Source organism: Anopheles nili, chromosome 3, assembly GCF_943737925.1.
Source record: "Anopheles nili chromosome 3, idAnoNiliSN_F5_01, whole genome shotgun sequence".
NCBI lineage: Eukaryota > Metazoa > Arthropoda > Insecta > Diptera > Culicidae > Anopheles > Anopheles nili.
The window spans coordinates 30,587,997-30,656,817 of NC_071292.1; the positions used below are offsets into that span (position 1 = coordinate 30,587,997).

The 68,821-nt window shown below is 47.5% G+C and overlaps 7 protein-coding genes across 8 annotated transcripts; 3 read left to right on the forward strand and 4 right to left on the reverse strand.

Annotated features, from left to right (window-relative positions):
* The first annotated feature begins 1,744 nt into the window (after positions 1 to 1,744).
* Positions 1,745 to 7,341, forward strand: LOC128727434 (cullin-associated NEDD8-dissociated protein 1). Its single transcript, XM_053821349.1, has 9 exons — positions 1,745 to 1,809; positions 2,227 to 2,310; positions 2,814 to 2,983; positions 3,178 to 3,844; positions 3,911 to 4,169; positions 4,250 to 5,651; positions 5,726 to 6,615; positions 6,693 to 6,839; positions 6,927 to 7,341. The coding sequence occupies exons 2-9, from the start codon at positions 2,275 to 2,277 to the stop codon at positions 7,070 to 7,072; spliced, it is 3,717 nt and encodes a 1,238-aa protein (XP_053677324.1). The 5' UTR covers positions 1,745 to 1,809; positions 2,227 to 2,274; the 3' UTR covers positions 7,073 to 7,341.
* A 1,347-nt stretch (positions 7,342 to 8,688) lies between these two features.
* LOC128724052 (translation factor GUF1 homolog, mitochondrial) lies at positions 8,689 to 10,787 on the forward strand. The gene is made up of 3 exons (XM_053817817.1): positions 8,689 to 8,741; positions 8,813 to 10,586; positions 10,662 to 10,787. The coding sequence occupies exons 1-3, from the start codon at positions 8,689 to 8,691 to the stop codon at positions 10,785 to 10,787; spliced, it is 1,953 nt and encodes a 650-aa protein (XP_053673792.1).
* A 336-nt stretch (positions 10,788 to 11,123) lies between these two features.
* On the reverse strand, positions 11,124 to 28,273 carry LOC128727432 (protein MON2 homolog). Its single transcript, XM_053821346.1, has 8 exons — positions 28,154 to 28,273; positions 15,901 to 18,804; positions 15,342 to 15,767; positions 14,523 to 15,268; positions 14,052 to 14,459; positions 13,431 to 13,922; positions 13,284 to 13,366; positions 11,124 to 13,220 (listed from the first exon to the last, which is right to left on the reverse strand). Exons 1-8 carry the CDS (start codon positions 28,271 to 28,273, stop codon positions 12,970 to 12,972), a joined length of 5,430 nt encoding a protein of 1,809 aa, XP_053677321.1. The 3' UTR covers positions 11,124 to 12,969.
* A 1,235-nt stretch (positions 28,274 to 29,508) lies between these two features.
* LOC128727436 (ATP-dependent zinc metalloprotease YME1L) lies at positions 29,509 to 33,179 on the forward strand. Of its 2 annotated transcripts, none has more exons than XM_053821351.1 (8): positions 29,509 to 29,710; positions 29,847 to 30,402; positions 30,472 to 30,781; positions 30,879 to 31,195; positions 31,269 to 31,659; positions 31,732 to 31,897; positions 31,968 to 32,151; positions 32,217 to 33,179. In XM_053821351.1, the coding sequence occupies exons 1-8, from the start codon at positions 29,684 to 29,686 to the stop codon at positions 32,543 to 32,545; spliced, it is 2,280 nt and encodes a 759-aa protein (XP_053677326.1). In that variant the 5' UTR covers positions 29,509 to 29,683; the 3' UTR covers positions 32,546 to 33,179. The 2 variants fall into 2 exon arrangements, with proteins under 2 accessions (XP_053677326.1, XP_053677327.1); XM_053821352.1 differs by having other exon boundaries at positions 30,882 to 31,195.
* A 387-nt stretch (positions 33,180 to 33,566) lies between these two features.
* Positions 33,567 to 34,644, reverse strand: LOC128727447 (30 kDa salivary gland allergen Aed a 3-like). The gene is made up of 4 exons (XM_053821363.1): positions 34,500 to 34,644; positions 34,151 to 34,420; positions 33,909 to 34,081; positions 33,567 to 33,840 (listed from the first exon to the last, which is right to left on the reverse strand). Exons 1-4 carry the CDS (start codon positions 34,621 to 34,623, stop codon positions 33,643 to 33,645), a joined length of 765 nt encoding a protein of 254 aa, XP_053677338.1. The 5' UTR covers positions 34,624 to 34,644; the 3' UTR covers positions 33,567 to 33,642.
* Positions 34,645 to 35,094: 450 nt separating this feature from the next.
* On the reverse strand, positions 35,095 to 48,396 carry LOC128727433 (tyrosine-protein phosphatase non-receptor type 21). Its single transcript, XM_053821347.1, has 7 exons — positions 48,312 to 48,396; positions 37,161 to 40,483; positions 36,848 to 37,066; positions 36,593 to 36,769; positions 36,355 to 36,514; positions 36,115 to 36,278; positions 35,095 to 36,033 (listed from the first exon to the last, which is right to left on the reverse strand). The coding sequence occupies exons 1-7, from the start codon at positions 48,394 to 48,396 to the stop codon at positions 35,905 to 35,907; spliced, it is 4,257 nt and encodes a 1,418-aa protein (XP_053677322.1). The 3' UTR covers positions 35,095 to 35,904.
* A 3,059-nt stretch (positions 48,397 to 51,455) lies between these two features.
* On the reverse strand, positions 51,456 to 56,713 carry LOC128727439 (dual oxidase maturation factor 1). Its single transcript, XM_053821355.1, has 8 exons — positions 56,549 to 56,713; positions 54,503 to 54,560; positions 53,119 to 53,473; positions 52,827 to 53,038; positions 52,675 to 52,754; positions 52,477 to 52,598; positions 52,177 to 52,407; positions 51,456 to 52,089 (listed from the first exon to the last, which is right to left on the reverse strand). Exons 1-8 carry the CDS (start codon positions 56,711 to 56,713, stop codon positions 52,047 to 52,049), a joined length of 1,266 nt encoding a protein of 421 aa, XP_053677330.1. The 3' UTR covers positions 51,456 to 52,046.
* Positions 56,714 to 68,821: the final 12,108 nt, after the last annotated feature.

Genomic DNA, 68,821 nt, shown 5'->3' on the forward strand with positions numbered 1-68,821 from the left:
CTAACGTGGACACTGGAAACGATACGAAATACTAAAAGGGAGCAGAGAAAACAGATAATTGTCGTCGTTTGCAAAACACACTTTGCTATTGCAGGAAATATTATTATGAAACAATAGCACACTGACGCAGTGACGGTGGACGCTTCCGGTACACTACGGGGTCATGAAGCGATTACCTTTGCCACACTTATACATACGAGTGCTTGGGAGCGCTGTTCAGGCGGAAGTGCTATTTCAAACAATACAATTTGTTTTGCGTTTGATTAACATATGATCATGCTGCACTTTGAACACCGTTCAAAGAAAAAACAAGTACACAGAATCCGTTCAATCGAGATTTATTGTAAGTAGAAAAGACAAACTGGTGTGAAAATTCAGCGCTATGAAATGTAATTTCGTCCTCGATCATCTTTAAGATTGAATTGCAATTATGTGCTCGTGAAGCAGGATCTACTTTACTCGCTAGCAATTACATCTACTTAGCTGGTTTGCAATTCAATGTAGCCCATATATCGGCCGTTTTTATTTTACCTAAACTTTCCTAGGGAATCGGAATGCAAACACCCTTTATTGCGATTTCAATTTGTTGATGATAACGCCACGTTTCTTTTCCTCATTTTTTTTAAATATATACGGCCATCATTGACAGTATTGTGGTGTATGGATTCCAGTTTTATAGCGCAAACGAGCGTTCGTTTCGAACAGCGAAAATTACCGTCATAACAGTACTACTAAACAAAAAGGGTAACGCATATACTGTGCTAGTTAAACAATTTTCAAAATATCGATAGAAATAGCGAAAGCATAGCTAACCGTTACAAAAACGCAAAGCGTCCCGCGAACTGGACGGACCGAGGAAGACTTTAGTGAAGAAGGAAGAGAGATGGGTGGAATAGTTACAAAATCAAACTGAATCAAATTAACTGCATTCATGCAATGTTACGACGTATAACTGCTACCAAAATGGAAGGAAACGGTTAACGAGACTAGCGACACTACGATGTTTTTTCAATATCACCGATCCCGGCCACCACTTCCTAGGTCTTCTCGTATTTTATATCCTCGGACGGAATTGCGACATAATAGGTGAAAGTGCAAGGCAAATTATTACAAGTTATACAATACGAAACATTCTTCACTATCGCGATTAAGGATAATGCTATTCTTTCTCTAGTTGTTTTGTGTTATTTTAGAAAATTTTAGTTTAGATTTCTCCCCCCTTTGCAACTTATGCTTAGCATTACGGACACCATATGAAAAATCGTTATTTCCGAAAAATAGCTTTCATTTTATTTTCGGAAGCAGACAGTAGCAAAACATGCAGTTAGCTGAAAATCGGAGCACGAGGCACGCTTCAGTGAACTATGAACGAGTAGGGGGTTTTTCCTAATATTACAACGGATTTAAATTAAAAAAAAAACAGCATGTATATATAGTGGAGCAGACAGTGTAAGCAGTGGACCTATTGTTAAAGTGAATCAGTAAATCAAGATATGTAAAGAAATAAAACTACAAATTGGTTAAAATCTTTAAAAGAAATGGAGCCGAAAGTTTCTGTTGTGTCGTAAATTGGAACAAACGTCCTTTTCGTCACGTTCGTTGCCGCAGTAGGAGAATTTTGATTGCGAAAGGAATGTTTTGAATGGTAGCGTTGACAGTTCGAAGCGCTTTGGGTAAGTGGTGTATCATTTTCACTGGGCTGTCGGAGAAAGACAGTTGTGAGCAAAACGCCGACCCAGAACGCGAAGAAAGGCTCCGCGGGAAGGAGAAAAGGACGTGTGTCGGCAGGAATATCAGCAAGAGTGGCAAGTGCGGAAGAAAACCCAAGAAAACGCGATTCGGTTTCGTCGTCTCGACAGCAAACTTGTGCGGAAAAGTAAACGCAACTCGCACTGGCTGTATTTTTTCTTCTTTCGGGCGTACAGACAGGTAGCCGCTATTGGCCGAAATAGCGAGTCATTGGTCGCGCACTGATCGGTCCTGTTGTGTGTGTAATTTTATCACTTCGATTCCGGGATAAGAGGAGCCCTCTCAGGCGGAAGAAATCAAGCTCGGGTCTGTGAGAATTACGTGTGTTCACCGTTGGTCGAAATCTCGAACGGCTTGGTGTCCCCTCCAAAGACTATCGTTTTTTTTGCGAGGCATAAATATTTGCTCAAGCCTACAGTCTCGAGAAATCTTCGACCAAGTGTCATCGTGTTTTTCATTGCGTGTGTTTTTTGGCAGCTACAACAACAAGTCCCAGTCGGCTAGCATAAGCAAACGCTCATCAGAATGGCGTCGTATCAGATAGCGAATCTACTGGAGAAGGTGAATGAACATACATTTAATTCCTTTCAGGCCGTTTCGCGTTCCATCCCGCACAGGTAGATGGGAGTTGTTTTGCGAAACGAAGATACCAAAAAATGTCTCATCATTTGCCATTCGGCATGACACTTCAGCCGCGCAGCCGACATCGTGCTGTCTAGCAGACGTTGGCTAGCTTTTTCGGTTTCGGCAGAGCAAGAATGTGCGCGGTACCGAAAAGAATTCGATTTTCTTTAATGAATGCGGAAAGTCCTTTTCGAGAGCGCTATCTTTCTTCGTTGCGTTGGTGATGGGCACCATACTGACAGCGGCTTTGCATGCTGCAGATAATCATCGTGGCATGCTGAGACGAGAGCAGGGGAATCATGCATCAACGGTGGCGAGAAATGTTCGGAACAAAGTTTCATCTGCAGAATGAAATTTTTTTTCGAAAATATGCACTGAAACAACTTTTTTTTCCATTTACAAATTGTTACCCATATGCGCCGCCGGTGTTCCGTACGTAGATGACGTCCAATGATAAGGACTTTCGCTTCATGGCCACCAACGATCTGATGACGGAGTTACAAAAGGACAGCATCAAGCTGGATGATGAGTCCGAGAAAAAAGTCGTCCGCATGGTACTACGTCTACTAGAGGACAAAAACGGTGAAGTGCAGAACCTGGCCGTTAAATGGTACGTATGCAGTTGCATCTTGTTCGTCGGGTTGAGGTTATGTTACGCTGATACACAGTGTGTACCAGCTGTATTTGCAAATCATCAAAACAAATCTCTTGCCGTCTAAAGCAATTCGATATTTTGTTTGTGCAAGTATATTGAAGCCACCCAGAGACTAATGAGAGAGTTTTAATGATTTGATTTCTTTTTAGTCTCGGTCCACTGGTGAATAAAGTGAAAGAAAATCAGGTGGAAACGATTGTCGACTTGCTGTGCGCCAACATGGTGTCGAACAACGAACAGTTGCGAGACATTTCCAGCATAGGGCTTAAAACGGTCATATCGGAGCTGCCGCAGTCATCCAATTCACTTGTGCCGAACGTATGCCAACGAATCACCGGCAAGCTGAGTGTGGCGATTGAGAAAGAGGACGTTTCGGTGCAGCTCGAAGCACTCGACATTCTGTCGGATTTGTTATCCCGTTTCGGTGATCTGCTCGTGCCGTTCCACGAACTCATCCTGAAGGCGCTCGTACCGCAGCTCGGATCCGCCCGGCAAGCCGTTCGTAAGCGTACGATCGTTGCGTTGTCCCACCTGCTGACCACCTGCAACAATAACGCGTATAACAAGGTGATCGAGCATCTGCTCGATGGGCTCGAGAAACCGCAAAACCCAGGCACAATTCGGACATATATCCAGTGTCTGGCAGCGATTTGCCGTCAGGCGGGACACCGGTTGTGCAACCATATCGAACGGGTTATGTTTCTTTTGAACCAGTATAGCCTGCGGGATGACGACGAGCTGCGTGAGTTCTGTCTGCAAGCGTGTGAAGCATTCGTACAACGTTGCCCGGAAGCAATTATGCCACATATTCCCACGGTGAGTTCCTTAAGTACTATAATGTGCGTAGGAAAATAGATTTTGATTTAAATTTATATCCCACAGATCGTGGATCTTTGCCTGAAGTACATCACGTATGATCCAAATTACAACTACGAAGCCGATGACGGAGATGGTGGAAACTCGATGGAGATGGAAGACGACGAGGAGATTGACAGTGAGGAGTACAGTGATGATGATGATATGAGCTGGAAGGTGCGTCGTTCGGCAGCCAAATGTCTCGAGTCGGTCATCTCAACCCGGCACGAGCTGTTGGAGGAATTCTACAAAACGCTTTCTCCAGCGCTGATCGCCCGTTTCAAAGGTACCCGATTTTGTCTGCGTTGTGTGTATGGATTTACCACTAAGTCATACTACTTTTGAATGTTTTCTCCATTCTTCCAGAGCGCGAAGAAAATGTCAAGTCGGATATATTTCACGCGTATATCGCGCTACTAAAATCGACCCGCTCTAAGGGCGATGACATTGGACATGACCCAGACTCGATGGAACAAATCCCTGGCCCGATTAGCATGCTCACGGATCAGGTGCCAACGATCGTGAAAGCGGTGCAACCGCTGATGCGTGAAAAATCCGTTAAAACGCGTCAAGATTGTTTCTTGCTGTTGCGCGAACTGCTAAACGCCCTTCCGGGGGCGCTTTCGAATCATATCGATCAGCTGATGAACGGCATTCATTATTCGCTGAATGACAAGAACTCCACGTCCAACATGAAGATTGATGCCCTCGGGTTTGTGTACTGCATGCTCGTCGGACACAGCCCGCAAGTTTTTCACTCGCACATTCAGCTGCTCGTGCCGCTAGTCGTGAACGCGGTGTTTGATCCTTTCTACAAAATCGCCACAGAAGCGTTGCTTGTCCTGCAACAGCTGGTCAAGGTGATTCGGCCGCTCGACGTGCAAACGTCGTTCGATTTCACACCGTACGTAAGCCAGCTCTACACCAGCACCCTGCAGAAGCTACGCTCTCCCGAGGTAGATCAGGAGGTTAAGGAGCGGGCCATCGCCTGTATGGGTCAGATCATCGCGAATATGGGTGACGTGCTGCAGGCGGAACTGGTCACGTGTCTGCCCCTGTTTATGGAGCGCTTGCGCAACGAAGTAACCCGGCTTAGCTCGGTTAAGGCGCTCACGATGATAGCCGCGTCGCCATTGCGCGTGAACCTTAGTCCCATCATCGCCGAGGTAGTTCTGGTTTTGGGATCCTTCCTGCGCAAAAACCAGCGTGCGCTTAAACTCAATTCGCTCACGCTGCTCGACACGCTTGTGACGCACTACAGCCAGTTTCTGGAACCGATGCTGTTACGCAGCACCGTTGCAGAGGTTCCACCGTTGCTAAGCGAATCGGACTTGCACGTCGCACAGCTCTCGCTTGTCCTGCTCACCTCTGTGGCTCGTCAACAACCGGAAGCGCTAGTGGGCATTCATGAGCAGATCCTGCAGGAAGTGATGACGCTCGTCCGTTCGCCGCTTCTGCAAGGAACGGCTTTGAACTGCACACTAAAGCTGTTCCAAGCGCTCGTGCAGGCACAGCTGCCTGGGTTGGGCTACAGACACCTGCTGGCAATGCTCATGAATCCTGTCTACAACCAGCAGCAGCATGGTGGCAGCCCATTGCACAAGCAAGCGTACCATTCGTTGGCGAAGTGCATTGCCGCACTAACGCTGCAGGTCCCGAACGAGGCGCTTACTGTGGCGGGAGAGTTTCTGCGTGAAATTCAAAACCGCCGCAATGACTCGCATCTTATGTTCTACCTACTGACGATTGGGGAAATCGGCAGACATTTGTAAGTATGAAGAAAAACTTATAACGGACTCATCAGTCTCTTGACTGATTTTAATTCATTTTACCTTTCTCTAGCAACCTGCACACAATCGACACATTAGCGCAGACGATCCTGAATTGTTTCTCGGCCTCATCCGAGGACGTCAAGGGAGCAGCAAGCCACGCTCTTGGCGCAATCGCCGTCGGTAATCTCAACCACTATCTACCCTTTATACTAAACGAGATTGAGGCGCAACCGAAGCGGCAGTACCTATTGCTACACTCACTGAAAGAGGTCATCTCATCACTTTCAACAAGCAAAGCCGGTTTGGAGCAACTTCTACCGTCGGTACCATCGATCTGGACGCAACTGTTCAAACACTGTGAATGCTCGGAAGAAGGCTCCCGCAACGTGGTAGCCGAATGTTTGGGCAAACTCGTTCTGGTCAATCCGGAAGAGTTGCTTCCACGACTGCAGGTGGCGTTGCGCAGCGAAAGCGCCCTCATGCGCACAGCCGTAGTGTCATCGATCAAGTTTACCATCTCTGATCAACCGCAACCGATCGATCCGCTACTGCGGCAGTGCATCGGCCAGTTTTTGTTCGCACTGCAGGATCCGGAACCATCGGTACGGCGAGTTGCTCTGGTCGCCTTCAACTCGGCCGTGCACAACAAGCCGAGCCTGGTGCGTGATCTGCTGCCAGAGCTGCTGCCACAGCTATACTCCGAAACGAAGGTGAAGAAGGAGCTGATTCGAGAGGTGGAAATGGGTCCGTTCAAGCACACCGTTGACGACGGGTTGGACATCCGGAAAGCGGCATTCGAGTGCATGTACACACTGCTCGAACAAGGGCTGGATCGTGTGGATATAATGCAATTTTTGGAGCACGTACAGGCGGGACTACGCGATCACTACGATATTAAAATGCTGACGTATCTCATGACGGCCCGTTTGGCTGCGCTTTGTCCGAATGCCGTTCTACAGAGTACGTATCATCGGAGGTTTCCTTTTGGGTCAGTTAACTCATCGCTTTCGTTACTTTATTTTCTTTTTCGTGCCCAGAACTCGATCAATTCGTAGAACCGCTGCGAGCCACCTGCACGCTGAAGGTAAAAGCCAACTCAGTAAAGCAAGAGTATGAGAAGCAGGATGAACTGAAACGATCTGCTCTGCGTGCAGTAGCTGCTCTGCTGCAAATTCCCAAGGCTGGTAAGTGACCAAATGGGTAGAATTTACTCGAAACCGAGCTCTTTTCCATCATTAAAACGTTGATTTCTGAATTATGCCTCTTTACAGATAAAAATATATATCTGGCGGAATTCTTGATCCTGATTCGCAGCTCATCTGAGTTGCAGCCACTGCTGGAATCCGTCCAAAAGGACTCTACCGGGCAGACCAACAATAACATCGACGGGCGGGATTCGTCGATGGATCAGAGCTAGGTGGCAAGGACGAAGAAGGCGCGTGTCAGATGATGCGATTCGAATGAAACGCAAGGCGGTGTAGCATAGCGCACGGGCAAGCAAAACATGCTGCATAGACAAGAGTCGTTCGAGGGCACGCGTTTGTTGCTGATCGTCTCATCTCCCGTTGGACCCGCTTTCCATCATTCAGTCGCAGTAGTTTTAGGAGATCCCTAAGCGGAACGCTCCTATGTTCAAGATAACATGCTATCATCAATACAAAAACGATGTAAATGATAAGAATATGCTAAGAAAAATTACAGAAATGATTTTTACTATTTTTTATGCATTCCGAAATCAATCCGATACCCGTTTTTGGTAAATATTACGTTACGCGTACGTTTCTACGATTACGTCCGCTACCTTTTAAAAGGAACAGGTGAATCAGAGCTTAATGAAAGTCGTCATTTTGGAATAATCCGTAATTTCAGCAATCGAAAACTATGATTTTCTTTCTTCAAATTACCAATCTCGAAGAATTTACACAAAAGGCAGTTTTTCTTCACATTCGATATTAAATCGTGAGTTACAGTGGCGACATCTACCGCGATTTCAAAAGCTTAAACTAGTTGTAATATCGACTAAATTATTACATGTTTTTGGTAAATTATAATCCCTTACTCTTACTGCGAGTAAACAAATATTCCAATACAAAATTATCAAGAACGTCGCTTGCGATTTATATGCAAAATATTTTGAATTATTGGAAGAAATATTTCACGTCTTTACGAAATGAGCTTCTTTGAAAATCTCCACTTCCATTTGAATCTTTTACCAAAATATCATTGTACGGACGAGCTCGTGATATTGATCAACACATAACACACACGCACGATCGATATGAAAGTATATTATCATTGTGTTGTCTAACTTTTTTTTACATTTTTCAAAGATTAAGATGCAAACATGTTTCAGCTGCAATCACAGAAGGATTTCGATTTAGCACAGCATGGAATTTTAAAATATAACAAGGATATTTTCTTACATGATCCAAACCATTCCCGAACGGTGTTCCATGAACGATATGTAATCGCAATGAAATTCAATTATTTAACAGATCATCGCTGATTTAAAGATCCTTGTCTACACATGAATTTCTTACGATACAGTGTTTGATACCGTTGAAAATCAATTGAACGGGGCTACTCGTGCATTCAAAAAACGACAAATGTCCTGTGAAGGAATTGTTCTCTTTAGTAGATCGAGAAGAATAGCTGCATACTCAACGGTCGAATGACATATTTTATTCTAGAACCCCTTCCTACCAGATAACATTATTGAAGTCAACATTGATTCTTGTTTGAGTTGAATCATATGTTGTAAGCCTAAAAGTTATTGTTTCATTATTTACCGTTTGAATTATTTAGTTTGTTTGTTTGACTGAAGAATGCTAGAATGTATTACGAATGTTTTGAAGTGCTGCTTTCATTCAAAAATTGTATGGAGCATTATCCTTGCGGCACCGGAAGGTTATGCCACCTACGATTTGTTGTTATTATTGCCATGTGATTTTGACAGCAAAGCGCGCTAGCGGATTGTGTAACTTTGTAACGTAAATAACGATCAGCTGCGTAAAGAAGTAACATGTTCTCGTGATGGGTTTGACGAAATTGTCTTCCTTCCGTACCCTGTACGGAGTGTTGGTGCGGTAAGGAATACCTGCGATACCGCTCTCACCACCCAGTGCATTCACTTACTGGTATAGTTTATTGTTTGCAGGCGAACATTTGCGTGCGTCGAACAGCACGGCCTACACACATCGGCCAGCCGGTTGGCGGCAGATGACATCGAGTACGATGAGATACCGGTTGCTAGGATACGCAACTTCAGCATCATAGCCCACGTGGATCATGGCAAAAGCACGCTGGCCGATCGGTTGCTAGAAATCACCGGCACCATCGCGAAGCATTCCGGCAACAAGCAGGTACTGGACAGCCTGCAGGTTGAGAAGGAACGTGGCATCACGGTGAAGGCACAGACGGCGTCCCTTGTGTACCGGCACGCCGGTGAACCGTACCTGCTTAATCTGATCGACACACCGGGCCACGTGGACTTTTCGAACGAGGTGTCACGATCGTTAGCGGCCTGCAACGGTGTCATCCTGCTCGTGGACGCGAACCAGGGCGTGCAGGCACAAACCGTGGCCAATTACCATTTGGCCCGCTCGAAGCAGCTCGTCATCGTGCCGGTGTTGAACAAAATCGACCTTAAAAACGCTCGCCCGGAAGCGGTGTGTAACGAGCTGCTGACGCTGTTCGATATTGACCCTGACGATGTGCTGAAGGTGTCCGCGAAGTTGGGCACGGGTTGCAGCGAAGTGCTGGCCGGCATTGTCGAACGTTTGCCGGCACCGGAAGCGAACCGGGATGCGAAGTTTCGGGCCCTGATCTTCGACAGCTGGTTCGATAAGTATCGCGGGGCGCTGAATTTGATATACGTGAAGGACGGCGAGATCAGCACCGGGCAGGAGATCGTCGCGTGTCACTCCGGGAAAGCGTACGAAGTGAAAAGCTTGGCCTTGCTGCGACCAGACGAGCGTAAAGTGGACCGGTTGGTGGCGGGTCAGGTCGGGCTGCTTGGGTGTAACATGCGCACGAGCAAAGAATCACAGATTGGCGACACGCTGTACCTCAAGCGGGACAAGGTTTGTGTGCCTCTGCCCGGCTTCAAACCCCAACAACCGATGGTTTTCGCGGGTGTGTATCCACCGGATCAAACGCAACATCCCGTGCTGAAGAGCGCCATCGAGAAGCTAGTACTCAACGATTCCGCCGTGACCGTTACGCCGGATTCGAGCCCCGCATTGGGACAAGGCTGGCGACTCGGGTTTCTCGGTCTGCTGCATCTGGACGTGTTCAGCCAGCGGTTGCAGCAGGAATACGACGCCGAACCGGTCCTTACGGCACCATCCGTGACGTACAAAATCAAACTGAAAGGCGCCAAAGCGATTTCGGCTCACGGTGGCAATGAGACAGTGTACATCAGCAACCCGGCACTGCTTCCCGATCCGCCAATGATCGAGGAATACCACGAACCGTACGTGCTTGGTACGATCATCGCTCCAACGGAGTGTGTCGGTGCCATTATCGGGCTGTGTGTCGAACGGCGTGCGGTTCAGAAATCGTCGATCAACATCGATAACGAGCGGATCATGACCACGTACCTGATGCCGCTGAACGAAATTGTGGTCGATTTTCACGACCAACTGAAGTCGCTTAGTTCCGGGTATGCAAGCTTCGACTACGAGGAACACGGTTACGTCGAGACCAGCATCGTCCGGATGGATGTCCTGTTGAACGGTCAGCTGGTGGAGGAACTTTGTACCATCACGCACACCAGCAAGGCCCAGGCCCACGCCAGGAATTTGGTGCTGAAGCTGAAAGAGCTAATCCCCCGGCAGATGGTGCAGATCGCGATTCAGGCGACGGTTGGCGGGAAGATATTGGCGCGCGAAACCATCAAAGCGTACCGGAAGGACGTGACGGCTAAATTGGTAACGTACCGGTTTGTTTCACCTTTCTTGCGTGCGTGTTTCGGTTAATAGTTTTTGTTTTTCTTGATTCAACAGTACGGAGGTGATGTTACGAGACGAATGAAGCTACTGAAGCAGCAGTCTGAGGGAAAGAAAAAGATGCGATCCATCGCTAATATCAACGTGCCTCGTGATACATTTATAAGCGTACTGAAACGATAATGAAGATGCTCTTCAGTGCATTTGATGAGTTTTGGTTCCGACCCTACGGGTTTGATTCGATTTATATGTCCGAAACATCCGCCGAATATGTTGAGTTATTCGATGCTCCACATATTCTGAAACCTCGGAAGCAGACGTAGATCTGTGAAAGGAATCATAGGTACTGAAGAAAAAGAGGTTGTTATCTGTTTAAGTTTGAAAAAGTTAACAATAGGGTCCTGGATGGCGTATAATCGTTCTTTTTAGAGATGTTTTTTTTCGCAAACGAGCGATATCGAGTAATCCGCTTGTCACTTGTCGTTCTAAATGAGACCAAACCCCTTCGAAATTCATCACTAATAAATATTTATTTGGAATCCTAAGATGTGTTTCAATGTAAATTCGTTAAAACTCGTTAGGTGTTTGCCGATGTTATTTTTTTTTACTCTCGACTCCGCGCAACCTGCATCAAAATTTCGCTAAAACAGTAAAGTGCCGTGCCACCACTAGACACGTTTCGCCAGTTTTTCGCAGTTTTATACGTTTACCGTCTAATCTACCTCTTGCACTTGAATCCTGTATGTTTAAGGTCGCTCCAAAGCTGCTGGCATATGTGTTTGTGGGTACGTGTGCGGATGTTACGTCGATCGCTATGATAAGCCATGCGATGAAGAGGCAGGAGGCCACTGCTACTTCCGGGTCTTGCCACCGTGCGTGGATGTATTACAAAATCTCGAATGTAGTGTGCCCAATCGATTGCAGTATAGCGCATGCACTCAAAAGGTAAGGTAATTACTTTGCTTTCCATTCTTACTGTAATTTATTTGTTACCCTTTTTTATTCCTTCTCTCAACACAACCTTTCAATAAGACGAAGTACACGGGCGTTGCTTTTATCTGTTTCGTTTAACAACTAGTTAAATTCTGACGGAAAGATAGGAATCATTTTTCATAAACCGGTTGTGTCCGTATGTGCCGCCGTTCACAGCTCACATCTGCATTACGGCCGTTTAAAATCTGGCTACTCGCACACAGTATTGGGTGGCGCAGATTTTCTTTCGAAACTAGACAACGAATGTAATCCACGCTGATGCTGCAATTCAAACCATTAAATGCAACGGAAAAAGGAATCGAGACCCGCGGAACAAGCAATGCATGCACACAGAGGTGGTGTCTCCTTGGCGATCAGGATTTGTGTTTCGTAGCGAGAGGTTCAGCAACTTGGCACTCGGTTGCTTATAATTTTGCTAGCTGAAACACGAAACGTTGGAAATAACTGCAGGCGAAAGTGGCTACGGTTGCGTAAGGTTTTTGGATGATATTTTGAAACGTGAGCGGAACATTAGTTCCTACAGGAAAGAATGGGAATATCGCAAAAAGTACGAGTGAATGAATCGAACAGGAACGCTACGAGAACTTTGGCTACGCTACTAAAGGGTGTATCTTTTTGTGAATGCATGCATGCGTGTGTGTGTGTGTACCGTATTGATATGAAAGTCAAGGAAAAATGCTTCGCAGCGCGCATATGCTAATGTTGCGTTCAACGGGGAAAGGATGGTTTCGAACGAGATGCGTCGAATGTAATGTGAATAAATTTTACTAACGAATACCCCTTGGCTTCTCATTTATAGTGTACTTTTCTACTACTCCACTACCAGTAAAATTATTACGATCCGGTTTGGTTAAACATGTTATAAATAAGATGCGCCGATATCATCATCACTGCTGGAACCGTTGATAGTTTTGTCTCGTTGCATCCGATAGATGACAAGAAAATCCGTAGAGGTCGCATAACCAGCCCTATATTACGCCCTTACTAACAAAAATAGTTTTCTGTCCAATAAGTGTGTTGCTATAATATACGTTTTGCTTCACATTAATTTTTGTCCTTCCTCTTTTGCTTCCTTGAAACACGTTTGTTTGTAGCTTTTGCTCTCTTTCTCTCTCTCTCTCTCTCTCTCTCTCTCTCTCTCTCGATAAAACGTAAGTCTACTCTACAATCTGCATTGTTTTCGTGCCGTCGCGCGTATAAACCGCTTTCCTTTCTCCTTTGGTTTGCAAATGGCGGCAACAGTCTCGATAAAGCAGGTGCCATTTGCTCAGCCACGCTGTAGTAAACCCGAAACCTAGACCAGTAGCTTCATCAGTAAACCGGAATCATACCACATGAGGAAGAAGAAACTGGACGAGGTGTAGGACAGCAGCTAACAGTGGCTGATACCGTTCGTGTTTGCGATCTCATTATTGTTGGAACCAACAGCGATGCTGTTGGACGCTACGGATCGCGAGTGACCGTTTGCATCCGTACCAGATGCCGTGGATGGGGGCCGCAGTAGATCACAGTACTGAAGCAGTGCCTCGCGAAGAGATCGGGACACTTCCGCCGAACTAGTCGTCGTGCAGTCTACCAGGTAGGGGTAGAGACTAATCAACTGCTCCCAGGCGGTGGTACCCACTAAACCAGCAGAGGGAATATATTAGCGAAAAGAAAAAACATAAAAAAACAGGACCGTATTACCTTTGGCTGGAGGAGCTTTCTTCATTGATATCACAAGGGTGGCGACGGCTTTTAGAACGAACGAAATCTCCGATAATCGATACCTGAGGAGGACATGTCATGATAAATAACCTTTATCCATTCTTCAGGCTAACGAGCCAGGCTTACCTTGGCAGCGGGAACTTTCCACTCAATCTCTCGTCTTCGTTGAACTTTCTCAGTACTTCCTCGAATCGGTGCAGAAGCGCCGTTATTGCTAGCTGTCCCGCGATGCCTCCTTCGCTCGTCTTGTTACCCTGGCCGTCGGTTAGGGTGGAGTTGTTGTTCGCCAGGTTGATTTCCTTTTCGTCAACCGCACTAGCCGCAGCCGATCCTACGCGATCGTCTAGCAGCGAAAACTGCAGCAACGTCTCGAAGCACGTCTTAGCGAACTCTTCGCGCAATTTCAACTCCGTCTCGCATCCGGCGAATGGTGTGCTTCCGGTGGTGGCCGAATGAATGGAGCCTTTGTTCAAGATCACCACCGCGTCCAGTATGAACTGTTGTGGAATTTCTTGGCTGAACGGGAGAATTTCGTCACGTATCAACTCGATCACCTGACAGTCGATCGTTTCGTCCAGAATCAGTTCATCTAAACCGCGATCTTCCACGATGCAAACACTGTCACAAAAAGGGAACGTGAGAAGCATTAAAATTAAGTTTTAATCCCACAACAAGGGCTTAATTTGTATTTCGTTCAATGCATAAATGCTCTGAAATAATAAATATCTCGAGGCTGCATTGATTTACCTTTTCGTGAACAAAAACTGATCCAACGTGTCGGCCAAATCCTTCCACATCGAAGCGAACTGTTTCGGGTGTTTCCGTGCCACCGGAAGCCCAGTATGAAGCACGCTGATAAGACTGGAGATAGCCAGCTTCCAGGTGCTCGAAGACATACACTTGTACTTCAGCGACAGCGGAAGATGCAGCGCTTTGATAATTTCGTGCAGTATCTGGCCATCAACAACCGCCGCATCGTTGGCCGTCTGCTGGTACAGCTTCACCGCCACGGTTAGGGCTTTCTCGCCGAAGGGAATGTAGTTCATGCTAACCCACTCGACACCGTTCGCGTTGGATGTGGACGATACGGGATGGATCAGACCACCGCCGGCATTCGTGCCCGATCCGCTCCCGCTTCGGGACGACTTAAGTGGTCTGAAAGGGAAGCAAAAGCGCACATTACAACACCCTTTGTGTGGTGGATTTCACCCGTATTACCTTGTTTCAATGCGATCGAAACTCGGCGGAGCGCAGGCGAATTTACTGAAACTTAACAATTGCTTAAAAATTGCCGATATCATGTTTTTGAGCCCGTTGCCCGCCGCACCACCACCATGGATGGCCTCTTTCTGCAACAGTTCCATGCAATCAAGCACACCATCGTGCAACGGCGTCAGCAACGAATCCGAGATCGTGGACATAATGTAAGGCGTCGAGTCGCTGTGCACCGGAACGGCCACCGCGTTCATCAGCACGGCACAAAGCTGCGTCAGGTCCTTGCTGTTGAACCGCGCCCGAATGTGTTGAAACAGGGCCGGGAAAATGTGCACGAGTGCCGTCAAAAAGGCCTGGCTAGGGATGTACAGATCGTCGTTGCTGCCGGAACCACCGGTAGCCTTATCGGAAATCTCCCCCACCGACGGTGGTTTCGTGCTCTCAGCACCAATGTTCAACCAGACGCGCCACGCAACGTTCCAGATGTCGGCTTCAGCGGCCACAGCCGACGGTCGGGCCGTATTTGGCTCGTCGTTTCCGGCAGATCCAGCAGCGGATCCTGCACCAGCCCCAGTACCGGTAGATGCGGTCGGGCGGTTGTAAAGAATTTCCTGGAATGATTTCAGCGCCGCCAGTGACACCTCGTTGCTTTTGCTGAGGGCCGAATTTTCGATAAACTCCAGCAGCAGCGCCCAAGCTCGGGGAAAATCACCCAGCATCTGCAGCAGGGCACGTTTCGTGTTGAACACCTTAAAGAGAAAGCAAAAAGCGTGAAATAGGGGGCATCCATCGTCATCCCGACCCGGTCGTATGTGCGCTTACCCGCGAAACACCGGAGAGTGTGAGGACTTGCGTTTCGGCCCACTGCTTTTGGGCCGTGTTGCGCGAATGGTGAATCAGAATGTTACCGCTTGTGTCCACTTTTTCGCTGCTGGCACAGCTCGATAGGGCTCGAACCTTGTCAAGCAACGGGAACAGCACTTGCCACAGGACGGCCTGCCAGGTGGGTGGATTCAGCAGCGCCCCATGGGCGGAAATCGTCGAAAAAAGTGTCTGACCGGCCGATTTCCTTACGGCCGGTCGCGGATCGACACACAGGTCGCCCAACCGAGCGTACAGACACATCCAAAGCCGGTCGAAATGGGGCATGTTTAGCGTACCGGGAAAATCCGGCAACACCGACATATCGTCGCACACGGTTTGGGACAGCTTCTCCTGGTTTTGGTTGAAATAGTCCGAGATGTTCCACTGCACGGGAATGGAAAGGTGCATTAGAAAATGGAAAAAGGGGTGGCAAACGTTGGAGCGTAAAACAAACACCACCCTCTCCACTCGTGCTGAACGAGAATTAGGGGAAGTTCCCTTTTGCTTTGCTGCTTACCATAAGTCCAACGGCCGTCAGCGAGATGTTGAGTTCTTGCGTTTGCGAGCCAAATTTGGCCGCCGTGTTAACGCACAACGGCAGACAGCGCCAGGGCATGACGGGCAGGAAATCGGTCACGACGAGCTGCAAACACTGGAACGCGATGCGTATCAGCGACTCCCCGTGATGGTCACTGACGGCTCCAATGATTCCGAGCACCAGCGGCCATCCGTGTGACAGCGTCTCGCCTGCACCGTTCAGGACGAGCAGCACACAATCCAGCTGACGCTGCCGGACATCCCCGTGTGGGACGGAGGACAATTCCGACAGTGGCCCTAACAGCAACGTTTGTAGCTTCAAGTTTTCCTTCAACGGGCGCTCGTACTTGTACTGAAGGGCGGCCTTTACGAGGTACGTGATCGCCTCAACACCCCACTCACGCATGCGAATGTGCGGATGTTGGCAAATCTCCAGCAAATGGTTCGTAAGCGGTCGCCACAGGACCTCAATGCGGGCGAGATTAACGAGACCGGTTTCGAGCAGTTTCGCCACAGCAAACAGCGACGGTTCGCGGTTATTGTACGCAAGCTCCATCGCCTCGTGTGATAACTTGCACAGCGCGTCGATGAGATGGTGCAAAGCCACATCGTCGAGGTACTGGCTGGACTCAAACAGCTGACTGAGCATGGTCGACAGCACCGGCAGGTCCGTCATGACCTGCGTGATGGAATTCGCATCTGTCGGGGGTTTCTGAACGGCCTGCAGGCTTCCCCCGGTCGACGGTTTCAGCCCAAGGATCCACGCCAAATGCTGCAACGTGGTGAGCACGATGTGCCACGAACTCCCGAGCAGACTTCCGTGGCAATGCGCCAAATGCAGCACCGAGCGCATGCACTGCAGGTTTTTGGCCGTCAACAGAACCGGCCCCTGGTGGGCGCCGACGGGAAGTGAGGACGTTGGGAGCGGCGTGCCAACGGCCACCACCGGGTGCCGCTGCTGCTGCTGCTGATCGATGTCCGCGTACGCGCCCCCGTGGAAACCCATGCCCGCTGCCACCGCCGCCGTTAGATCCTGGCTGCCCAGGCGCATGTGGGTTTTGAACGCACCACCCCCCTGGTAGTTCACGTTCAACACCGACAGAGCGTAATGCGGAGGCAACGAGGCACGGCAAAGGGCCGTAATGAAGGCGTCCCGAGGCGTGTGCAGTTCCAGCAACCCGCACAAGGCCGCGTACAACCGGATCGCCTTCAGGACGCTCTCCGTCGAGGACTCGTCGGTCGCGGCATCGATCAGTGGACCCAGCGCCGTCAGCAATCCCAGCCAGCTCGAGTGGATCAGCTGAATGTGGAGTGCTCGGTCTGCTTCGCCGACACGCTGCACGTACGGAACCGGTGCTTCCTCACCCAGCTGCGATGGGCCCTCGATCGCGAGGGATATTGAGCGTTCGATCTCCAGCAGGCAGGCGTATGCCACCGATATCCCATACCCATCCGGGATCGGTGGGGGTTCCATCTTGTCCAGCATCTCAAGGAACGTCGACTTCGATTGACCACTCGGGAATGTCACCACGAGCGGAAGAAACACACCGCGAAAGATGAACCCGGGTTGGGGTGATATTCCCGGCCCAACCGCCATACTGCCCATGAGCTGTGACTGCTGTCCGGAGGATCCTCCTACACCGCCACCTCCACCAACACCTCCTCCTCCTGCTCCGCCTCCTCCTCCGGCACCACTTGAACCACCACCATTGGCACCACCACCTCCGGCACCCAGGGAGGCACTGAGCAGCTGCGGATTGACGAACAAACTCTGCACGTACGTGCCGAGCGAGTTGATGATGTCCTGGAAGATGTTGGTCGCGTGATCCTTCAGATCGTAACACCGACAGAACGACGTCAGCAGCTCCGGTTGGATGGTCATCTTGTGTAGCACCTCCAGTGCCAGCGATCGCTGCCAAGCGGGTTTATCCGGATCCAGGAACTTCACGATCAGTGACAGGAAGATCTCACACTCCGTCACCAGCAGACCGTGGTATTTCTGGATCAGTATCGACACAACACGCAGCAGCCGCATGCTGATCGGGAAGTACGGTTTATCGTGCGGTGCTCCACCACCCGGCTGCACTCCTGCCCCGCCTACACCGGCCTGTGGTGCCACCGTCCGGTACTTGATGTTGGGCGAGAACAGCTTAATGACGAGCGCGCAAACGCGCTCCTTCAGCAGGAAGCTAAACTCCGGATTCCGGTAGAACACGGACGTGTACTGCGTGAGCACGGATTCGAGCAGTTCCAGCCCAAACGTGCGCGTCATCTCCGTCATCCCGAGCAGCCAGTACGGTTGATCGGCATTCACCAGCTGCACGAGGTCCTGAAACAGCAGAAACGCATCAGCCGCACACGGGAGCAACCCCTTCGGTGCCACACCCGTCGCTAGCTTCAGCTCCTCCAGATTAACCTCGCGCCGTTCGTCCTGATTCGCGTCCGCTTCCGCTTCCTCAGCGACCACACGCTCAAACACAAGCGACACGAGCTGGCGCACCGTCGCCCCGGCCGTGTTGATCGTCGTCGAGTCCTTCGTGAAGTGCAACCGGAAGCACAGGACGAGCGTCTTCGCAAGCGTTTCCCCGTGCACGACCGTGTTGGTGGTGAGCAGAAGCGTGACGCTCTGCAGCACCTTCACCTCCTCGTTGCCGTTCTCCATCAGCATCCACAGGGCGTCGGTGATGTAGCGGGCACCCTTCTGGTCCACCACCTGCTGCGTGATGAGCCGCTGCATCATCCCGAGACAGAACTTGATTATCTTCACGTCCTTCGACTCGCAGCCCTGCACCAGCGGGTACAGGATCTGGTTGACCACGTAGTACACCGGTGTTTGTGGGTTTGCGCCGGCCGCTTTCAGCTTCAGGATCGCTTCCTCGCAGGACTGGCAGGACGTCAGGTTGCAAAGGGCAGAAAGCGGCGGGGGGAAAAACGAAAATCGAATAAAAAAAAAAGCGGAGACAAATTAACACAACCGGCAAACGAGTAGACGAATGGGTGTCCGTTCAGCGAAGCGGTTTTCCGGTGGAAAACGAGTGATAAAAATGGCCCGGACCACCGGGTGCTAACAATGGTTGGCAGAGATTAACGCTAGAACAACGGGTGCTTAATTAGCATACAACACGAGAATTTCCTACCGTGCTGGCTGTTTGGGACGAATGCAGCAACAGCAGCAGCAGCAACAAAACTCGGTGTTGGTGAACGGATCTAACACCCGTTGCTGTCGACTCTTCGCACACAAAAAAGGTAAACCACCGTCTCTCTCTCTCTCTCTCGGTTTAGTTCACACACGCCGCCCGGAACTAAGCCGTGCAAATCGAAAAGCATAGCCGCCTCATGGGTGGGGCATTTTTTTTTTGCTTTGTTTTCGTCCACAATAGACGAGAACACAATGCTGGTCTGCCTTTTCGGACGGATGCAACCGTGGCATGCAACTCGCTCGTTGTCGGTGAATTTACAGATTTTTGCAGATCAACGAAAACGCGGCTCTTCAACGGGGAGGAAAAATCTTTCACCAATTTCCCTTCGTGCATTCGCAGCCGGTGCGAAGCAAGGTTATACCAAGTGGTTTCAGTAGGGCGTTTTATTTTTTGGTGTCTCCCTGCCTCATATTTCGTACCATCATCGTGCATTCGCCGTATTTCCAAAGCAATGTGTCAAACGGTGGAAATGCTGGACGGTTTAACACCCATTCATGAAAGCCGGCAGCTGCCGTTGGCTGTTGTGTTTTCATTTACTGACGCATTGAATAGTGAATGCGCTTTCATAACGGTAGCGAGGAAAGCCTGTAATAAACACTCTCTATAATGAATTCAGTGTTTAAGCTTCCGTAGGGAGAAATAGAACAGATTCGTTTTTTTTTTGGTTTCATCTGGCGGAATAAATGGCAACTTTCTCATCGCTTCCGGGGAAGTTAATCAGTAATGGGTAATTTATTTATTCCATTTTTGTTTAGTTCTTCAACACAATACTGAGTAACATTTTTTGGCGCGTTTCTTTAACCACTACTAATCTAAATGAACGGTTAGGGCATTCTATGTGTTGATATTTTTTTACAATTTTTTTAACAACACATTTAATTTATCTGATTAAAAATGTAATCAAATACCCAGAATTTATAGGCAAACACACCCACAAACTCTGCTAGTTTATATGACAATCTCTAGACAAAAAGACTATGGAAAAGCGACCAACCCACATTCAGATCAATATATTGAACTTATCTTATCTAGTTATATGTCATATTTTATTTGACTGCAATTGTACATAAAATTTTGCAATTAAATTGGTTCTCAATTTTATTTGCGATCAATTTCAATTAACGCAAATACATATTTTCTGTTTAGTGGTCTTATCCTTTGCTACCAATAAATATTAAAACCATTATTAACACCCGTAAAATCGAAAAACTTATAACTAACGTGCCTTTTATCGACGTGCCAAAGCAATGGCAAGACAAATTGCTATACAAACCGACCCGCTATCCTGAACTTTATACCGATAATCACTTGCAGTAGGAAGCAAATGAAACATCACAACCGGATGTTGCGACAAGATAAGCACATATTTTACTCCACAGGCATTTACATCCTGCCATATCCTTCCAAACCGGTGGCTGAGGCCGAAGCGAACGCGCAGCACCGTGGAATAAATCGAGCAAAACGAACAACAAATTTCGGATTTCAAAACGCGTGTGTGTGCAATCGATTGTACCGATTTTCCGCAGCTTCGCAGCACCCCGGAAGAAGCGGCAATTACTCAAAACAGAATTTCTCCACCACCCCAGGAATCCGTTCGAGCTCCACACAGGTTTGAAAAAGGGAAGGCGAACAACAAAAGCGAACGAGCAATCGAGTTCGTGGAGCAACGGAACGAGTGTGTAAAACACTTCCTTTTCCTCGGGGAGCTCGTCGGGCGGTGGTGCATTTATTTAAATGTGAACTGCATCACCCTCAGGTGGGGGTGGGAAAATTGCAGTGAAGGTTGTGTGTGTGAGAGAGAGAGAGAGAGAGAAATAGAGAGTAAGTAATAAATCATTTATTTACGTCCTTCGAGCCGCTGCGGCTGATATAAGGGCCGTCTCCGTGCAGCATGACGCAAAAGCACCTTTCCAGGTGGCGTACAGCCAAAGCTGTACGAGAATGCGAAAGGAACTGATCAAAACAAACACCCCCACACACACCTAAAATAGAAGCATCCTTTGGCTCCTTGGTGGGCTGCAAATCAACGCGAGCACACACGATGGTGGAAAAAAAAACTTTTCCTGCAATATAAATATGCGCCCATATTGCAAATGATTCCCCAAGCGTACATTTCTGACCCTGGCGCGGGTGGGTTATTCGCGCGATTTATTTGGATTGTGGAGGTGTGAACACACACAAACACACACACACACACACACACACACACACAAGCATCGAAATGATTAATTCACCAACCGCTTAATGCATGATCACGTTTCAGCAGCTCGAGAGACGCCGCGATTTCGAATCGGTAATTTTAAGCACAACTCATTATACTCCGCCCGGATCTCGTTTCGAATGCTAAAAGCAGCAGGACGATGAGGCCTTCACAGGAGGTGTGTGGGTGGGGAAGGAGGAAGGGCAGCATTTAATTGCTTCACCCCGGCGCAGCATCATCACGCTTCAACAAATTGCAGTACACGCCACACGATTTTCCGGGTGGAAATTATCAAAACAAGGCATCACATTTCACATCCCCAGCACCGGAAGGACTCGCCATACACACACACGCGCCCGGGGGGGTTGTGACGCGACATGCATCGATCGGTGAGGTCCTTCGACCGTAACCGGGGAGCAGATGCCGACACTGGGTGCGATATTGCGTGATGATTATGATTTTTCCGAGACCAGCCCTACCGTGGCACCTGTGAATCGAGCGACGGGAACAATGTGTCCTGCCACAGGACTCCATGCTGTTCTGATGGGACACACAAACACACGCGTACAGGAGCGTTGCAGTAGTGCCGTTCCGCCAGGACGACCAGTTCCGCTCGGTGTTAAGGCCGCCTTCCCATGCACCTTAATTTATTGCCTTCAGTTGATGGAAAAGCTCGGCGCGCAATGGGGGTTTAACAATTTCCGTGGCCCCAAAAACCCGGCCATGCGTCAGTCCGGAACCTAATCTACGTCGTTAATGGTACAAATGCTCGTTGTTGTCGGAACCCGACCGGGGGTTGGGGGGCACACACAAAACACATTCGGTTTCGACGTAATTAAGAGTTGCTCATGAGTCGAGACTCCTTCCACGTGGTGTAGCAGCACCGAAAAACACGAACAACACCCTCATTTTGCAGGGCGTGGACCCTGAAGGAGCATTCTTTCGTGGGCTCAGGGTCCTTCTTGCCCCCCCCCCCCCCCCCCGCGCCCGAATAAAGCCCATCGGAAAATGGGAAGCAATTTTACGAGGCGTTCCACACCGGCGAACACACCGGCTGCTCAAGGGTGGCATTAAGTTTGTGCAATTTGAGACAATGCTTTAGCGGGGTTTTGTGGTATGATTTATGTGAGTCAAACATTTCGTTTATTGAAATCCTCGCGCACGAAAGGCGAGATAGTTGACACACTTTAGCACACCGAGCTTCGTGCGAGGAAGGATAATGCCATTTAAACCATCGCCATTTTGTAAGTACATTCGGCGGCAGAGAATAACCACGTTGTGGAAGAATTATTTCCATTTTACACCGGCGATCCACGCAGCTTTGGGAGATGTTTTAGCATTAATTGATTGTGCAAAACTTTTTCAATTCCAGCAACAACAAAAAAAAGACTCATAAACCAACGGTAATGCGAGAAAGCCCGCCCGGCCTTGTTTTGTGTCCTTTCGTGAGCCCATTAGGCGCGATTCGCCCACCCAAAAACACCGGGCAAACCGTGTGTGGTCTGCGGGCGATTATAAGCTTCATGATACGAAGCAGCTTATCAGGATCGTGCCAGGATCGCGGCAGGACACCAAAGCGAGTCTTCCTCCAGCCAACCGGCGGTGGGTGGCATCACAAATTTCGTGCGGTTTTTTGGAAAGAGCTTACGTTCGAATTAGCGCCCGGCCCATGGGCGCTGTCTAATTAAATGCTGACACCCTTCACGTGGTAGGACGCGCCGTGTAGTGTGTGTAAGGACGAACGGATGCTGCCCCAAAACCCAGTGTAGCTGTAGCCGCGACCGCTACGTGCCTTTGCTGTGGCAGAAAACTCCCGGAATCGATTTGCCCACGCGGATGGAAAGTTTCATGAACGCACGCGAGTAAGCGGATTTTACAACGGACCAAACGGTTCGCAGAAAATTTGCATCCCTCCGATGGGATGTTCGCGTTGTTTGGTCCCACCCGGACGGGGTTGGATGGGTTTTCATGATGAACGGACCGCGCTTCGATGAAGGGAAATTTTCAGTGAGCGATGGCGTCAGGACAACGCCACATACGGTGGTATTTCGCGTGCATTAGCGAAATCAACGAAAGATAGATGTAACGGTGGGCCACACGTGTGCGGTTTTTGGGTTGGGAGCAATTAACAAATCAACACGATCTCCCACCACCGTCGGTTTGAAGTAATCGATCGCTTCTACGAGGGCCTTTTTTTATCCATGCCAAACTGTTATTCTGGTTTGTTTCGCTAACCTATTGATGTGTCTATCACGTGGCACATATTTCACAAACGAAGGAAAATAATCAAACTAAAAAAAATACATTAGAAGATTTCCTGAAACGAAAGGATTTCAGTACCACCATTGAATGCTCATTAAAGCACATTGTATGCTCTTCGTATGCGGTCATCAGCAGAAAAATGATTATGGTCATTACATGATTGAATCATGTAGCTAATTATAAGCCACGAATGGAAGCCCCTATCGTGTATCGCATGAATAATTTCAGACCATAATGCAATCCCCAAGGCTCGGTTCATATTTTAATCAGAGCACATGTGAAACGTTTTTCGTTTACTTTCATTTTAGAAGAATAAATGATTAGCACAGACTCCACTATGGTGTGGACTCAAAGCTACAAAGCATTTTATCAGCGATGTGAATAACATAACACTACTCGAGTATCGCGTTTAGCGATCCGTCATATATGATTAATTTTATCGAAATATGTAATCGCTTCCAGGAAAGGGTGTTTTTGTGCACGAATAGATAATATCGGAGGTGTTTTAGACCTAAGCAAATTGCTTTAGAATTCGAGGACACATTTGTTTGGCGTAGTCCTATCCCAGGAATGCGAATAAATCGATGTGAATTTAATAAAAAAAACACATCATTTTTTCCCAGCTAGAAACATCCACCAATCAATACCACACGAATCATGACTTCCATCTATTTATGGGTTTATTGACTGTGTCCTTCGCATGATCTCACAGCAGCCGGCTTCGTTAACAACCCGCGCGAATGTCTCGAAAACCCGAAAAGTTTTTTTTTCTTCCAAGTCCTTCGATTTCACGAGTATCCGGCACTGCAACCGGCGCTACAACTCAACCGTTCTCTCTTCGCGTGTGCTCTCTTTCTCGCCTGGTAAGAGCTTTCCATCGGAAAAACACCAACAGCCACCCTCTCTGAAGCGGGTGTAACGATAACGATATCAACGTGGAACAGATTATGACATTCGCCAAGGCACCGTCGTGGCAGGAAAATAATGGTTTTGCTCGTTGCGAATTATTTCCACCCATTTTCTAAGCCCCATTTCTCAGTCGAATTTGCGTGAATCGTGCCATGGGTGCCATGGAAAATGCGCCACACAAAGTAGCTTCTAATTATAAACGAAAAGGTCAGACAGCAAGCGACCACTCGCCCCAGCAGCAAAAAGCGTGTCCTTCCAGTGGTGAGATAGAGAGGAGAAAAAAAAGGACACCCAGACGACTGGCTAATAAAAAGCTAAACCATGTAAATCAGCTCAGCTGTAAAATCCTTTACGCGCAAAAATAAGGACCACCAACGTTGGGGCAAAGCGGAATCAAGTCAAAGCTCCAAACTGTGGTCCGGTTTGTTTCGCCGAAACTCGAGATAAAACGTTGAAGATTGTCGAGTGGCCGAGGGAGCATTCTCTCCTCAGGTTCACCGTTTTGGAGATCCGTCTCACGAAACACCACAAACAAGGATTTCGTGACACATCTCACCGCCCACAGAGAGCCGTGGAAGCCGTGGAAAGTCGCCATCGGATCGCGCCTTCGTCGAGGGATTTGCAGATCTTATATGTGCGATATCATACGACCATGTCCGTTCTCGACGAATGACTGGGAAACACCTAAAACCCACCGCTCGAATAATAAAACAAGAAAGGACCGGCCAGCCCAACCTCGGTCCAATTTCCCGACGGCTCCAAGGACGTCCGAGGGCTTTTCATCGTTTTCTCTCCAAACAAAAGAGGGCCGCCGGCGGGGGGACTGCGAGCGGATCGAGAAAGATTTGCTCGAAAAGAAATAATAATGCCGGCGGTGGAATCAGGATCTGATTAAATAAAAGCCAAGTCGTCGCTCCCCGCCCAAAAGCTGAGGCGTGTTTTGTGGCTTTCTATCGATGTCCCCTGTCCTGGTGTGGTGTGCCGCGACGAAGCGAATTCTATTTATACTGTGCGGGTTGGGTTTATAAGCATTTTATGTCGCCGGAAGACATAACCACCGGCGGGACTAAGAAAAGGGGCCCGGGCACGTACGTGCGGCAGGACCAAGAAAAAAAAAGGGAAAAGCTTTTAAGAATTAGAAAGATGCTCATACTCTGGTCAAGTTTGCAGACCCGGTTGCAAGTTTGTGCGCCCGTAATGTGCTTTTCGTAGGGTGTCTTGCAACTCTGGGAATAACCCCCAAACCGAACAACGGCCTGCCAGGCAGTTGGTGAGTTTGCATCCAGTGCTAATGGTGGGAAGCGGTGCATTTCGATGGGAAGTTAAACTTTCAATGACTTTACAATAGCCCACTCCACGCCACCGAAGGCTGTTGTTACTAGTTTGCAGCGCAATTGGATGCAGTTTATTGTCTGTTTCGAGCAAAACACAACAGAAGAAGAAAAGCAGCAGCTAGAAAGCGGAAGCGCGCTCATTTCATTGATAACAAGGAAAGCGAACTTTCTCGCCCCGAAAGTCAGGTAGCACCCAGCACCGCTCCTAGCAGTGTTTGAGTAATTAATTATAATCAAATTGTAGGCAAACGCTATCGAGTTGGTAGAGTGGCAGAGGGCGCCCGGGTTGTGGTGGCGTTTGATGCAGTTTCTAGAACTGACGTAGTCTCATCGATCGGCAGAACTAGCTCGCACGAAGTTAACTGAAGAACACAACTTTGCGTCACTTTTCCCGAGCCCGGCTCGTGCGATCAATTAAGACTTTCCGCCCACCTAAGTGTCCTTAGCGTGGAAAATAAAACCAGTCATCTAACGATTGCCATTCCGTTTGTTCCAGTGAATGAAATAACTCGGAGTTTGCTCTCCTTTTCATCCTTAAAATTTCATTTACCCACCAAACAGACGGTGGCAATTTTCCGACATTTTTTTTTTTTTGTGTTTGAACCAACTTCCAAGCCCAGTGTGGGGAGCGTCACCCGTGTTCACGGATAAATATTGAATTAGATTTTAAAAGAGTTTGCCCCAGCCAGGCATCCGCAGGACGACAGCCTATTGCACATTTCCTATTATCTGCAGTGAATGGTCCACCGACAACCGCACATCGGTCGGAGGACTAATTTGCTAAACTGTTTAAAAAGAGGATGCCACACCGGTACCATCCCACACGGGTTCGTTCGGTAACATGGCCACACAAAAGGCAAAGGCCTAGCACCAACTGAACAGCTCGTTTCGGGGCCAAATCTAATTTATAATGCCCAACAATGTTCCTATTATTTTGGAGCGTCCCTGTTGCTTCGACGGCCCAGCCTCCGGCATCCGGCGCACCGGGTTGCGTAGGGAATTCTGCTGACCGGCAGGATACGAAAACCGGACGAACCGGGGTTCCCGAGGCAGCGCCTAAGTTAAATATTTTAACAGAAATAATCATTTTAATTAGCCGCACATGCCATTCACCATGGATGAACTGTAATGGAAAAAGGACAAACGACACGACGGTGGGTTCATTTATAATTCCCTCCTGGCCGTCCTCTGCCCCCCGCTCTTGGTTCGCCTCATCTGGTGTGGTTTTAAATTCGATTAAAGTTCATCCCTTGCGGAACCGTAGCAACCGCGGTGTAACTGCGATCAAGCTGCCGAACCGCCGAACCTTTCTGAAGCAGACAAATCACCATAAACGTGAAGGCGAAAACAGCAAGCTAGAAAATCAACCCTTCTTCAAGCATCCTTGCGGTTCGGCCAACCCTTCCCGCATGTCACGTGTTCGTCTTCGTTGCCATGGGAAACCCCATTTCGTGGGGGAAAGCATATTTACACAAATAATTTAAGCGCCGGTTGTGGGGCCTGCTGCTGTGAGCCTACTACGATAACGGTCGCGATGGGCACCAAGACAGGCCGAAAATTTAGTACCATTTGCGCCAATTATTTGTTTGAGATGGCTCTCATCCAAACACGTGTTTTTGAATTATGGAATCATGTGCAGAACAAGGTAATGTAGTGGCATGTGGCCGTTTATCGAGACGATACTAGGACAAACAACACGAATATAATAATGCAAATAACATGTTTAAAAAATTTGTTCATACGCAAACAATATCAATACATTCGTTGTGTTTCCAAAGCAGAAGTTTGATGGAAATTTGAGAACCTCTTTTGATTTATATTTATGTTATATGAGTTTTGCCCAGGAAATGAAGGAATCCTTAGGAATGATGCAACATTTTGTTGGACCTTCGCGCGCACTTTATGTGATGGAATGAGAATAAAAGCCCACTCTCTTTCCATTTGTATTCAACTCGACCATGGCAGCTATTTATGGCCGCACTGATGGCACGCTACCATCACACGAATTGTGCGCTATCATTTTATCAGTTTGCCCAAGTGTCGTGCAACAATGATTAATAATGGATCGAAGGAAGTAACCATCGATTTTGGGGACGGACTCGTCAGGCGCCACAAGCGGGACCTGATAAATGGTGTATGTGTGGCTTTTCGTTGACGATAAAATATGCCTTTCCAGGTTCCGGCACCGCATGTGTTCCCTTCGGTGACGATATTGCTTTTTATTTTCTGATCCTACGGTCCATTTATTGATGTGCTTCGAAAAGAGCATTTACGAGGCGAAGCGTGTCCACGGGGTCTACAAAAAGAAAATACATAACCGAAACCTACCTCTTTGATCTGTGGATACTTCTTCTTCGTCTCGAGCGATAGATTACGGAAATCATTCTGCAGCACATCGAGAAACTTTTGTGCCGCCTCGGTGTCGGTCGTTCCGCTGACAAACGACATTCTGATGTGGTGGATCTGCGCTGGGCCACGTACGAAAAATCACCGGTCCGGGATTCGGGGGGGTGCTGCTGTGTGTGTGTGTGTGTGTGTGTGGAGGTCGTAATGGGGCAAATAACCTTCGGCCTGATGGGTGAAGGCTATTAATGCTACAATATTGCACTATTCACTGCACTATTGCCTTTGGGCCTTACGTAAGGGGCTATCCAAACACTTCAGCTTCGCTTCACCGCTTTGCTATATTTGCACTCTGCTTTCACTCGGTAAGGGGGACCTGTTTCCATTTACTGCTATCCGACCGGGTGCAATACAGCGGGTTAACCTTCGTCATACGACAGCATCTTCACACCTCAAGTCGATCACATTACACAAGAACTAAACAAGATCAAAAAACGGCACGAGTTTAGGCGCTTGCAAAATGTATTTCATTCATCGAATGCGTCACGGGCCACGTAGTGGTGCAACCTTCCGGGGGAGCCCACGGGAGTTGTTTTCCACGAACACAGACCTCGGTACGCACGGTAGCACACGGTTAAAGCTGGTCACCAAACACCACTCCCGGGTCGATGCACATCTTCCGACGGATGGCCGGATGATGCACCGAGTCGTGTGTACGTCCGTGCGTTGCCCACGTATGCTACTCCGACCAAGAAGGATCACTGGGGCTACGGCGCAGATCACAACAACTACCGAATCGCGACCCCACACTCGGGTGAGCTCTTTATTCTCCCTGGGAGCTCGGCAATTTTCACTGCGCGCTGCGCTGGTGGCAAATTGGGTCTGGCTGACACATCGTTTCCGTCGTATATTGGATGCAAAGTTTTTCACGGTTTTTTTTCTCCCCCAGGTCACACTGCTTTGCTACGCTGGACAAGATTCGCTGTCAGTTGTATCGACACTGTGACAATGGATAACAGTGATGGATCAGGGTTAGCTCATTGCATATGTTCCTGCCCAAGGTGCGAAGAGCTAAGATGTGCCTCATTTTGATTTTACTGCAATTTCTTCGTAGCAATAAACCATTGCATAGGGAATATGAGCACCATAAGCTTTGCTTGAAATTTTCACCATTATTATTAAGTATACAAAGTGATATAATGTATTAAACTTTGTGTACAAAAATGTTGCTTTTGGTCACGCTATTGGCCTCACCTTTGCACGGCATGTTGACATTTACCGAAAGCTGTTGAAACGTCAAATTATACAACAGGCCCAAAACCATCAGGAGCAGAAATCATTGCGGTGTTATTACAAAAGAAAAGTTCCAAAAAAGCAACCCACCGCCGTAGCTGGATTGCCTGGAGGAAAAGTGCTCGGCTTCATTCCCGTTCGGTGGCATTAATTTCTGACAACGAACTGTGAAATCGTTTTTAGCGGGCAGCAACCATACTGATAACGCAATCCTGCGCTACCATGTTTACAGTAAACACACATCAGCACGTAAGTACGCGGATGGCAGCAAGATTCCCCCAACCCAACGTCCCTTCTCATTGGAATTTCACAAACCCGCGCAAGAAGCACGTCAGCCAAGTGAGAAGAGCAAAAGTTTGATTGTGTTCTGTATTTGGCTTTGCAGCAACTACTATTTCACCTGTCGCAAATTACGCCCCGACATTCGAATATAGCCTTCAAGAAGCAGCACAGACATCACCAACACCAGCACCACCAGGGCAGGGAGGCGACGTCGCAGTTAGCCCAGCAGGACTTTGTGCCCCGTTTGAAGCAATCGCTCGTGCAGTTGTACACCGATACGTTCCGAAGCACACTAGAACCATCTCAGGCGGACAGCGCAACAGCGATCCCAACAGAGGAATTGTACCGCCTGAAGTTGCCCCGCCGTCTAGAGCGTAACCTACTGAAACACTTTAGCCAGGTGGAACTGCTGGGCAGTATACGGGAAAGTACGCCATGGAGTCTGAACGTGACACCGCGGGTGAAAAAGGGAAAACATGCCGGTCCCGCCGAGAGTGTGTCTTTCAGCGGTGAAGCTGTGCAGAAGCTCGTCCACGGATTGCTAGCTCAACACTCGACCTGGAACTTTGTCCAGCAACGAGGCTTCAAAACGGTGCGGTCAATAAGCGCCGAGATGAAGCGGAATCCGGCTCTGTACACGAGAATGAAGGATGCACTGGGTAAGGAAGCTGATTTCTAAGGCTGCAATGTAACAAGAGTCTCATATCGGATTGAATTTTTGTTTGTAGGCAACCCACCACCGCCAATTTCGCACAAGTACGACCCGGTGGCTTATTCGGCTCAAACCATTGGCACTCCGGCACAAGGGGAACCACTCAATAAGCTGCTGACCGACGATCCATCGCTCTCGGACGAACAGCGGCAACGGTTGAAGATAGCTTTTGCCGAAGGTTACCTCACCGCGTCCCATCCGGACCAACAAAACCGCTCGAGCAAGGCGATGAAATATCTGAAGTTCTTCCAGCAACTGCTCATCATCGTCGTTTTCATTGGCATCTTCATCAGCATGTTCGCTTCGCCGAATGGATCCGTGTTTAGGTAGGTATGGTAGCGATCCGCCACCGGGCACCGGTTGTCCAAACAGGAGAGGGAGCGTCAGTGTAACTGACCAGCGTTTGACGTTTGACTTCATTAGCAGAATACAGATCGGCAACCAGGTGGAGGTCGATCCGGAAGACATCACGGTCACGTTCGAAGACGTGAAAGGCTGCGACGAGGCGAAGCAGGAACTGAAGGAGGTTGTCGAGTTCCTAAAGAACCCGGGCAAGTTCAGTAATCTCGGCGGAAAGCTGCCAAAGGGAGTGCTTTTGGTTGGGCCGCCTGGTACGGGAAAGACGCTGCTCGCACGTGCCGTCGCCGGAGAGGCTGGTGTGCCATTTTTCCACGCAGCGGGACCAGAGTTTGACGAAGTACTCGTTGGCCAAGGAGCTCGACGCGTACGCGATCTTTTCAGTAAGTCACAGAAGGAATGGCCAATGAATCGTCGCTAGATTTAATTCAATATCGATGTTATGTCTCCAAACAGAGGCCGCCAAGGAACGCGCACCGTGTGTAATTTTCATCGATGAAATCGATTCGGTTGGAGCGAAGCGCACCAATTCGGTGTTGCATCCGTACGCGAATCAGACAATTAACCAACTACTCTCTGAGATGGATGGATTCCAGCAGAACGAGGGTGTGATTGTGCTGGGTGCCACCAACAGACGCGACGATCTCGACCAAGCACTGTTACGTCCCGGCCGGTTTGATGTGGAAGTGGTTGTACCGACGCCGGATTTCACGGGAAGGAAGGAAATTCTCACGTACTATTTGGGCAAAATTCTCAGCAAGGAGATCAACATCGATCAGCTCGCACGAGGGACGACCGGATTCACCGGGGCAGACATCGAGAACATGGTTAATCAGGCTGCTTTGCGGTAAGGATCACCTCTCAGGACTGAACACGTTCCCCCCAGTGGCATTTAACAACGATCTTGTTTCCATTGCAGTGCGGCTATCGATGGCGCCGAAACGGTAACGATGAAACATCTAGAAAACGCGCGCGACAAGGTACTTATGGGACCGGAGCGAAAGTCCCGCCTGCCCGACGAGGAAGCTAACAAAATCACTGCTTACCACGAGGGTGGTCATGCCATAGTTGCTTACTACACAAAGGTGAGAACGCAATAGCGCTGTATGCAAGCAACAACGACATCTTATTGCATCATCTTTTCATTCCAAACAGGAGTCCCATCCGCTTCACAAGGTAACAATCATGCCGCGAGGCCCATCGCTGGGTCATACGGCGTACATACCGGAAAAGGAACGCTACCACGTTACAAAGCAACAGCTGCTCGCCATGATGGACACGATGATGGGTGGTCGAGCGGCGGAAGAGTTGATTTTTGGCGCAGACAAAATTACTTCTGGTATGCTACAACGATTGGTTTATTGATTTTGCCAGGGTTTACATTTTTCCTACACTTTTTTACAGGCGCGAGCAGTGATTTGAAACAAGCCACCTCGATAGCGGCCCACATGGTCAAGGAATGGGGCATGTCGGAGCGAGTAGGCCTGCGGACGATCGAAGGTCCAAAGGGATTCGGACAGAACGAGGTGCTGTCACCATCGACAATCGAAAGCGTTGACAACGAGATCAAGAAGCTGTTGAACGAAAGCTACGAACGGGCCAAAGCGATCCTCAAGCAACACTCCAAGGAGCATAAAGCGCTGGCCGAGGCACTGCTCAAGTACGAAACGCTGGACGCCGAGGACATCAAGGCGATCATGGGCGGGGAAAAGATAACAACCGACGATAATTGAGCGCTCGGATCAACCACGGGCATCGAGCGTTGGAATACAAGGTACAGTGAACCTATCCTGCAGTCTTCAACCGGGAGAGATCGCTGCTTTGAGGTCGTTATCCTGCGATTACACGCTACATGGAGAAACAGCATGCATCATCGAGTGAACCTTTGAATTATGGGGCAGTATATTTAAAAGCACTTATAAAGGCTAAAGACACACAAGCAGCGATTTGAAGCGGATAGGTAGTCCTTACAAAACTGACTACTTCCCGGTAGTTTTACGGTAATGTAGTTAAGACCATACACAAAAAAAACTTTCCCCCAAGTGATTGCACCTCCCCTTTGCTACTCGAACGTGACTGCCCACTGGAAGGGGGTTTTGTTAAACAAAACGAAACAGATCTAAAATGTAATCCAACACAAATGTTATCGATGCAACTGTAAAACTGGAGATGCTGATTCAAAATATATACACGCGTGTATATATTTATACATATTATTTCTTAGGCTGCACGCGAATCCACACTAATCCCGCATAGTCCCTCGATTGCTGGAGCTGCAGACGGAATTATTAGGGCAGAAAAATAATGAGCGCTGGAAACATGCGCTTTGATATCGCTTTAGGTATGAATTAAAAATAAAGTACACTGTTATTATTAATTAACGCCACAGTTGTTAATTTAGCGATCGAATGATGACCGGAGAAAGAAATGTTTTGAATTACGCTTCGCTTTAGTAGATTTTTAGTCCATTCTGCTCAAGTGATCGAGATTAAGATGTTGCAGTCCCTGATCTCTATACGGTTTTCAACTGTTTCAAGTAAAGTGTTCGTTTAGATATCCCAAGCACGAAAAAGAAATCCGTGGCCCTTAACTTCTCGTTAGTTTTAACGTAATTTTAGTAACATTTTACGCAATTTTGAAAGATCTAGGAACATCTAAGTTCACCATAAGCACGACCATCTATGATAAGCTCCGTAAAGCGATCATATCATAAATAGTGCAACAAGAAGAATAAAATTCGACCATTTTCTGTGTTTTTTTTTTGCAGCATTTTTTATTCCATTTTTACTGAAAGCAGCTCAGCATGTCAGCACGCGTATCGTACATCCGATTATTGTGCGTCACGTTTATCAACGATGCAGTCGGAAAGCTCCTGCTCACGCTCGATAAGACCCTCGTCGAGTTCGCGTGTTCCCTCACTGCCACAATTGGTCTTTTGCTCGTCCTTAGTACATTCGCTGTACGATTTCTCCGACTCCTTAACCAAATCCTTCACGTCCTTGTCTAGCGAGTTGAAACACTCCTTGATCTGTTAACGGTCACAAAAACACGCATTTAGTGCAATGGCATTCGTAACCGGAAATCCGGTGGTCATACCTTGGAGTACTTTTCGATGGAGCCCACCAATTCAATGGTCGGATTCATCAGTCGCTCCTGAAGGCGGGCCAAAACGTATGACTTCAAGTAACTATCCTTCAGGTCGACCTTCATGGCATTTTTCAACAGCTTGTGCACCTGACGATAGGTGTTTCGGGCATCTTCCTTTTCACCTACGGACACACGGAACACAAGCGATGATAAAAAGGAGCCCAAACGCAATATACAAACTCAATACTTGCCTCCTTCACTGTCACTACCTTCGGCGGCAGTATCTTCACCACCTGCTTGATCGTCACCATCTTCAGCGTCCTTTTCGGCATCTTCTCCTGCGCTTTCTCCGGCTTCTTCACCTGTACTTTCACCGGCATCTTCCGCATTGTCTCCTTCACCGTCCTCAGCCAATACCTCTTCTTCTCCGGTAGCATCGTCACCACCTGCTTCATCTCCGTTGGCATTGGTCTCGCCATCTGTGTCCGGTTCATCTCCTTGCTTAGCGTCAGTGCCAGCATCTTATGAGAAAAGGACACAAACGTAAAGTATGAGATAAAGTGCAGATGATTCGTGAAAATGTTGTGAGATTTTCTTTACCATCATCCTCGGTGCCTTCAGCCTGATCTGCCGATGACTCTTCATTGGTCGCATCGTTTGCCGCTCGACCGTTAACGATCAACGCGAGGCAGAGCACACTGGCCAACAGTAGCAGGAACTTCATTTTTCGTTTAACAATGGTACGGCAACACAAAACTAACTGATGATCTTTGCTTCTCGATCGGTCCATTTTTATACGATGAAGCTGCAGGGATCCTTGCATCGATCAGGTGTTTGTTCAGCTTTCAAACGTCGAACGACAAGTAAACGTGCTTTACGGTGTCGATAAATAGCAAATACACACTCAATAAACATGGTGCAATGGGAGGAGAGATTTGTATCATATCGCTTGCTGAACAGAGCATACATATTATTAAGTGTTATCCAATACGTACAGGGGTAAGGTATACCGATCTTGACATCTGTACAAACAATTACAGGAATTTTAAATGCCCCTAGTTGCAAAATGCAATTAGTTCCGTAAAAATTAAAATGAAATGATAGAATCAATCATACTACAAACCTTGATGTCATTGAATAGATATATTTCTAGTGCCACACGATCATAGCAAAGACGATGAAGTTATTGGTGTTTTCGTGTATGGTTTTATTCAATTCCTCTGCTCTTTCCACTTCCCTACGGGGGTTGGGAAAATACAGCCACTTTACATAAATAAACGCCTATGCCTAGTGAAGGAAATACTTTTTTCGCGCTTTCTCTTTGCTTTTCTAACGAAAACTCAAAAATACAAGTCTTATAAAGTTTAGCATTTTCTATACCTTCCGCCCGAAGCAACTACATACTGGTGATTAATCTTACTATTCGTTCTGGCGCACCGATATTCGGCTGCGATTGTCTGCCTACCACCTACGTGTAGCCACTTTGACTGGACACGGTAGAAAAGCAGTTATATTAGTACAAATGTATATAATACTAGCAAGCTAAAACACATGAACCATGGTGGAATGAACCACCTAACACCGTCGTCGCGAACATGAGTCGATCGTTAAATGGTTAAAAAATAGATCAAATAATACATCATTTTCGTCTAAATTAATACTAGCGTTTCACGATTGATCGTAGGTTAATTCTTTTCTTCTCCTTCTTCTGGGTTGCGATTGTACACAATTGGTTACTTGCTTCTGCGCGTTATTGTAAAACGATTTCACCGATATTAACATTTGCCCGCGTCATAATTTATTGCACCAAGCTTTACGGCATCACTCGGATTTCACAAACAGCAGTCATCCTTTATTTTGTGCGTTGCCATGATCCATGTGTTACGTTTTAAATAATTTTGCATCGAAAAATTCTAGCGGACTCTAATGGTTATAAAAAAAAGTCTAACTTCCATAGCACCTTTCACGGAGGCACACGTGGCATCCCCGTCGTTAGTCCACCAGGTTATATCAGTCTGTTCTGCTTTAAATAATGTATGAGCAGCGCGTGGATGAATTTATACTGCGCCAGCGATGGTATGATGTTATCTCGCTGTTGCCGAATCTGCCCTATCAAGCGTGGTATGTCGATGTCCTGAAAGCAACACAAAACACATTGAGTATTACGACGATTGAATGATAACTGGCTATCGCAAAACGCCGAATCAAAGCTTACCTGATTATGATCCAGTGTGTACAGCAGCAGATCCGCAACCAACGTCACCCCGGTACGACCTCCACCTTCGTTGCAATGTATCAGCACAGGCGGATTGGTGTTGTGAGACGGAGGTACTTCCGCGATCGATGCCAATCGTACGGAGTTCAGCTCCTCCAGAAATCCTACAAAAAGCAGCATAAACATTTTTCTCAATTAAGAATTCCGCTTGGACATGCTTGGAGACGTTCTCGAGCTTACCCAAAAAGTGGCCCACATCACCGGGGCAGTTTTGATCGGCCCATTCCGTGTACGAGAGATGCCAAACGGATCGATACCGGCGGCTTTGCGTGTGATAAACCCGCAGCTTGCTTGTCGTACACCGGTCGGTTTCTTGTGAAAACTCGCGCCATACCTGATACTGTCGGAACGAAAGAAGAGCGAGGTTATTAATCTTGTCCGTTAAATTAAATCCCCTCCATTGGGACTCATTACGTACCTGCCCGTACTCCAAACAACGATCGCTCGTTTGCGGGATATAGTTAAGTTCTTTGGATAGTTGCACCAGCAGATAGACATCCGCCTCCCAAACGCACTGCCAGAAAATGTTGGTCGTCAGCGTGTCGTTAGGACTCTCGGCCACGATGTAGAACCGCTGCTTATTGCCCACCGTGCTCTGGAAATAGAAACGATAGGAATTTGGCGATAAAATTCACCCAAAATAGCGTACCATACCGTAAAGCTTTCAACTTACGGTTATGTGAGATGCATTAACGTAGCCCACACGATTGCCTCGGGTCGGTGTAAGCCGGACTCGGTTGTTATCGTACGGCAGGAAGGTTGGGTCGAAGTTTTTGTTCTTGTTCTCCTCTGAGAGCGCACAGTTATAGGTGGCACTGTCGCTTCGTTTTGGGATGCGCTCAAACTCGCAGTACAGCTGCGGATCCGCCAGTTTCGATTCCAGAAGTGAGCACTGAGTGGAGAAGAAAGAAAAAAAAAGGATAACCATTAGAAGATCCTCCCTACATAACCTCGTGCAGTTAGGAGATCATGCTCCTTACACGTACCAATTTTTCCTTGCTTATATTCGCCGGCAGTGGCTGTAACCTCGGTAATCCCGTTGACCACCGATGCCTCAGCTGACCCGCGTTTGTGCCTTCATTCATCGAAGAGTTCGCACTTCCACCACTACCTCCACCCCCGCTTCCGGCCACACTGGCATCCGGCACAGAGCCCTTCTTCTTGCGATCCTTGTCCCGCCCGAGTGTGGCGCTTTTCTGCTTGTCCGCGGAGTTCTTCGACCGTCCGCCAAGGATCTCCCAGATTCGCCGACGTTTCGTTTCCTTCACCGACGACGACATGGCGGATGAACCGGCCGAGCTGTTGTGGGTGGCGTTGCGACTAGTGGTGCTGCCTCCGCTTCCCCCGAGGTTCGTCGATCCCGTGATGGAGCTGATACCGGAATCGTTGTGCCCATTCCGAACACTGCCGCTCTGAGCGGTTTCATTCAGCGTATAGCTGGAGTATTGCGAGGAATCGAGCACGTTGTTTGACGAAAGGGATCGGTTCATTGGGATCGGTTCCACCTTTAAGACGGCGGCCACAGTCGCTGGTGCCGTTGAGCTTGCGGTGGAACCGTTTAGAGGACCATCCGCGTTCACATGCTGCGTGGAAAGATCACTCGACGATTGTCCCGAGGATGGAGGTGGTCCCATAGCCGCGTTTGTTGCTCCAGTGTCCGCTGCTGGCGTTACTCCTCTGGGAAGAACTTTCACCACCTGGGTTTGAACGTGCTGTTGGGGAGCGGTTTGCGATTGCATTTTAAAACCACCCGCACCATCCAGCACACTCGCCGGGGCGTTAACACCGGTTGGTGTTTGAGGTTGCGGTGGTGTCGGTGGCATCGGACGTACCGTCGCTTGACCGTGATGTTGGACACCCGGAGCCGACTGGACGCTGGCCGTTCGATTTCGTATCTCTCCGGCCGATGGTTCGTTCTCACCCTTCCACGGTAAGGGAACATTTTCGTAGATCGGTTCGATCGATCCGTTGATGTGCTGAGACGATCGGTTCAGGTGCGCTTTCGCCGCCAATCCCATGTGACCATTGGCAGTTGCGTGGTACGATGATGGAGTGGTTCCTTCGGTCGAACTTCCACCAGTCAGCAACAGGTGTTCCATCCCTCCCGGCACGTAATAGTACACATTACCACCACCAGAGGGTTGATTTGCAGGAGATATAAGACCTGCCTTCGTCGACGGTAGGTTCTCCATAAAGTTCAGATTCTCGTACGTCCCGTGGGGCAGCATGGTTTGGGAGTGGTGTAACTGAGCGTGCGGAGCCCCGGCCAAAGGATAGCATAGAGGACCTCCGTTCTGTGCGAGATGCGCTATTTGTAGCTGATGGTGCGGAAGATGCGTAGCGTGGTGATGAGCGTTCATCAACGGACGGGTTGATACCAGGTCAGGACTAGAACCGGACACCTGCGCACTTCGCAAACCGAGTAATGCCCGGTGAGATGCCAAATCGGGAGTCGATGTTGAGCTAAGCCGGTTGGCTGGATACGGTGGAGGAGGTTTCACCAGACGCATCATCTTGAAGCGATGCGTTAGACCATAATCAGACGCATCGGAGTAGTGTGGACCGATAATGTGCGTCGTTGTGTGGTGTGTTACGTCCGGATAGGGTTGTTGATGAACCTGCTGGCCAGCGGAAGCTTGCTGTTGCTGTTGTTGTTGCTGCTGCTGTTGCAAGTGCTGACCATAATACGACACATCTGGTTGGCTTCCCGTGATACCGTACTCAAGATGATGTCCAGCCGGTACCAACTGCTGCTGTTCCTGAGCGGCCAGCATCTGCGAAGCGGAAAGATGCAACATATTCCCATTCACAAGCCGCACGTCGTTGCTGCTTGAGCGATACTTCTGCTGGATAGCCGTCTCGTAGTCCGGTGCTGGTCGATAAGTCGGAAGGAGCGCCTTCAATCGCTCCCGATCCGGCGTTAGATTGTTATTGCTGAGATCCAAACAGGACGAGCTTTGTGCGCGATTGATCAACGACGCGTTCGAACCGACCGGATTCAAGCCCCAGCTCGAACCAAGCTGGCTTGAGTACTCCAATGGCACCGCGGCAGTAGACGACGTCGAGTTGAGGTTCATATCGAGCCCGGAGGATCGCGACGATTGCATCACGTTCGTCGGATTGAGGTTGTTGAGATTGTTGATGCTTCCTCCGGTGGCGGTTGCGATCGTGACGCTGCTGGACGACAAATGACCACCACCTGGTTGGGTGTCTACGAGGGTGTGTTGTTGGGTCGCGTTGTTCCAGAGACTGGAGGAGTGTGACGCCAGCTCATGCGAACTTGGCCAACTCGTACCACCCATCGAGCTCTGGTACGGTGGTTGAGATCCTCCCGGTGAAGGACTCGGTTGGTGTTGTTGCTGCGCATGAATATACTGCTGCTCAGCCAACAGATCATCTCGACTATCGTTCAGATTGTCACCCATGTTCTGGAACAGATTCAGGTTCATCTGACTCGCCTGCGTCTGGTTCTGTTCGTACGTCACAAAGAACCGATGCTGCAGCGCACACAGCTTCCAGATATACCGTCCCGTCGCGACATCAGCCACCGTGAAACCTGCGCTTTCCCGTGCCACCGTACACTCGATGTTAAACGCACGCTTGTGATTGACCACGTTCGTGATGTCACGCCAGGGATAGAATTTGTTCGAGTCGCTCGCCACGATAATACCCGACACTGAGATTCCCAACATCACCTCCAGTCCGCCGTCGTTTTTGGCCGTGAATGTCTCCTGCCCGTATCCGTCCAGCTGCTGGCAGGCTGAGATGTACAGGCTCTCTGCGTCACCCTGCGTGACGTTGTGAAGCTCGTGTGCTTGCTGGATCACTTGCTCAGTGAGCGCTTCCAGCAGGTTTGCTTGTACCATCTCGTGCGGAAAGGACAACAGTGTCTTCAGGTACTCAACCGTATGCCGATCCTGATGGTTCCCATACTCAGCCTGTCGGCTGTAATTCGCCAGGATGACGGCTTGCCGAGGGTCACAGTTGATGCGACCTTCCACCACATCGTGCTTCAGCTGCAGGAAGTAATAGTTCCTTGTTCCTTCGTCCTGGATCAAACTGACACCCGAAAGGACGTAGTACATCACGCGCAGATGCAGCACCTTCGAGTTGGCGGAGTATTTCTCCAACTGCCGGCTGAGGGGACGTTCCAGATCAACCCAACGCATCTCATCCGTTGTGCCCTTGACCACGTACCGGAGCCCAAAGAACTCCGGCTGCTGGATCGAGATTCGTTGGCAGACATTCTCGAGACACTCCTGACCAGTGCTCTCCGAGCTGAGCGTGCAGTCGATCTTGGTGGAAGAATCTGAAAGGTACAAGCGGGAGAAACGAGGAGTTATTACGTGTTTTTTTTTGTACACTGTCGGCATTCGTCATTGGACGGAAATAGAACCGCATGGAAGAAGTGGAGCTCGTTTACAACCTGCAATAAAATGAGCGCGCGCACAACATAAATCCTGCGGCGATTTTGTGGCTGAGCAGGATTTATCATCATCGCCGGTTTTGAGAAGTGATGAATGTGTCTATCGCAAGATAACTTCGACGTTGGATCGATTCAAACAAATTACAAGATCCCGACGTGCATGCTTAAAAATGCGACCTATGTGTCATTGTAGACAAGCATTTTCCTCCAGGGTCTCCAAAGGTGCCATAGACTAATAAGGGTAGATTGAGTCACCAAGTCAGCGGCATCATAAACGAATACCCAAGTACTTAACCAACAAGACAGCACCCAGTAACAATTACAATTAACGACAGGCTCATTATCGTTGCTAAACTACACGTGTAAAAACAAATATATTTATAGGTAACGAGGCAACTGAATCACTGTTCGAGCGGCATTATCTCTTTTTATCTTGATCGCGTTGGTGAACGGCGCCAAAATTGTTGACTCAAGTCGTCGTCGCTTAAAGTGTGATAACACGCCAACCCAGCGTAATTTGGATGAACAAATTTGGGAAGATATAAACGCACAAATACGACAACGTGCTCTGCTCGTGGGGGTGGAATGCAACCCTTAACCGACTCATAGTAGGTGACGTGTTGTTAGAAAATCATTTTTCCATTCAACACCCACTCGGAATGGCCGGAAACTGGAACTATTATTGCATTCTGTTGCACAAGGTATGCCACCACTGGTTAAAGCATCATCAAATATCGAATGTCAAGACAAAAAACCCAAACAAAACGGCACGACAAAACACAAAGCATTCATTGTTAACCTCACGGTGGTTCCAGCATCCCCAAACGGTAGGAAATATTTAAAACCAAGCAACCCGCTGCTGACGATGCAAGATGTCGAGTAAAAATAAAAAAAACATTAAACCCTCTCCACAGCAACCAACCTGCGCATCAAAGGAGCCTTCGTTTGCGGCAGTCAAGGGCAAGCTTTGTCACCGTGATCGCGCTTAGGTTGCGACGTGGTGCGCAATACCTACAATTAAGGAAACTATTGTTTAACTGTCTGGTGTGTTGCGTACGTGCGTGATGATTTGAGGGATGTGCGCGAGAGCTCGCACACTCGCTTTGACGGAATGTGACTAAAATCGCGTCGCCTTATCGATTGAGCGTGATTTGTAAGGGCGAAGGGCTTGAAAGGGAAGCAGCTTTTCCATTTCCTGCCCGACTGGGTCGTCCGCCGTCTGTCCATCAAATGGCCACCGATACGGGCATTTGCTTCCGGTGCATGCTGCGGAAGCGTTTATTCGAGCCAGCCCTTTTACACGACCGGCAGGGCTTCGATGAGCTACCGATCCTCCACGTGTTGTGCTTTATTTCCAGACCACGGTACCGTTTTTTTTCTCTCTTAATTTTCCATTTGCTAATGTTAACCGGCACACACGGCCTGCTTTCCCGTGGCCCTCTCACGTTGCTTCTCCCGACAAACCTCGCCGATTCGTTCCAGAGAGCTTGCGTGCTTTTTTTTTTGCTTCGTTCACGTGAAACTCTATTTTCCATGGCGTATTCGCTAAACAACCGCATTAAACGGCATTAGTGGAGTATCGGGGAGGATGGAAAATTTTGTACAAACTTGTTCGAAGAGGCCTTGCTTCCGCACGCACCCCCCCCCCCCTTCCCCGTGCCATTCTGCGACGAAAAAAAAAACAAAGGTGGCCAGAAAACACTAACAAGAAATTAGCTAGCCATGACCACGTTTTTTTTTTGCCTTATCGCGCCGCATTCCTCACCGGTGGGGACGCACGGCCTCCCTGTGCCTTCAACCCAACGGGCACGCACACACGTACACAAAGGGTTGTAAATTTGAATAATCTACCTTGTAGGCCTCCCCCCATCCCCCAAAAAGGTACACTACGCGCGGTGATAACTCGCATTTGTTTGCCCGCGGACGAGCAAAACGACCGTTTCTGTCACCGTGCGATGATGAATGTGTGTGGTTTGCGGGACGCGATATCGGCGTGGGTGTGGGAGTTGGTCGGAAAACTCGTGCCAAATCTGCTAAGCAAACGAAATCTGTTGGCCCGGTGTTTATTTTCTTTTTTTTTACAACATTTGCTCAGCGTCTGGAAAGGGAATGGAATTCCACAAGCAAACAGCGCGCAGAAGAAGAAGATCACTTGATCGTGTGTTTTGTGTTTTTGTTCCCTCCACTCACATGCCTCTGCCGCCGGTAACCGAACTTACTCAAAATGGTCACCACCAACTGGAGCATGTTGTGGTGGGCTGTTTTTCCGGATTTAGATTTCCACCGTTTCGGGACACTTGTGCTTGGTAAAAAAAAAACCCCCCAAAACACACACGCGCGCGCGCAGCACACTCACGTTGCACTTGTTCCGACACAAAGGCGAATGGCACAAACCACGCGATCGACGATCGATCGCTGACAGGGTGTCGCGAGTGCGCGCGTTAGTCGATTTGCGTTCAAATTAACGTCGTTCCAATCGCAAATGACATCATCAAACACCGAAGCAGGTACACCACCCGGTGAAACCCGATCATTAGTGCTCGGCTTCGGGAGGAACACACGATCGCACGACTGCAAAGATCCACGTGCGAGAATTGTTCACTTCGAATGGGGCGGATGCAACGCTGCGTCGACTACCACTACCAGTGCACGCGTGTCAATCGAGAGATTGAATTCACTAGGGAACCACTAGGGGCTACCGGGAGGTGGACGAGATCCACCCACACACACACACACACGCGCGGATTGGCACGGCTGGAGTGAGCTAAACGAAAAACAAAAAAAAACACCCCTTTAAAAGGCCCGGAATCGCGGCTAAATCAGCGGCTTGGCGGCGACTAAGCGGACACTTTCCGCGGACTAACAGATATCACGCACATTCACGACGGAGTGCGCGTCTCGGCGGTGCTCTTTCGTCGACGGGCGACATACTCAATCACAGTCACACCCGCGCCTGATTGTGGGCGACAATCGGAGTCACCATCGTGGATACGTGGATTGATAAGTGTTGGGGAGTGGAATGTTGGGTTTGATAAATGATGTTAGCGAGATTAGCTGAGCTGTGATCGCAGCTCTATACTGGCCGGTTGTGTGATTACAAAATTACCAAGAACTATGGAGCTAGGTAACGGATCACAGTATAAAGGGATATCCTTATGCGGTTGTGAGTCATGCTATTCTCATGGCATGCTGTTTTATGAGGCGTGCGCTTCAATTGAATGAGATCACGATAGATAACCTAGACTATTTCAACATTTGATGTCATGTAAGATGATCATATTTCAGTATGATCTGAAATATATCATTAGCATTTGGTTCTGTATCATTTGATATATGAAATATGCTGCAAGTAAGCATAATTTAAAATTTATGCTTTACAGTTCCATGTGTAATTGTTGTAGTTATATAGTTCTTAGATCCATTTATCTCATTTATTTTGTTTTTGAACGTCATAGAACATGATGCCAATCATAAATCATTAGGCCTTGCTAAAAACATTTATAAAAACCAATAACTTATCTATTTTACCGCGGAATTCATTAATTGAAGTATAAACAATACTATTTGCTTCTAACAACATGTCTGAAACCATGAAATTTTCCATTACTTTTCTCCAAATTCCATCGACTTTTCAATTTCCATTGCTTCCTTCCTAGGCTGACGAATAAAAATCCACTAAATTTCGTAAACATACGCCTGAAACGGCAATGACTCAGGTGAAGAACGTGCTTCACAACACACCCGCTATTCACCGGCCCTAACAACACCTACAACAAAACCGAACAACCTCTCTTCTGCGCGCATTTCATTTCAACCCCACCGAAGGTCCCAAACCGTGAATCGGTCTGTGAACGCGTTTGTCGTCACGCATTCCACAGTTTGTCACGGTATCTGGCGCAAAGTGCGGATCCTCTCGCGGTCCTCTATAAAGCTAGCTGGGGAGCCAAGATACCTTGGCTCAAGGCAAGCATTTACCTTACCTTATCAGCTTTACCCTGTATATGGCCAAACACCGAAGCCAAAGGAGCATCGACATCATCGTAGGGCGTCGGCGACGGAGGACAACAACCACGACAAAGCCAACGAAGAAGACGCTACCCCATAAGGTTTCTCTCTCCGGCTCGTCCATATCTGGCCAAGGGGTTTTTTTTAGAGTGGGTGGATCGAGAAGACCGTGTAGGAGGAGGGGGCGGACAACTGGCCCCATTGACCATCGCGAAAGTTTGCCTTTTATGTTTCACAAATTGACTGGCCAGTTTAATTTCCCGCATGGGGAGAGAGAATGAATTAATATGCTTAGTAGGCTGATTGATTGAAGCCTACTCGCGAGTGCACAGCCTGCTGTGAAGCAGGAGACCTGGAATGGAAGTATTATGGTCAGTTTTCCATCTCAAACACTCACGCGCAACACCAGACGGGGGATAAAAAAAATGACGGTATTGTTGGGATATCGATGGGGCTTTAAAAATCCCTCCTTTTAAACAACAACCAAATCTCACCGCATCAGCTTAGTTTTATTTGCTAAACGGTACCAAAACAACAGGAAACAGGTCAATGGAGCGGCCTCCTTGACCGTTCGAATTTAATCGCTTGTTCCAAGGCGTGACGCAGACGTTTCCAAAAACAACAAAAATAATAAACGAGGCCCTTTTTTTCGCAGTGCGTGCGTTATCAGAGGTTTGCAACCACTAACACACACACACACACACACACACACATGAGCGGTCTAAGGCGTATGCATCATTGCGCCGTTGAAATGATAACAACAGATGAGAATACCGACGGTTTGGAGTAGCGCAGAGGTGTTGGGAGTGCTTTTTTTTCATCTTCAAGATATCTGGCGATGTAAATATTTGCTCGCATTTTCCCTACAATTGCTACGACGATGAGCGTTGGGTATAATTACTTCGCATTCCCCAGTGGCTGCCCCGAAGACCACTTGATGTCTTATTTTGCGGCACGGGGATTGAATGTTGACAGTGACTTGTGTTGTTGATCGAGTCGAAAACCTCCCCCGAGTTGCTAGCTTGGCAAATGGCGCTCTTGAGCATATGATAAGCGAAGGGTGATTATTGTGAAATATGCATGTTACAGTCGGAATCTGACGGGTTGTAGCGTATGAGGGGTGAGACCTTCGCGAGATAACGAGATGAAGATGGAACGGATTGTGTAATATGTTAAAGGAATTTTATGGAATTTTTCTCACTGCTCATGTTTACATTCATCAGCAGCAGTATCAGCAGTAGAATAAAACATCCGCTTTATCAATTCTTTCTCTATCGCGTGATTTTTTTGTTAATTGAAAGCCGTTACTGTGTCTTCTCCCCTCAGAGATGGATCGTGAAACAGTGCAACATTCCTTCAAAAAAGGCCCCAAAGCAGTGCCGCCTGCAAAATTACAGTATTTCTTCATTACCAGCTTAATTTATGCATTAGCTTGTTTGCATGAAATTCGCGCACTAGCCGGGCACATAATTCATGCACCGATAGCGAGCCCTATTTCTACACGGCATCCCCCCGCTTGGCAGCATTGAGCATAACGTATTTTTCACCAGGTGAAATTACCATTTTCCCACGGGCATCTTCAAGAAGCGGGGTGCCGTTTCAATGTCGGGTTCGGTCTGAAAAGCTTGGATTATTTGTTGGTGGGAAAACTGTAATGATCAATTAATGAGCCACCCCCGTTTGTTCGGTAAACGATGTACAAATATCCTGTTACATTGTATGCCAAAGTGAAGCGAAGGAAGGAATAATGTGCTGCAAGAGCTTTTAATAGAAAGAAGTGTAGCAACTTTCATAAATTTAAAAACACATTGTATTTGGTTTATTCTAGGCAAAGACTCCCATTTATACATTGAGTACTACTTTATGGTAGCATTTTTAACACCCATGAGTTGTATTTTAAAGTGGTGAAGAATATGTCTATCAATTTTGTAAATCAGTTTATAATCGTTTTCAAACTTCATCTCAAACAGAAGAAAACGTTTTCATCTAAAATTTTTCAGCAAGAACGTAAGCAATAACAGCCAACCGACTGCACAGGTACAATGAACATCAAATAAAATCTTTCAAAAAATTCAAGGAAACATACATTTAAGATTAAAATTCTCCTCACATTTGGACACAATAGCAATAAATAATTCGATGCTTGAATGTCGATTCGATGTTTCTTCGTGCCCACCACATATTCGATGCGGGGTTCAAATCATTTCCAAATATTTTATGCTCACCAATAATGGTCAAAACCGGTCCAAGACGATCCAAAGCTCAACGTCGAAGTATCATTTTGATCGTTCGCAGGGGGTGACGTAACAGTCGATTCCGTGGCAGATTATTCTCCTTCGACTTCGTGGACAGGTTGTCGAAGGTGTTCTTTGGCGATTCTCAAATTCTGCACCATTAGCTGCACAAACAGATCGCAAAGCTGGCGTCACAGTTTGATGCTTTGCGATTCGAGCAAAATTAGTGCTAATTTCCGTCTTTTGCAAATTGCGTATTTGTGCCACGTTCATCAGCTCACCGGTTCGTAGCAAGAGTAGCCGAAATGAAGACAACACGATATCCGTGGCACCGTGTCCGTATGCTTGAGTGGTCAAAGATTTGCTAATGACCTTTACCGAGCCACGTGAACCCGGTTCGTCATCACCAAACGGTTTTCCAACCCCAAGGAGGACGAAAGATCGTGGAAAGATCCTCGTATTTAGAGCATTTCATAAAAATTTATCACCGTAAGGATGCATCAGACTTTTAGCTGTACGACGAAATAGACTCCCCCAATTGGCAAACGCAATGAATGCACTTTTTGGTTCGGTGTGAGTGTTTATTGTGAAATGAATCTCATTTTCTTTTATTTCTGCATATATTTTGCACATTAATAGCATTGTTTCGTAGCACACCCCGTGGATTGGGAGGGCAAAAACAGAAAGAATCCCCGTCACTCTCGCACACCATCACGCCGACCTAACACATAACCCCGAGAGCTTGCGCGACAAGTGCGCGCCAGGGGTGATCGTTCCTTTTTTTTTTGCTTTTCTTTCACCCCATTTTCCACATTTTCCCCCCACACCAATTCGAGGCGCAGGCATTTCCCCCTCGGAATCACTCACCGGTGACCGTGTGCCGCCCAAGTTCACAATTATTACACAATGACGTCGACGCGTGCTTTATTCACCGCTCAGGAATGTCATCCACGCTAGCGATCGTGCGCCTTTGAGCTTTGATTCCGGTCGAGTTCCGGACGAACAAACGCACCCAACGTGACCGGGTTCTGGTGAAAAAGGGGAGAATAGAATGCGTGAACCGGAAATAAAACCCTGCGGAAGATGGACACAACGATCGTGTCCGTGTGTTTGTATTCGTTCGTCCATCAACTGGGGATGCTTCTCCCCCAGAAATAAACAAAGCACCGTTTTTGGGGGGTGCGCAATGTAAAAAAAAACCAGAAAACGGAAGAGACGTCATTTCGTGACGGGTGATCCTTTTTTTTTTGTTTCCTCCCGAACAACCGAACGGTGATGATGAAGCATCTCGAGAGTAATGGTTATTAATAAACCTCCCCCCAAAAAAAGGGGGGGGGGAGGATGGCAAACTTTTAACTGCACCCTACGAAGGGGTGGTGGTGGTGTTGCGACCTGCGCCTTCTCACTTTTATCGGTTAGTTACCGTTAACGGGAAGATAATAGCGAAACCGTTGGAAATGTTGGCTACTCACCGAGATGATCGACCGATATGACGAACAGGCTCTTGGACATGACATTGTAGTGGCGAGATTTCTTCAGCTTCAACCGGAAAGGCATTTTGAGCGTGGATCGTTCGCGGGGAAACCGCAACCCACCGCGCACCACACGCTTTGTGTTTAGAGAACTTGCCTCTTTTTTGCTGTTGTTGCTTTTCTTTTATATCTTCTTTGCACCCTCGCTCACGGAGCGTGTTCGCGTGAGGTCACTACGCACTCTTGCTCGAACACACCTGCACTTCACCTCACGGTCGCCCTATTTCTCAACTCCCACGATCGGTTGACCACCGCACACACACACACAGCCAACAGTTATAAACCAAAAAAAAAAACGTACGAAACAAACCAACTAAAAAGGGGCGCACGCGTGCGCGGTAACTTTTTTTTGGACGTGTCTCACTGCGATCGTAAGGAGAGGGAAAAAAAACTCCCTAAAGGTACTTCACTTTGGTGCTGACGACGACGAGGGCGCCTTTCCAAATGTCGCCGGGAATTAGGGCTTGATGAGTGAACATAATATCTAATGGCTAATTAGGGCCAGTCCCTCGGACCACGTTCTGGAGGGGACAGCACGCGCACAAACACAAACACACGGTGCAATTGCACGCACGCTTCCGGACAGAGGATGGTGATCTAGCGCACCTATGCACGTCCGGTGCTGTTGAATCACCAGCAAGCAGGATGGACGTCGACGATGCTACGTTGCTGCTGGGTTTGAGCCCACTTTTGACACGATGGCGATTGCAGCGGCATTGCATTTACACTTGATTTTTTTTTGCCTCACTTTCAACATCAGCTGCAATTGAGCGCGACCGCCACGGCTCCACGACGACGACGACGTACCGGGCGAGCGTTTGGCCAGCTTGAGACGGGGCAATTTTCCAAATACTGCCCGAAACGAGACTGTGGTCCTCGCGCTTGAGCGCAGAGTGACACGCAGACAGCCCACGGTTGCCTTAGGCCCGTGGATGCACGGGCACACTATTTTTTTATTATTATTATTTTGCTACGGTCGTCCGCCCAAGGGACGCGCACTCGCGCGACAGAGCAGGAGGCACATTCCGTTGGGGCTTCTTTTTTTCGCCACCTCAAGAGCGCATTTGTGTTTTACAAATTGCTTGATCATCAGAACCCGCTGGACGCAAACGGAAGCACTTTGGGGTGGATTTTAGCCCTACCCCCTTTTGCCAGGCGCGTGTGCCACTTTGCAACGGCGCAAACCACCGAACGAACCCCCGTTCGATTTCTCTAAATTTATCAAACGAACACACGGCCACGGAGGTATCGCGTCGAAACTTTCTTCTCGGGGCGGCGGTTCGCGATCACCGCGCTGATCGCGGACGGATCATCGGACGTTTTATGCCGCCTGCTAAACGGGCCTTTCTTGGTACACACAGCACGGGGAAAAATCGCGTTGCAATTGGCCACTGGCGCAAGAATGTAATCACTTAAGCTGTGCGTTGAACGAATGCGCACCGATGTTATGCGGACGGTCCGTGGGCGACGCGGTACACGCAGGTTGCTTCGCTGCAAACCCCTGATCTTCTTCTTCTTCTTCTTGTAGCCGTTTTCAACGAAGCAATTGTTGGATGGATTGGCACTAGCTTAGGCTAAGTTTAAAGCATTTGTTAGCAACTAACTGGTAGCTAGCACTGCATGCGTTCCTCTACTATGGCTTCTAATTTCAATTCTAGCTATTCCGACGAGTGTGCAAGCTAGAGCAGGAATTCAAACTAATGCGTTTTGTTTTGTTTTTTACCCATCGTTTCAGTTACGTATGACATTGCTTGAAGCCGTTTGACTTTATCCACAGTGCATTTACACGCTCGAGTTCAAGTGCGATATCGGTACCTGTGGTATCCACTTTTAAATGCGTTTATGATAATGAGATATTGTGAGTTATTGAAAAAAATTGGACATGATAAGAGGAAAAAATTTTTGTTTGAATATTTTTTTAAATTAAAACAAATTTGAAGATATCTAATATTTAATATCAGATAATAAAACTGCCCATAGTGAGGTATGACAACAGCGGAACAGGAACGCAGTTGAAAATGGAACGCAAAATGTCGTTGAAATAGGTGTTCAAAATAGCAAAGCATTTGTAATGATTATGAAAATATTAAAAATATTATTTTATTGAAATTACTAGCAAATAATCAAATTATTCTATCCAGTCTTAATCTTTGTGTGATAATAATAATAATTTTAGACCATTACATGAGTATAAAATCGCATATCAAACCCCAAATATTTTGTGTTAATCAAAAACCAAAGTTAAAAACTTGTATCGTTTGAAAATAAAACGCCATAAAAGTGTGCTTACAACAAGCTTCTTTTTTTTACAATTGATATATATTTACAGTATACATCCTATGGAGTTCCCTTTCTATTGGGTTGAAAACTCTAATGGGGTAAATCTCCATTTAGTGACTAAACGATCGGAAAACACGCTTTTTGAACTTTCTTTATGACGATAATATATATGAAATTGAAAAATACATAATTACATTATAATACGTACAAGCGATTTTACCATTAATTTAACATAGGACGTACAATTCATATTTTTTAACTTTTGGGGTTTCAAAAATCAATATGATTTTTTTTTTGGTATTTCATGAAGTATTAGCAAAGAACGCAGGGAAATGCAGAAGCAACAAAAAGTTAATCATATTCTTTCAGTGCCTTCACCATTGTTCTGTTAATTTTTGAAGCCCTAAAAATGCATAACCGTTTCAAGCACCCGATGCATATTGGGGGAAAATCTTTCTCCACCTCATAAGTCACATAATGCACATCAATGCCTGCCGCTATTCGTAAAAAATGATAATAATTTCAAACTGTTGGCTGTTATTAAATCTGAAAAATGCGTCATTTTGTCTAATTAATACAGCCCTGATACAAGAAGCAATTAAAAAATAGCTTTTCAAAAAAATCTCAAATTTAAGCTTAAGATCTTTGAATTGAAATAAGTTGTAGTCGTAGGTCTTCCAAATTTCTTCTTATTTGTTTGCCAAATTCTGAAATTATACATCTTTGTTTGAAAAATATTCATCATTGATGTGATATTTAAGGGAAAAAAACACACGTCACCACACCGTTCTGATCAAATCTGAATGTTTATTCCATTTGTCCATTTCGAATCGCAGATTTTTCGTCAAGTCCTCTGGATACAATCTTCCTTAAACCTAATACAAACCATACGGTTTTACATTACAATGATAAACGTACATCGACGCTATAAGCGTTTCGTTTCGCTGTGTGCTACGCATTAGTGAAACTGCTACATCGCTAACACTGGTACAGGAACAAATAAATAACTTAAAAGCTTCTCTGCCTTGCGTTCCGTTCCACCTGCCGATTAGCAGCGTGATTAGCAAAAATCAAGATAGCACGAAGCGCGTCTCGCGCCATCGTACACCAAATGCGTCTCATCCTTGCTCAGGTATATCTCGCCATAAAGCTCCAAATTTCTTCGTCATGGCTCTCCGCAGTCTCCGGTACTGAACCGGCGTTCCGGGTAGGTAGCTCCATCGAGACCGTGTCCACTTGCCCGGAGCTGCTGATGAAGTCGGCTGGAAAAAAGGGAGCGCACTTCGAAGAAAATGCTAACCCTGAGGGTGTCCCGAAGGCGGAGCGTGGTAAATGGGTTGCTAAACTCTTAAAAATATCACAAAAGATCATCACGCAGGTGGCCACTGGCGGGTTCTACCAGTTGGAAATCTCGCGCGTACGCTCCAGCGCCGGTTTCCTGTGGGTGTGGAGAAAATACGTGAAAAATCGTCACAAGCCGTGCGTGCGAGCTGGAATGATCCTGTGAATGATCCTCGGCACTTACGGAAGCATTCGCGAGAGTGCTACTTTGTGCAGTGACTGTGACATGGCCGCTGCCGATGCGATACTGGACGTGGAATCCTGCGAAATCGTCCGCTGGATGCCTTGTGGAGGCGTTTGCTGAGCTCGCCGGAATGGATAACGCCACGGGGACTTCGGTACGTCGTGCTGGAAGCCACGGTTTTCGATGCCCATCTTGTCCGTGTGTTGATCGCGCGTTTTCGAGGACAGGCGTCTAAAATCGAAATCCCCAAATCAACAGCTTGTTCTTGTTTCCTTTTCCTATTTTCATCAGTGATCTTACCGTAGGATGCGAGATCCAAGACCTGGAGGCTCTTCCAGGCCCTTGCTGTTGCGCTTGCGATACCTAACGTCGTGGGACTCCTCCAGAATGACGTGCCGATCGTACGGTGTGTCATAGTAAACCTGCAAAACGGAACAACCAACCAAGTTCAGGCACACTGAGCAGAAGGATCTGGACAAAGTCGCAGGCACAACTTACCTCCAAAATCGTCGAAAAGCGATGCGGCCACACGAGATCAATGATGGAAATGACTAATCCGATCGCAAAGCACAATACTCCTGGAAGATGGATGGCCAGAAGTTCGAGGTTAGGTTATGCGATATAATTCACGGGTGGTTGAGAGAACTTACCGGCGATGAGCACGAGATAGAAGCACCACCCAAGATGAAAGTCAATCCGCGCACCCTCGATCATGATCATCAGTGGTCGTTTAGGCAACATCGAGCTATAACCGATGCTTGCCCCTATCAGTAGGGCTCCAGTGAGGGCCATCGTGTACGCACCATAACGCGGAACAGCGACCAGAAGTAGGTTCATCAGCAGCCACGCGGCAAACGAAGCCCTGCGAGAAACAAACCCAAAAAATGCTCAGTAAAGTAAGACGATTTCGACACTTCGACGTTGAGCTGATTGATACGATACCACAACAGGATGCTGGCGTAATAACCCGCAGCTCGATACTGGCCACCCCAAGCGAATCCTTCCTGCCCCAGGCTGAAGTATTCGGCCACCGTTAGGATCGGATACGGTAGTCCACGTTGCAGCGCATCCCGATACGAGTTGCCCATGTCATTGGCCTGGTTCCAGCTGAACCGCTCGTTGAAGTCAATATCCGGTGGTGTCCAATTGCCAACCGGCAACGCCGTCAGCGTGATGTTGATGTGCATCAACCCGATGTGTGCCCCGATCCGGGCGGGTAGCTTTTCCCGGGAAAACGACCGATACGGAGCGACGATCGTTGATTGCGCTACGTGCCAGCCTGAGCCGAGGCGACTTACTGCAAGAAAAGCACAAGCTGGGTTGGTGAGATACGGCGAATGGGGGAGCGTTTTTTTTTACGGCTTTACTGTCGGCGGGTGTGACCTTCGAGCGGAAATGGTCACCTTCTGTAAGGTGAACCCGCCGGTGATGGTGAGCCGATTGTTCCGGTTCGTCGATACCGAATGTTAGGCTGGAAGCGACCAGGGCTACTCAAAAATCTGTTGATGATCCTCGACACGGCGCGCCTAACACGTCGGTTGGGGTTGGGGATTTTATTTTACCTTATTAACGGCGGCGTAAAACTTTTGAGTGCTTCGTTTGGCAAACGGAAGGATAAACGAAAGCCAAAAAAAAAAATAAAAAATGGCGACGCATTTAAGCGCACGCAATGGGAGGGAAAAAATCGCAACCCTAAGCCGTCAGCTTAGCCCAAGAACGCCTCCATCCGTTGGCCGGTTAAACGAACATCCGGGCATAGAATGGAGTCGGATCGGTCGTGAAGAACATTTCGCACAACATCGGCGAACACCGGCTCGACAGGAAGTGACGTGCGTTTTATGTTCGATGCTTACCCGCGGCTGGAAGGTTTGTGAACATGATGTGCCATTGTTTGGCGTGCCACAGACATTTTGATGTGCCGCGAGTCAGCAAAATGCATTTTGCGATGGTGAGCAGTCTGGGTTTGACTGTAGACTTATCTTCTTTTCAAAATTAATTCGTTGTAAATTGCTCTTTCGGTTCAAAACAAACAAAAGCTTTCTTGAATGCGAAAAGCTTTTTGAGTAGAAAATTGAAATTAAACGTGAAATGACTAGACGATAGCTTAAACCGTCAAATATAATGCATTTCACTTTGATAATATAGTATTTCTTGTAGAATTTCGTAACAAAGCTTTCAATTAACTAATGTTTTAAATGTTTACTTCAAACTTGAATCTAATAAAGCTAGCTCCAACTAAAGATGGCTCACAAAAACTATTTCTTCTATATACTGTTTTATCGTAAGTATTAGTTTATCGCATCGTTCTAACGCCAACAACACTTACCCAATATGACTAGTCCAACAAATAGACTTAACGTTACTGTGGTGAATGTTGTGAATTTCTGCAAAATAAAAGATAAGGAAGAATAAAAAAAAAAACGATAGAAATAGCCAGCAAAAATCAATCAAAAATATCCCACAACCAAAGCTCCATCCTCGTGTAAATCAATTGAAACAATATTTATCCGCCGTGTAATTAATTTAAAGCGGAGGTGTACTTTTTCCCCAACAAATTGCAAACCGCTGGACCACATGTGCGCATTATGTGCCATGCGGTCGACATTAATAAATCACTTAACCCGCATGCTGCTCGTTTGCGCCTTATAATCGTGCAATAAATCAGCCAAAGTGATCAATTTTGTGCCGGCATCGCGGGTATGCCGGTATTTAACCCGCAACCCGTGAGTTAAAGAACTCTCCCGAGACGACTGTGCGGTCCACGTTCGGGGTTTCAGCAAATGATACGTTGCTAAGCTTTCTATGTTAGCAAATGTTTGCAAACATCAATTTATCGGCCATCAATCAATTGGCGATCGAACGGAGCACCAAATCACGGCCAGCGGGATCACACGGACGCCAATCGAGTTAGCTAAGCGTTGGCCCAGAGCCTGGCAGGAGGTTATAAACCACAAGGTGCCGAAATTCACGCCCCATGCCCGGGTTTTGCAGCAACCGGCACGGGATCAATCGGTTCCACCTTGCAAACGAACGGCTCGAATGGTGAAAACTGCGCAACACACGCACCAGCAGCAATAATTTCACGACATAAATGTATGCCGCAGTCTCATTAAACGCATAAAATTATGCTCCCCAAAACAGGCCACCTAGTAGCGTTTCTAGGCGCATGGACGTGTACTTTTTGGGTGGCATGTAACGACCCATTGCCCCAAGACTCAATTTCCAAGTCGTGGGTGAATTTTTGGAGGCTAACGAATGGAATGGTGGACGTAAGGGTCCAGTACGCGTACGATCGCGAGTGTTTATCGAGACAAAATGGTTTGGTACAACTTCAAATCAACGTCGTTTCAAACCACATCGCAGTTGGAGGGAACCGTGTGAACGATTTAGTGAGCTACAAACAGATTTAGTAATTGCCGGTTGCCGATTATGGAGGACTTCGTTTTAGTGAAGCCTGCATATTCCACGCAGAAAGTTTACGAAAGGTTCATCAAATGAACGCTCAATAACGGCCTTTTTCATGGTTTGTTCCCAGAGTTCGTTCGTTCTCAGACTCTGAGACCTTACGATGTTTATTGACCATTGCTCTGGGACCCAATTGCCATGGGATCATTCATGATTGTCCAGGGAAGTGTTCAAGAACGGTTGGAGGTCTCATTTACTTTCGTCAACTTTGTTTTAGTTGACGATAAAACGGGGGCAAGAACATTCGGTACAAAGCAGATAAAGTTTTGGATTAGCAAGCATCAAATGATTTGCGATTATAGGAACAACATGTTTTTCGATAACGATAAAGATTTCCAATGTTAAGTCGTTTTAAACTCAATATAATATGTTTTAAACACTAGGGATATATCTTATACTCGCCAATAAGAGTTTTGCTTCTAGAATTAGGTTGATACTCCTTGATAGGTTTATAACATTTTCAATTTGAAATTTGATTCTTTGTTTCCTAAATGGTTCATAGTATTTTCTTTTTGCGACTAGGCTTGGGCTATTGATAGACAGTTTTTTAGAGAAAAAAACGAGTTTTATCTTTGCTTTAATCCTTTTTTTAACGTAATTTGAGAAGAGTTTGACAATCTGTTCAAAAATGGCCTTTTGAATTATTTTCAATCAAATAAAGCTTTTCAGATTTTTCGGATATAAATCAAAAACGCTTCTTAACCTCCTGGGCTCTTTCATACATGTGAAAACAGGAACTTTTTTACCACCTTCATGTCCAATTATTTCGACTACTACGATAAGTGACCGCTTGGCACCGGACCCGCGGAATAGTCAGCTTCCTTTTACAAACGACAAAACGATTGCGCTACGATTACGGTTACGCGCACCAAACCCCTGCTCAAAACGCCCATTACACTGCACTTACCTGTTTCCGCACGCCGGGAAAGATGACCAGAAACGCCAGATAGACGGTGGCGAACATAACGCAAACGGCCACGATCGAGACATCGCCGGTGACGGGCGTCCGGTTCGAGAACGAGTACAGTGTTGGCGCTCCATCGTCGCGGAACGCGTCAAACCAACCCTTCATCGTGCTGGGGTCCTATTTTGGCTGCCGTTCGGTGCGGGAAACCTGCGCGGAAAATTGAGGGAAAACAAATGCGAAAAACATGGGCAAACGTTACTGAAAATCTGCATAAGTGCGAACGTGATCGTGAATCGGTTGAATACAGGCAGAAAATACGAGAGAAAGAGAGAAAGAAGCCACGTTCAAAACACCGACACCGACAATTCCGCACACGTGTCCACGGGCGTTAGATAACGTGCGAGCCGCAAGAAATTATGACGCCTGGCACGAAACAGTAACAATAACGCGGAAGAACTCGCTACCGGGGTTGCCAGTTGGCAGGTGAGGACAGTTGGGTTGTGGCGAAGATAATTGGGCGCTTTGAATAATGAGACTTCCCGCCGAGAAGGCGTTCGGTTTTGTGTGGCTTTTGCAAATGAAATGCCCAGCCGCGGTTGGAGCGGAAACGTTGGCTGTCTAAACACACCCCAAAGGTGGTTAAATATTTTCCCAAGTTAACGAAAACTCTTCACTCGTGCGCACTGGAGTACTCGCAGCATACTTGCAGCTTTTTCTTATGCGCGCAAAACAAAACATCATTTGTTTTCATTAATGCAAACGCGTTGACAATTGCGAGGCAGCATAAAATATGAGCGACGAGTGGCTCCCATTAGTTGTTCAATCTTCTTGACAATCCATCTTCAACCGAAGCCAAAAACCCACGCTCGCAACACACCTCGTGGGGCTGCTCATTGTTCGAAACTCAACACAGATCATTATTCATTTTTCCGAACGGCATGCAAATTGTACCGACAAACCAGCCACCTACGAGTGTTAGCGCTTTTCAAAACGAACATTAGCAAGTAAGATCGTAGCAAAAGTAGCGAATAGGAATAGTGAGAGGGTTCGTAAGGCCGTAAGGAACGGAAAAAAAGGTCTCCGACAGAAGTTGGCTAGTCGAAAATATTTAAATAAATCTATTGTTGTGTGCTCTAGCATGCTCTGTTGGTTCTTTTTTTAAATGTTTCTAGGATGATATCGAGTTCACAACTTTTGTGTATTTAAATTAAGCCCCAAAAATTGCTTCAAATACCAACTAGAAGATGTATTTCTCGCTCCCGTTTATGGCCCTTGTGGCCCTAACTTGTGCATATAACTGCAACACACCGGGTACGCTGCATTTGCATTTAAAAATGCACCCAACCATCCGGTCGCGTACCGCTCGAATTCCGGCTCGCGCTGGCTCCATTACAATTGAATCCGTTACAATTGCGTTGCCACACATGGTGACGGCGGATATGCAGCGGTGGGTAATTTGGAAGGTTGTGTAGGTTGCACAATCCATTCCGCAACCACCCGGTGGTGGGCTTTTTTCGAGCTGGAAGCTGCAAGCTGTTTTGCCGAGCCGTGCGTTGTACGATGGGGTTTTTCTTCATGGGGTCTACGAGACGATCGGAGAGTTTTTTTTCTCTGTCGTGGGTTGGACGGAGCTATTAGCGTGGATTTCTGAGAGTTAGTTCAGGCAAATGGGCCACCTACAACTTTCGGTGGAGCCGTGTCGGCAGCATTCGCTTCCCTCGAAGACCGGTAGCCTGTTTGTGACGCTCGTAATGCTATTACACGGAGGGCAATTTATTAACTCACGCCAGTCGTAGTACATGGAACCGTCCATGTGAGGCTTTTGAGGCACATCACGTGGAGGTAATGCTTACCAAACGTCGCAACATCGCGACTAAAACAGAAGCACCGTTTTATGGATTTCAGTTGCGTAATATATTTAACAGCATAAAGAGATTTATAACAGCCAGAACACAATGATACAATTCGTACGTACGACATAACTAGAGCAGGCTATTTAAAATGGTGACATTTTATTCAAATACAAATGAACCCAATAGAGAGAAAAACTCTAATGGTTGAGGCTGCATGCTCGCGCCAGTTTAAAGTGATTGATTACTTTTCCTCCACCACTGGCTGGAGTTAATTAGCTAATTCGTCAAAAATGCTAACCGATTCATATTCCAGACACCTTCGTTTGCAACTGCACCCTGCTCATTGAGACCCTATTGAATTCGCAGCTGCTGGATGGGGTTGGTGTGCATGGAAACAGGTCCAGCCTGGCAATGTTATAAAATAATGAGCACCATATACCAAAGGGACACCATCACCCGGCATACGATCGTTGGTGAGGAAAATAATAAAACCTACTCGCGCCAGATTTTGCTCCCAATTCGTTTCGTTGCATTTCAACGGTAGCACCGGTGATCAGGCGAAAGGTTACGCTTCACCTGTGGCAAAGGAAATCGAACCACTGCCCTTTTGTTCGGTTGCTCCGTTGATCGGCGATCATTACAAATCGCGATTGCGCGATATGTGAAAAAAAATGCCCTTCTTTTTTTTTGATCTCTCGTTCGGCGTAGATCCTATGCTCATGTGGTCGGATTTGTAACACCGCCGAATGATCAATGGCTTCAAAAGCGATTGTCAACGGCTTTGGGCAAAGGAGAAGATTCAATTCGTTCCGACGGATAGCGAGCAAAGTGCAGCGGAAGGCGCGAAAACGTTATGATCTAACCTTCAATTCGTATCAGTTAGCAGCCGGTGTGCATGTGTCCATGCGTCTGTAGGTATGTAATCTTTAAAAAACGCGCGCTCGAGGCGTTTCCGGGCGATAATTAGCGTTGGATGCCGGTTGGCACAAATGAACGGCACTCGAGGGTGCGATGGCAGATTAATCATCATAATTAACGCGCAACATGACACGGTGGAGATTGAACGAAATTTTCAGCTTCTTCACCGACGCTGCCTGCCTATTTACTTAAGTAATAAATTATCTGCATGTTTGGGGGAGAAAAAAAAGAAAAAAAGCTTTTGAATTTGGTGTACTTCTGAGCAACGGAAAGGAAGAAAATCCCCACATCATCTCGTCTGACGCGTTGTATAAATATGGCAACAAACAGCAAGAAATAAAAAAAAACCGACGAAGGGCTATCAAACGGACACGACTCACGCCAACATTACACTTCACGCGTGGATTATGCTGAGTCAACCTGCTCAATATGTACGCTTGCTGCGCGTGTTCCTTTCGATATGCGTTTGGAACGTGAGCCTGCTTCCTTGACGCGCTGACGATTCATTGATACGTCAATTTGGGATGTCTTCACCGGTGGAAGCGCAACATTTTTGAGGTAGTAACAAAAAAATATAAAACAACATCCTCGAGGCCATCGACAACTTATCGCCACAACCAAGGCCATTACCATCGAGTGGCGGGGATGATATTATTGGTGTTTATTTTTTACGCCAAGCTAAGCAGGAAAAAAGGACCATCGCATGGGAATAAACTCAACAAAAAACCTGCGATTGCGATACAAAAAAAATTGATTGCGCTCCATAGAGGATGCGTTGGTCGGGTTGTCTTTTTATGGAAGCCCCCACGGACGAGGTGTTGATCCATCATCCAGGTTCAACGGTTCCACGAGCCCCAGTCCGTCCACGCGCATTTAATCGCCAGCAACACGCGGCATCACACGCAAAATGTGGCTGCTGTGCTGCCATTGACCCTTGCGTAGGATCGCAAAATTGATTCGTTTGCCGATTTCGATCCCGCTCGGGTCCGTTACGTTCGTGTCCCTGGCGTGTGTGCGTCACCCAGCGGTCGATGTGATCGCGCGCATTTATGAATATTCACACGTGCTTCGCGATCACGCCGATGGCCTAGTGGTGGTGACACACGGAACGACACTGACGCGGAGTGTTTTTTTTTTGGTATTTGCCATTCTCCGGCGGCCGTTGGCGTCCGGTTTGTTTTTTTTTTTGTTGAACGCCGTCGGTATGCCTGTGAGCGTGCATCGGTTCCTTTTATGGCAAAAGGACGCAAATTGCATCCGCGATCGGTCGCCTCGTGCGCTGGTGTGGGAATGCCGCCAAGGAGAACGAACGCCATGGCGCCGATGAGATTCGTCGAGGATAACCACATACCATGATGGTGGGTGATAGCAGGAAATAACGTATTGCTCATGGGTTTTCCTTGTTGTTGTCGTTTGTTTGTTTGGTATTTTGTGTCACATACGAGCTCACACATTCGAAACGAGAAATGCGGATCGTGTGCAATCTTCGTACAACGTGAGATAAACTTGTTCGTGCTCGAAGAGCTTTAACTTCAAACAAAATGGCGTCAACACATAATATTTCAACAAGCCCAGCAACCGATATTCCCCAAACAACGCAAGATCGATCGATCATTGAGGTTTTTTAAAAACAGAAATGTAATGCACTACTTCATCAGCGACTTCAACCACTTGACCATGAACTCGCGAACCCACCAACCTTCGACCGGGTCACGATCGTCATTCACATTATCAACGTGCAACGAGCCCTACACGCACACGGCCTGGTCACTTGGTCCGCGAGAAGCCAACATTACCGGTAGCAGCAAAACGCCAGTAATCAGCGAAGGACAGTCACGTAATATTAAATCACAAATCGATTCGACACGATGATACCGCGGACAACCTGCTTCGGTGGTTCGCCCTAATGGCGTACGCCACCCGTGGCAGGTTCGTAATTATCCCTTACCGTGCAGTGTAGAAAAGGGCCAGCGAAGGGCCCACCGGTGGAAGCGTTGCGTCTCGAAACGCAAAACACGCGCTGTACACACGTACGATCGCTTCCAACTACCTCGAGGGAGCATCATGTGGAGTGTCAGCCGCGTAGGACGGTTCCATTGCCAACCGAACCTAATACTCAGCCCCTTGAAAAGGCAACCTGGCGATGAAGTGCGCTTACCAGCGAGTCACCAGTAGAACAACGGCTATAATTGACATTTCCCTTTCCAGTGCGACGATCGTCTAAGCAGCTCTAGTACGCCTGGTACGTCGACTGACCCTACGAACGGGGCCGGTGCATCACACATCTTGTCGTTTGATTAAAGTGCATGTTTTCTACGTGTGCCCGTTTATCCTCGAACCAACCGATGGATAATTATTTCCTTCATTGCGAGGAATGGGGGTTAGGATCCTAGTTTGCATCCATCACGCAAACTACGTCGAAAGTGGGCTTCTTCGCAGCTACTAGCTCGTTAATATTCAGCTTCAGGTGTGGCGATATGTGTGTGTGTGTGTGTAATTGTAAGCGATGAGAATGATTTAATCGATCGTGAGATTTTATACTGCACATCATTTTTCATGCTCGCTTTACGATATTTTTTTTTTTGCATCTACTCATAGAACGCACGCAAGTTCAGGAAATGTCGGCTTTGAAGCAATTTTAATAATTTTACCAAGGTTGTCGGTTCTGCTAAACTAATTATTCATTCCGCTTGCATGTTCTGGAGCTTCTGCAGCTCAGTTTATAGTTAAACCGTAGTAAATCGATCGATATGAATGGTAATTAGCTCGATAAATCGCAAAGATCCCTACAGAGATCCTCATGTTTATACTTCCTACTAAATGCTTCAAACACTTCCTGGAAATTCAAACTTGATGAACGCAAGAACTGGTAATTCGCGCCACGGTTACCGAAAAATGAACAAAGCAAAACCCAAAAGCAGCCGTGATTTACGTGTTTACTCTAAAATTACCAACCATTCGATCGTACTGGTGACTTAACAGGCTTTACGACAAGTACTTGATCTTGCCGTTAAGATCACGGCTCACACACTACCTCAGTACATGTGTGTGTAAATGGCGACATTAGTGCGTGTACATGCGGGAAATAACTAGAACTTCGTTAGGCACACTACGCCTCGTGGCAAAGCCCTGTCACGCGTCGGGTGTAGCGCAAGAGAACACGCGGTTGGTCACATTTCCGCATACGCAGTACAGGTACAGGTCCACTGATCGAGAACTTCAAACCAACGAAACCAACGAGACAAAAATACACCTTCTCAAACAGCAACACGGGGCGAACGGACGCGCACACGTAACCTTCAAGTCACGTAGCCACGACTCGAGCCACGGTTCACTTCTTCCATGGGAGCGATAATGATTTATGATTCCGTTCGACGCCACAAGACACGCGTGGAATTCGGGCAGTACTTTGAACATATTAATTCCGGTGTCCGATCGGTTTGCCCCCTAGGCCGCTCGAACGAACCAACCCCCGATATTCATCCCTTAATTGCACTCGGCGCTCGCTCCGGTAAGCGTGGTTACGTTTTCCGTGGTAAGGCGGGAAAATGTACCTAGGCCCTAGCCCTGCGTGTCCTTCGCACCGCACCAGAACAGTCAATCTGGCCGTGAGGTGAAATGTCAGATCGTAATTCTTCGCGCGCGCAAAAAAAAAAACCTTTACGACCGGCGAGTGGCGACCGTTTCACAATGTGCACACACAACACTCTGGCTGAGGGATCATATTTCTCGAAAAAAAAAAAAACAAAAACGGGAAGTATATAAATTATTCGGTTAGCAAATTGGTGAACGTTTGCCCTCCGCCAGATGTGCACGAGAGTTATGGCGCGTTGTTGCGAACCTGACGGAACCATTGCCCTGCGGCACGTTTGGTGGAATTTGATTGAATTGCACAAGATTAAATGGAGCTCGGCGATAATGGTTACTTCCAGCGTGAAATGATACACTAGGCTTGCTAGCCGCAAACCTAGAGGAAGATAATTCACAGTTTGTTATGTGAAACGTCGTTTGTATTTTGTGATTTTTTTTTGTTTCACTGCGGCTAACGAACGCACGACGGAAACGGTGGCGCTGTCATTTATGAGTTATGAACCAATTCCGGACCACGTCGGTTTGGTGGGTTTGAGTTTCATTTCTAAAATGCTTACCCACGGCGCTCGCAGACGCTCGTAAACGCTCCATTATGCGCTGATTTACTGTAGGACATGAGGAAAATTGTTTCGAAATATTTCATGGTTTGTTATGTGGAGACTGGGACCTTTTTTTTTGCTTGAATTAGTCAACTAGAGCCACCCCTTTAAGTTGATCGGTAAAGCACTCTTGAGGCATTCAGAAACCGCTCTGTTTTGGTGGCTTGAGGCGCCAACGGATGTATTGGCGTGGTTCAAGCGAAAAGACTCCACTCGCAATCACACCGATTGGGCTGTCTTCCTGCCATGGTTCGCTGACAATTGATATGTTCATTTGCGGTTCGATCGAGCAGTCTGGTGTGGCTTTCGTGATACCTCAACGTCTACCAACTAATGGCGAAAAATTGCATCCAAGAAGCCACCATTTACCGATCAGCCTTAGCTTATTTCATGCGCCGTTTGAGGTTGAATTTGTGCGGCAAAAAAACTCCAATCTCTTCAACGGTCGGCCAGCCTTGTTTGAGCCGTCTGCCAGCTCGATAATGGCGTGGTCCGATTATCGTTCGTGCAAATAATCCTTTTGCGTGCTTATCCCGGCGCACGTTCCCTTAAATTAGGGCCCCATTTGTTCGGTCGCGCGATCCGGGGGCAAAACAAACAAAAGTAATTAATTATCGGTTCACTTTTCCTAACCGACCGCCACATGCTGGCCACGAAACACGTGACGTAAGCCACCGGTACGCGCCAGCCAACGACGATGGCGCCATGATCGCGCATTTGCGTCTCGAAGATAGCCGTTACACAATGCGTTCGAATTTGGGGAGTTTCCATTGGCGTCGCGAGCCCGGTTGCACTAGCCCCCAAGCCCGAAAAAAAGCCCCGACACTTGGTGGCCTTTTTTTTGTGTTTAATCTGCGTGACTCTTAGCCTTCTCCCTGTGGCCGGGCTTTCCCGATCGGGATGGGAGCGAATGTGAGGGAAATTTACCCCATAATGCTACCAAAACGGACCCAGGCTAGCAGAACCTCTGGCTCTTCGAGACGAACCGTCGTCACTCGAGACGAGATGAGCCTCACAAGACGCACCGAACCCGTTCGCGTGTCGCAATCCACGCGATCGTGACCAATCATCCTTATTTTTCGCTGCGATCGTGACAGCGATTTAATTTATGTGCCCGTTTGCGGGCCTCGCAGGGTTTTCTCACTTCTGACGAAAATGATTCGAGCAAGTACGCAAGACCTTCCCTCTCTCTCTCTCTCTCTCTCTCTCTCTCTCTATCACTCGCTTGGCGATTCGTTGCAGTAGTTGACACCTTCTTCGGACGGGTCTGACCGATTTTACGGTAATGTTCCCCTCCGAGGGCGATAAATAAAGTTGCGACTCGGTTGACAGAGTGGTACACCCTAATGAGGGTATGTAGGGTTTTATTGGAGCAACGTTCGCAACACCGAGTGATACGATCCCACCGGGGTCCATAATTATCGTCACGAAAAAGAGGGAACAGCCCGCGTTACGCACTGCTAAAAAAAAAACGGTAGCCAAATTTGGCTACGTGCATAATGATGGTGTCATTTTAATCGACACTGACGAGATACGATCATGTGGCCACATTTGCCTAAAAGCAGACGCCGGAGCCGGTAAACGGACAAAGACGGAGAGTTCCGTGTACGCCTCGTGACAAGCAGAAGAAAAAAAATGGCGGCAAAAAAGTAAAAGTTTACGGATGGCGAGCCCGTTAATGAAGTGAGTAAATATGGTAAATTTACGACGCTAAAAAGTAAAACACGACCGATAACGCTTGTATAATGGGGCGTGCGATGAGGAATGTAAAAGCAAATTGAAATGAAATCGATGTTTTCTGTTTATAGCGAGCATTTTTGTGTTTCGTTTTCTCCTCGCAAACTCTCCCGTATAAACGCAACGCGATCGATAAAACGGTACCGATTGTTTATTGGTAAATCGATCGCTATGCATAATTTAAACATCAAACTTTGGGTTTTCTTTTTCTCGTTGGCTCGAAATTAATTAAAAGACGTTTACATTCTTTTAAGAGCCGCTCACAGTGGCGATGGCAAATCACGATCGGTAAAGTAATGTGCCACAATTAGCCCAAAAATGCAACGAGGAAGCAAAGCCATCGAAACCTTGATGAGTGTATTGCTCTTGATCGCCTGGACGGCATGTTCTCGTGTGCGTGCGACACTCACGCGTAGGTAAACGTGCTTTGAACACCCCCGGGGGTTGGAGAACGGATCGCAATTCGGCACGCAAAATCGATGTTTCGATCGCGATCGACCGACGATCAGTCGTGGTTCGGTAAATTTTGGCAAATTGCGTTGGCCTTCATGAGTACCAAGCGTTTTTTTTTTTTTTTTTGGGGGGAAACAGTTACTCCGCGTCGGTGGTATGTAGCGGAACTACCGGCTTTGGGGTGTATTGAACTCGCTAAATTGATGCATAACAAAATATTTAGGGCTTTTTTTGTGCAGCTTTAAACTATAAAAATTTTAATTTTAAAACATCAATTTCGTAGATCATAATCGACTCGTCAGCTTCGAGAACGTAATGAAAGCCATTGTTTGATCGCCAAGAACACACTGATAGGCCCCGTGTTGATTAAAACCCAAATCATCGTGACTAATTGGACCACGGGCTGGTATCATCGTTAACGTAAAATTAGCTTTATGTCAATTTAAAGCCGTATCAATCGCACCCTGAGCTCCGAACGGACAGCACGCCAAGATGAAGCGGAACGAACCGCCTCGAGGCCTCGGAGTTGGGAGTCATTTGATTGGTGTTTAAAGACATGAATCTGCATAAATATGTATGCATGACGCCAAAGTGCTGCTGATGGTCGATGGAGGAACCGGGCGCCTTCCATCGAAGCCATCTCGAACCGCCTGTGAGTTCATGTTTTATTGATGAGAGCCCCCACGAGAAGTCATCTCAGCTAGCCCCTTTTCGGCGAGGGCTCATCGCAACGAGTTCGACCGTTTTAATGCTTCCCAAGTGCATCGGTCGGTTAGGTACTGCCGACGAGCTGCTTGCTTATCCTTTAGAACATCAGGATGAGCCTTTGCGGCGGCTTGCAATGGCTTAGATCCGCGGCTATAAGTCAGGCAAATGGATGCCGTATTTTTCAATGAGCATTCCGGTCGTCAAGGTCAGTGCCCGATGGGCGGGAGGGTGACACGGGTGGGGTGAAGGGAGCGGGAGCCCTGAGGGCCTTGGTCAAGATGGTTTTATGCGATGGCGGGCGCTGTGCGAGCCGCGATTTAGGTTTATTGTGGGCATCTCGGTCGATAAATCTGGCACACTGACCTTAGATAATCATGATTCCGGGGCTTATGATGAAGCATCAGCGAGAGTTCTAGCGAGAATGGGTAGATCGGATCGTATCTGGATTTATCGACACGATAATCTCCAAACGATGATGGTATGGATTTAATTTAGTAAAAATTGATACTGCTAGCTCCCAGTTTACCTGGAGAACGTTCATTTGGGAGGACACGAAACCCAACCATCGCCCTTTAACCTTTCTACAAATCTTTCCTCAAAATGCCAAGAAACCGCGTAAAAACCCTCACGATCGCCACTGTGAGTGTGGGCTTTGTTGGCGAAAAATATTACAAAAAAAAAACTGATGCTAATGCGCGGTCAGCATCCATTCAATGTATGCCGGGGTCTTTCAAGCGCGCGATTCCCATCGCTTTTCCACGGTAGCCTTAAATGCCACCCGCGGGTGGAATCTTCTGCGAATGATGCGTCGTCGAACGTCTTGTGGCTGCGAGTAAACGACCACTAGAGTTCTTCACCCACAGCATTGTTAGCTAAAACATGAAACAGGAGGGAGAAAAAAAAACCCGACTCCAATCTCAACCGCAGGCAGAAAGAATCACGTATGTCGCGGTTTAAGCTGCACAAAGCCTGAAATACGGCGCGCCCTGGCCATCGCCAATTACCGGGCCCTTCCTAATTGAGCTCCCTCTTCTGGGCAGCAGAAAGAACAAAAAAAAATTCAATTAAAACAACCCCCTACAATCGGGGCGCAGTCGTACGATCGATCGCCACCCGTCTGCTGGTTTTGCTGATCACTATTTTTCCGGCCGGACTGTTGGCGTGGCGGCTTATTAGGCCGCCACTAGACGTCTCATTTGAAATTTTAATGAAACCCCTTCAGCTGCGGGGCTGAGGTTTTGCTGCAGTCTTTTCCCGCCTGGGACGAAAGTGGCACTACGGGAAGAGAATCGAACAAAAGCCTCTTTTCAGTTGGCCAGGGTCAGCTAAATTAATCATGAACTCAGCTCCACTTGGCTACTGCAGTCTCCGGTCGGTTGCCGGCTGCTGGAGGCCTGCTGAGAGCCAATTCGATCCGGAAAGGACTCGGAGGAACTAGTACGAACGAGAAGCACCCAGCGTTCGGCCGTCTCCGGGTCAATGACGGATCCGTGGAGTCGATATTTTACGAATTAAAAAGCATACGACAATTTTCTCAGTTCGCTTCGCGGGTTGGGAATTTAGTTCAAGGGTTTAGTAGACTTGTTTTGCTACTTGAGAAGGGTGTTAGAATTTGAGAGGAGATGTAGGAATTTACAGAGAAACTTGAACAAATTCTGCCATGTTAAAAAAATACTGATTTACTTTAAGAGTTTTTGCATTGGATGTTAGTAATTCTTACGCACTAACACACAACTGCATCGTTGCAGCAAAAAAGCGAAAGATGCTCCCAGCCAGAAGGTGCAAATGTGCGAGAGTTTCTTCACACCTGTACGTACGATTTACAGCCGCCATCTTCTAGCATGGTGGCATTGCAAAGTAGCGCGTGCTACCGGTCGGGCAGGAAGCTCGGAAAACGGCGCAACCTTTAGCTGATGTAAATGTGGTGTGAACGATTCAGCTTCACACGTCTTGCACGACGTTGTCGACTCGTGTGCGGGTGTGTGCAGCAATTGCAGGTGAGCAACAATAGCGAAAAGAATGCCGCAAATGTTCTTTCCAACCCCGACTTGGGGTTGCGAATAGGGGAAGCAGCATTTTGTCTTGCCTCATTGTAGGAGAATGCTCACACAATCGTGGGCAATCATATGCTTGAATGTTCGGTAGGAAATATGCAGTTACAACCGCTCGACCTAATGCTTTTCGACCTTTTAAAAGGTGTAATAAATTTGACGAAATACCAAATCAAACATAAAATCGATCATAAATGCTATGCCGCTGAGTCCGTTCTTTTACCCGATGTTTCAGTTCGTTCAGCTCATTTACAGCTTGTTAGATAAAAAAAGACACTGGATCACATAATTAATATCACCTTCTCACTGCATCGACCACAAAGGAACGCTCTCAAAGGAAGCACAGTGAAGAAAAAAAAGGAA

What these genes read in the sequence shown, in the direction of transcription:
- LOC128727434 (XM_053821349.1), top strand. Translation starts at nt 2,275, where the DNA reads ATGGCGTCGTATCAGATAGCGAATCTACTGGAGAAG. An exon ending in GCTGATCGCCCGTTTCAAAG is followed by an intron (nt 4,170 to 4,249) that starts GTACCCGATTTT and finishes CCATTCTTCCAG; the next exon opens with AGCGCGAAGAAAATGTCAAG. An exon ending in GCTGCAAATTCCCAAGGCTG is followed by an intron (nt 6,840 to 6,926) that starts GTAAGTGACCAA and finishes GCCTCTTTACAG; the next exon opens with ATAAAAATATATATCTGGCG.
- LOC128724052 (XM_053817817.1), top strand. Translation starts at nt 8,689, where the DNA reads ATGGGTTTGACGAAATTGTCTTCCTTCCGTACCCTGTACGGAGTGTTG. An exon ending in CTGTACGGAGTGTTGGTGCG is followed by an intron (nt 8,742 to 8,812) that starts GTAAGGAATACC and finishes TATTGTTTGCAG; the next exon opens with GCGAACATTTGCGTGCGTCG. An exon ending in AGGACGTGACGGCTAAATTG is followed by an intron (nt 10,587 to 10,661) that starts GTAACGTACCGG and finishes TTGATTCAACAG; the next exon opens with TACGGAGGTGATGTTACGAG.
- LOC128727432 (XM_053821346.1), bottom strand. Translation starts at nt 28,273, where the DNA reads ATGTCGTTTGTCAGCGGAACGACCGACACCGAGGCGGCACAAAAGTTT. An exon ending in GGAAAGTTCCCGCTGCCAAG is followed by an intron (nt 13,367 to 13,430) that starts GTAAGCCTGGCT and finishes TGTCCTCCTCAG; the next exon opens with GTATCGATTATCGGAGATTT. An exon ending in GAAAGCTCCTCCAGCCAAAG is followed by an intron (nt 13,221 to 13,283) that starts GTAATACGGTCC and finishes CTGCTGGTTTAG; the next exon opens with TGGGTACCACCGCCTGGGAG.
- LOC128727436 (XM_053821351.1), top strand. Translation starts at nt 29,684, where the DNA reads ATGTTTACAGTAAACACACATCAGCAC. An exon ending in GAGAATGAAGGATGCACTGG is followed by an intron (nt 30,403 to 30,471) that starts GTAAGGAAGCTG and finishes TTTTGTTTGTAG; the next exon opens with GCAACCCACCACCGCCAATT. An exon ending in CCGAATGGATCCGTGTTTAG is followed by an intron (nt 30,782 to 30,878) that starts GTAGGTATGGTA and finishes TGACTTCATTAG; the next exon opens with CAGAATACAGATCGGCAACC.
- LOC128727447 (XM_053821363.1), bottom strand. Translation starts at nt 34,623, where the DNA reads ATGAAGTTCCTGCTACTGTTGGCCAGTGTGCTCTGCCTCGCGTTGATC. An exon ending in AGGTAGTGACAGTGAAGGAG is followed by an intron (nt 34,082 to 34,150) that starts GCAAGTATTGAG and finishes GTGTGTCCGTAG; the next exon opens with GTGAAAAGGAAGATGCCCGA. An exon ending in CCATCGAAAAGTACTCCAAG is followed by an intron (nt 33,841 to 33,908) that starts GTATGACCACCG and finishes GACCGTTAACAG; the next exon opens with ATCAAGGAGTGTTTCAACTC.
- LOC128727433 (XM_053821347.1), bottom strand. Translation starts at nt 48,396, where the DNA reads ATGCCTTTCCGGTTGAAGCTGAAGAAATCTCGCCACTACAATGTCATG. An exon ending in CATATCGGTCGATCATCTCG is followed by an intron (nt 40,484 to 48,311) that starts GTGAGTAGCCAA and finishes TGTACCTTTCAG; the next exon opens with ATTCTTCCACCAAGATCGAC. An exon ending in GTTGTTTGGAGTACGGGCAG is followed by an intron (nt 36,515 to 36,592) that starts GTACGTAATGAG and finishes TCGTTCCGACAG; the next exon opens with TATCAGGTATGGCGCGAGTT.
- LOC128727439 (XM_053821355.1), bottom strand. Translation starts at nt 56,713, where the DNA reads ATGAAGGGTTGGTTTGACGCGTTCCGCGACGATGGAGCGCCAACACTG. An exon ending in TGTTGGACTAGTCATATTGG is followed by an intron (nt 53,474 to 54,502) that starts GTAAGTGTTGTT and finishes CTTTTCTTGCAG; the next exon opens with TAAGTCGCCTCGGCTCAGGC. An exon ending in TACGCCAGCATCCTGTTGTG is followed by an intron (nt 53,039 to 53,118) that starts GTATCGTATCAA and finishes TGTTTCTCGCAG; the next exon opens with GGCTTCGTTTGCCGCGTGGC.